Source organism: Lethenteron reissneri, chromosome 20 (assembly GCF_015708825.2).
Source record: "Lethenteron reissneri isolate LAM-NWPU_2019-01 chromosome 20, ASM1570882v1, whole genome shotgun sequence".
NCBI lineage: Eukaryota > Metazoa > Chordata > Hyperoartia > Petromyzontiformes > Petromyzontidae > Lethenteron > Lethenteron reissneri.
In genome coordinates this window covers 9,051,405-9,112,655 of record NC_083798.1, presented here as the reverse complement: position 1 = coordinate 9,112,655, position 61,251 = coordinate 9,051,405, and the positions used below count along the sequence as shown (strand labels likewise).

The 61,251-nt window shown below is 55.0% G+C and overlaps 3 protein-coding genes across 5 annotated transcripts; 2 read left to right on the top strand and 1 right to left on the bottom strand.

Moving 5' to 3' along the window:
• Positions 1 to 8,184: 8,184 nt before the first annotated feature.
• LOC133344713 (ropporin-1-like protein) lies at positions 8,185 to 16,902 on the top strand. Of its 3 annotated transcripts, none has more exons than XM_061554797.1 (6): positions 8,185 to 8,320; positions 12,470 to 12,617; positions 13,721 to 13,844; positions 14,418 to 14,579; positions 14,748 to 14,923; positions 16,469 to 16,902. In XM_061554797.1, exons 1-6 carry the CDS (start codon positions 8,185 to 8,187, stop codon positions 16,539 to 16,541), a joined length of 819 nt encoding a protein of 272 aa, XP_061410781.1. In that variant the 3' UTR covers positions 16,542 to 16,902. The 3 variants fall into 3 exon arrangements, with proteins under 3 accessions (XP_061410781.1, XP_061410783.1, XP_061410784.1); XM_061554799.1 differs by having other exon boundaries at positions 8,191 to 8,320; positions 12,466 to 12,617; XM_061554800.1 differs by lacking the exon at positions 8,185 to 8,320 and adding an exon at positions 8,419 to 8,438.
• Positions 16,903 to 17,027: 125 nt separating this feature from the next.
• LOC133344507 (ankyrin repeat domain-containing protein 33B-like) lies at positions 17,028 to 22,712 on the top strand. The gene is made up of 5 exons (XM_061554485.1): positions 17,028 to 18,194; positions 18,403 to 18,532; positions 21,081 to 21,230; positions 22,029 to 22,322; positions 22,405 to 22,712. Exons 1-5 carry the CDS (start codon positions 17,817 to 17,819, stop codon positions 22,710 to 22,712), a joined length of 1,260 nt encoding a protein of 419 aa, XP_061410469.1. The 5' UTR covers positions 17,028 to 17,816.
• Positions 22,713 to 22,985: 273 nt separating this feature from the next.
• LOC133344505 (catenin delta-2-like) lies at positions 22,986 to 57,775 on the bottom strand. Its single transcript, XM_061554483.1, has 18 exons — positions 57,691 to 57,775; positions 53,965 to 54,275; positions 51,918 to 53,427; positions 51,544 to 51,714; positions 49,504 to 49,978; positions 37,580 to 37,712; positions 29,981 to 30,194; positions 29,355 to 29,535; positions 29,142 to 29,259; positions 28,827 to 29,012; positions 28,230 to 28,403; positions 27,755 to 27,905; positions 27,302 to 27,524; positions 26,971 to 27,055; positions 25,710 to 25,836; positions 25,427 to 25,579; positions 25,235 to 25,326; positions 22,986 to 25,060 (listed from the first exon to the last, which is right to left on the bottom strand). The coding sequence occupies exons 1-18, from the start codon at positions 57,773 to 57,775 to the stop codon at positions 24,782 to 24,784; spliced, it is 4,668 nt and encodes a 1,555-aa protein (XP_061410467.1). The 3' UTR covers positions 22,986 to 24,781.
• Between the last annotated feature and the right edge of the window lie 3,476 nt (positions 57,776 to 61,251).

The following is a 61,251-nucleotide window of genomic DNA, read 5'->3' as shown; positions in this document are numbered from 1 at the left end:
CCTGACCAACCTCTCGTCGCTGACCTGGGCACACACCTGACCCTGACCACTCTCGTCGCTGACCTGGGCACACACCTGACCCTGACCACTCTCGTCGCTGACCTGGGCACACACCTGACCCTGACCACTCTCGTCGCTGACCTGGGCACACACCTGACCCTCACCACTCTCGTCGCTGACCTGGGCACACACCTGACCCTCACCACTCTCGTCGCTGACCTGGGCACACACCTGTCCCTCACCACTCTCGTCGCTGACCTGGGCACACACCTGACCCTCACCACTCTCGTCGCTGACCTGGGCACACACCTGTCCCTCACCACTCGTCGCTGACCTGGGCACACACCTGACCCTCGGCACTCTCGTCGCTGACCTGGGCACACACCTGACCCTCACCACTCTCGTCGCTGACCTGGGCACACACCTGACCCTGACCACTCTCGTCGCTGACCTGGGCACACACCTGTCCCACCACTCATCGTCGCGTGACCTGGGCACACACCTGTCCCTCACCACTCTCGTCGCTGACTCTGGGCACACACCTGTCCCCTCACTCACCACTCGTTCCGCTGACCTGGGGCACACACCTGTCCCTCACCACTTTCGTCGCTGACCTGGGCACGACACCTGACCCTCGGCACCTCTCGTCGCTGACCTCGGCACACAGCACGCCCCGGAATCCACAGTGGGCTGGCGGGCAGAGAGCCGTGAGGGATTGCCAGCGTTCACACGCACGCCCAGCTCAGTAGCTCCCTCCACGGCTGCAGTCCGGCCTGTGCGGCCTGCAGCGTGGAGGGAGCTGCTGCTGCTGCAGCCTGCACCACATGCCAGGCTGCAGCAGCAGCACCGGGGCTTCCTCCTATCCCCCGTCACAGTGTCACTATCAGCGATGGCAACGCTCTCGCCATCCCCTCCTTCGGTGCTGCACTGCACGTTGGTACAACGAACACGAGACGAGAGACGCACCCTGCCCATGCGTGGCCACATTCCTTCACAGACACAACGGCAGATAGGTCCGTTCATTGTGTACGCATATCCATTCCTACACTATTATCCCGAGTCTCGGCACGATGGCGAACAACAGACGGCAGTCCGCCTGGCTGGCGCTCGCCTGGCAGTGACGCAGGGCGATGTTGCCCACGGCGCCCGCCGTGTACGTGGCCCCGCTGTTGCCGACTGTCAGTCCCATTGTTCCCGTGTTGATTTTGCCAGTGAAGCGCTGACACAGACGCACAGAGAGAGGGTGAGTGTGTGTGTGGATGCGGGTCGCTTCCCTCTCCTCTCCGCAAGACAAATGCAGTCCCACCATCACCATGCTGCCCGGGCAGCCTCTGCAATCTCTGTTGCCCCCCCCTCTCCTCCTCTCATCCGTCTCGCTTCACACCTCATTGCATATACACATGCACCGTGCGTGCTTGGGGGAGGAGGGTGGTATACGGCATGCGCAGCAGCTAGCCTGTGATTAAAACACACGAACAGGGCTGCCAAGACGGACAGCAAGAGGATGGGCAGCAGAAGCCATTTGACAGGCGGAGCGACTGAACGGGAGCAGGACGCGAGACGCGGCCAGTCAGCCGGGGAGCGTGGCAGCATGTTCAGTGGCAGCTCATCATCGCCCGTGCACGTGGTGCACGTGGTGCACGCGTGACTTGGCCATACCCAGCTGAGGCTGAGATGAATTTCACATTTCTATTGCGCGGAAACACACTCGCTCCCTGCACACATACTCCAGGGGACAAACCCATGGAACCACACTCCCTGCACGCTCTTGACCATATCCACAGGCGTCCTGCACCCCCTGCACACACCCAGCCTCAATCCCTTCATACGACCCCCACTACAGACGCCCTGCATTCACTCTCTGGATACGCAGATACACGGTGCACTCTCCCCGCACCGTCGTTGAGAGAGGCTGCAACTGCGGTGACGCCATGGGGCAGGAATCCGGGACATCTGCGTGTCCGGCCTCAGACCAGCGCCGAGCTCCACTCCCTGGACCTGCCCCGTGCGACCCATGCGGGCCACAGCAAGGCCACCGTGCTCACGTGTCTACAGGGATCACGCCTTGTCCCCATGTCCAAAGGGATCACGCCTTGTCCACGTGTCTACGGGGATCACGCCTTGTCCCCGTGTCCACGGGGATCACGCCTTGTCCTCGTGTCCACGGGGATCACGCCTTGTCCTCGTGTCTACGGGGATCACGCCTTGTCCTCATGTCTACGGGGATCACGCCTTGTCCCCATGTCTACGGGGATCACGCCTTGTCCCCGTGTCTACGGGGATCACGCCTTGTCCTCGTGTCTACGGGGATCACGCCTTGTCCACGTGTCTACGGGGATCACGCCTTGTCCTCGTGTCTACGGGGATCACACCTTGTCCTCGTGTCTACGGGGATCACGCCTTGTCCTCGTGTCTACGGGGATCACGCCTTGTCCTCGTGTCCACGGGGATCACGCCTTGTCCTCGTGTCCACGGGGATCACGCCTTGTCCTCGTGTCTACGGGGATCACGCCTTGTCCCCGTGTCTACGGGGATCACGCCTTGTCCTCGTGTCTACGGGGATCACGCCTTGTCCCCGTGTCTACGGGGATCACGCCTTGTCCTCGTGTCTACGGGGATCACGCCTTGTCCCCGTGTCTACGGGGATCACGCCTTGTCCCCGTGTCTACGGGGATCACGCCTTGTCCCCGTGTCTACGGGGATCACGCCTTGTCCCCGTGTCTACGGGGATCACGCCTTGTCCCGTGTCTACGGGGATCACGCCTTGTCCTCGTGTCTACGGGAATCACGCCTTGTCCTCGTGTCTACGGGGATCACGCCTTGTCCTCGTGTCTACGGGGATCACGCCTTGTCCTCGTGTCCACGGGGATCACGCCTTGTCCCCGTGTCTACGGGGATCACGCCTTGTCCTCGTGTCTACGGGGATCACGCCTTGTCCTCGCGTCCACGGGGATCACGCCTTGTCTCCGTGTCTACAGGAATCACGCCTTGTCCCCGTGTCCACAGGGATCACGCCTTATCCCCGTGTCTACGGGGATCACGCCTTGTCCCCGTGTCTACGGGGATCACGCCTTGTCCACGTGTCCACGGGGATCACGCCTTGTGCCCGTGTCTACGGGGATCACGCCTTGTCCTCGTGTCCACGGGGATCACGCCTTGTCCCCGTGTCCACGGGGATCACGCCTTGTCCCCGTGTCCACGGGGATCACGCCTTGTCCCCGTGTCCACGGGGATCACGCCTTGTCCCCGTGTCTCCACGCTCTCGGCTCGGGCGTGACATGCCGTGTCTGTATCCAGGAGGGTGGAGACCGGCGTGTACCTGACCATCCCCTCGGCACGTGAGCCCACTCACTGCGGGAAGTAACAGCCTCCAGTCCACGTGCATCCCACCTCCTCCTAACACATCTCCGCCTGCTCCAATCTAACACACAACACAGCTTCTATAAAACCTACAAAAACACCTCTCCTGCAATCTCTAGCAAACACAACCCTACTTCAATTAACATGAACACCCCTCCACGCCCCTACAAACACAACCTCTTCTGCTCCCATCTGTTCCAACACACCACCTCCATCCACAACCAAGACACCCCAAGCATCTCCCCCCCCACACCACCAACGTGCATCATCCCCACGCCTGTACGTTCGGCACAGAGGGGCAGCGTCGCAGCCAGAGAGCTAGACCGAGGTTGGAGCTGGGGAACGGGGAGTGGGCGTGGATGAGAGAGATCAATCACGGCCGCGGAGAGGGGAATCCGAGGGGCAATGCGCGAGCTACACCGCATAGCAGAGGCCCCCCCGTGTGTCCGCCATGCGGCAGGGATGCATCCCAGCAACGGATGAGAGCCGAGCGCCCCGCAGTCCCGAGATGACTTCAACCCCCCGCATCAAATACAACACCCAGCAGCAGCACCACGATTACGATATCGCACATACCCAGAACAACGCAGCATCACACATCCATAACACACACAGCGCGAGCAAATCACACTGCCACACGCCTCGCATCACTCACACACACACCCAGCAAAATACACACAGCCCACACACTTACAATCACACAAACACAGCCCACACACTTGGCATCACACAGACCACACTGACCCACACACCCAACACCACACACACCACGCCCAACATCACACACACTGTACATCGCCACCACACACATACACACACCCAACCACACATACACAAACACAACCACACACGGCACCGACACAAAGCGTGACATACACGGCACACACAACACCACCCCGTATCACACACACACCACGCCGCATGCCGCATCACCATCACGCACAGCCACAAAGACACCACCACACACAGCCACAAAGACAACATCTCACACACACACAGCCACAAAGACACCATTAAGCGCAGCGCCCACCCGCTCTGTAGAAGACCTCGATGTCGGCATCAGTGCCTCCTCCCTCCTCGCCTCCATCCGCGGCGCTCATCTCGTCTCTCGCAGCCTCAGCGAGCCCGCGTTACCATCCTCCTCCTCTCGTTACCATCATCCTCTCGTTACCATCCTCTTCCTCCTCGCGTTACCATCCTCCTCTTCCTCCTCGCGTTACCATCCTCCTCTTCCTCGCGTTACCATCCCGCCAGGGCCGAGAACGGGAGACGACGAGGAGGAGGAGGAGGCGGCGGCGTGCGTGCGGGCGGGGCGCCATGCCCCCCCTCCCCCCCACCGCGTGCGCCGTGCCCCCCCTCCCCCCCACCGCGTGCGCCGTAGTGACGCGAGTGCGGGCGCGGCGCGGCGCGCGGAGCGACCTGCGCGCGCCGGGCAGAGGCGGAGGGGCGGGGCTCTGGGGAGTCCTCTCTGGGATGGAGGTGGCGGGGGGTGAAGCGGGGTTTGGGTGGGGGGCTTTAGAGTTGCTACCTGTCCGGGGTTTAATCCGGGCAGAATTGGTATCTGTGTTCGGGTGGCAGTAATTATTAATTTTTTTACCGTATTGCGTAGAAATGTATCGCAGTATACTGCTTGGGTAGACCTGGGCTGACGGAGCAATACAGTAGTCAGTATGTCCTGATTTGATCTGTGAAAAGGGTGGTGGAAGAGGAGGCCCTTCCTGATGGGATGATCTCACGTGTCCTCGCCTCGGGATGGGGTCACTCAATAATACTCACGTCTACATCCCAAACACCATGGTCCACCTTTACACGATTACCAGCTTTTCCATGTTCAAATAACAAAAATACTGCAAGTTGCGATACGCTGGTAACGCTTGTGACGACTGGTAAAACGAACCCAGTGATGTATGTGGCCAGGGTAGAGCTGCGACTATGAGGCCTATCGTGTCACCACGTCCATACACCGTCACCTGCACCGTCACAGCCCCCTCACCTCAGCACAGGTGCCATCAGTCGGCAGGCCGTGGTGTATATGGCGACCTTCACGACACAGGGGCAGGAATTGTTCGCTTACTTGAGGGCATTCAAAATGACCAAATAATCAGCCCTTATGGAAAGCTGCACTGTCCTGGAGTTGCCCATATAGATCACCTTCATGAATGGTCAGTATTGAATCAGACCTTACACCGCGGACGGTGGCCACGGGGCAAATGGAGACATTCACCACAGCCAAGACGCTCACATGGAGCAGTCAGTATCCGTGGAGAAGCTCGGCTCGGCATGAGCCACACCGTCACCACTAAAGATAGCTCGGCACCAGTCACATAAAGATTCCGATCCGCCAGGCAGCAGCCCTCAATAAACACGCGACTGACGGGGACCCCTGGGCACGCGAGACACTGGCAGAGACCCAGGCCCGCACTGGCAGTGCCCTTCCACAAACAAGCGGGGGGCGCACGCTCGATTAAACACGGCCACGACAGCCAGGGCCGGAGTGTGATGTGTGGCATGTGTGAGCACCAGGCACATTGTTGTATCAAGACGTTTCACCTGCATAAGCCCTTGAAATGGAACACCTCGTTTGCAAGGGGGGTGTCCAGGATCAACCAAGTGAGATGAGACAAGACCAAGTTGCCCTGAATTCAGGCAATCTCAAACATTTCACAAGCTAAGCAGATGTTGAGCTTGGTTTGTATGGCTGGAAGACTGCTTTGGGATGTTGTCGGCTTGGGTTGAGTGGCTGTGAGAAGATAAGAAGATGGCATGACAATGGATTTTTTAATTAATGTTTGCGGAATTTGTATTTATTACCCCGTTATGTACGAGTTTTCTCTGGGTTCTCTGGTTTTTCCTCACACATGAAGCCACACTCACAAGATGAATTGTCCAAACATCCAGTGCAAGACCATTACATATATGTACTAGAAAAACAATTCCTCAGGCAGTAGATTCACCACAAGGAGTGTGAACTCGGTTGGACATTCGGTGGGGCAGGGACCATGTCAGCAGCGCCCCCGAGCGCCACAGACTCACCACAGACTCACCACGGACTCATCACAGACTCACCACAGACTCAGACTCACCGCAGACTCAGACACACCACAGACTCAGACTCACCACAGACTCACCGCAGACTCAGACTCACCTCAGACTCAGACTCACCACAGACTCACCACAGACTCACCGCAGACTCAGACTCACCACAGACTCACCACAGACTCAGACTCACCACAGACTCACCACAGACTCACCGCAGACTCAGACTCACCACAGACTCACCGCAGACTCAGACTCACCACAGACTCACCACAGACTCAGACTCACCACAGACTCACCACAGACTCACCGCAGACTCAGACTCACCACAGACTCATCGCAGACTCAGACTCACCACAGACTCACCGCAGACTCAGACTCACCACAGACTCACCGCAGACTCAGACTCACCACAGACTCACCACAGACTCAGACTCACCACAGACTCACCACAGACTCACCTCAGACTCAAACTCACCACAGACTCACCACACACTCAGACTCACCACAGACTCACCACAGACTCACCGCAGACTCAGACTCACCACAGACTCACCACAGACTGAGACTCACCACAGACTCACCACAGACTCAGACTCACCACAGACTCACACTCACCACAGACTCACCACAGACTCACCGCAGACTCAGACTCTCCACAGACTCACCACAGACTCAGACTCACCACAGACTCACCACAGACTCACCGCAGACTCAGACTCACCACAGACTCACCACAGACTCACCACACAGACTCACCACACAGACTCACCACAGACTCACCACAGACTCACCACAACTCACCGCAGATTCAGACTCACCACAGACTCACCACAGCTCACCACAGACTCAGACTCACCACAGACTCAGACTCACCACAGACTCACCACAGACTCACCGCAGACTCACCACAGACTCACCACAACTCACCGCAGATTCAGACTCACCACAGACTCACCACAGACTCACCACAGACTCAGACTCACCACAGACTCAGACTCACCACAGACTCACCACAGACTCACCACAGACTCAGACTCACCGCAGACTCACCACAGACTCAGACTCACCACAGACTCACCACAGACTCACCACACAGACTCACCACACAGACTCACCACAGACTCACCACAACTCACCGCAGATTCAGACTCACCACAGACTCACCACAGACTCAGACTCACCACAGACTCAGACTCACCACAGACTCACCACAGACTCACCACAGACTCACCGTAGACTCACCGCAGACTCACCACAGACTCAGACTCACCACAGACTCACCACAGACTCAGACTCACCACAGACTCAGATTTACCACAGACTCACCACAGACTCAGACTCACCACAGACTCAGACTCACCACAGACTCATCACAGACTCAGACTCACCACAGACTCACCGCAGACTCACCACAGACTCAGACTCACCACAGACTCAGATTTACCACAGACTCACCACAGACTCAGACTCATCACAGACTCAGACTCACCACAGACTCACCGCAGACTCACCACAGACTCACCACAGACTCATCACAGACCCGCGGTGGCAGCAGCAACCTCCAACAGCCCAATTGACCGAATTCCTTGCGCTCGCGATGTCTGCTGGACGAGGCCTTCACCCCCCCGCCCCCCGGGGGGGGGGGGGGGTGAAGGCCTCGCGAGCCGGCGGCCGTCGCGAGCCGGTGGGCGGCAGGGAGACCGCGGGCCTCGGCCGCCCCCTCGTGGCCACCGGAGCTGGGGGGGGGGCGTTGCTAGGATACGCGGGGGGGGGGGGGGCGTTGCTATGATACGCGGGGGCCCCGTTGCTATGAGACGCGGGGACGCTCAGCACAGCAACGAGAAGCGGCGACGACTTTTAACCGAAGGCGCCGTCGGCTTTGCTCGACACGATAGGGGGAGGAGAAGAGGCGGACAAGCAGGTCGGTGACGGGCGGGGGGGAGAGGCAGGCAAGCAGGAAGAAGCCCTCGTCCGAGGCGCCGCTCGGGCCCCCGCGCGATGCGGAACAACGAAACGCCGCGGATGTAGAAGCCGCTCGGGTGCGGGCCCAGTCGTGGGGGCCGTTAGCGAAGAGTGATGAAGTCACTCTTCGCTAACGAGGCTCCTAGTGATTGAACAGTTGTTCAATATATGGGGGGGGGGGGGGGGGGGTCTTCTGCAATCGAGGCCGGTCCCACACTCTGGGGTCTCTGTAACCGAGCGCGGCCTTCACGCAATCCTAATTTGGAGTTACCGTTTAGGCTGCTATTAGTTTAGGGGTTCCATTCAATAGGATTTTATTTTGATTGGCAATATAAGGTACAGCCCCTTTTTAAATCCACTGCTGGATTAAGGCGTCGTCCCCACGACGTGCCGGTCGTTTTACCACACTTGACCATACTTCACCACGCTGGTGAATGCAGGTTGGTAGTACAGGGGAACCCCAGGACCGGTTCAATATATCAGCCGCCAGTGACGTTAGCCGTGGCTTGGAATCGAACTCAGGTCGCCAGGCTCTCAGAATAGTTAACGAACTACTGCGCCACCACTCCCCCCCCCCCTGGGCATTAGATTAGTCCTGGTAAAGGGGATCGAGGTCGCCGGGGTCGGTGGGGAGCTGTGGATGGGCCCTCTGGCCTCTGTTCGTAAAGCGGGCCCAGCGTAACACAGCCAAAGTCCGCAGAGTCTGCCCGTGGCCTTCACAATGTCGTGAATTAAGTACTCATTAATGAGCCACCAATTATTGTCAGCTACCACTCATTAACCACTATCAATGTATCACCACCCATTAACGGTTTAATTAACCGTCATTAAGTATCCACACTCACTAAATAAACGACCACTTGTCATTACCAGGTGAACGAGGCACTTGGCATATCCACCAGACAGTACAGACACCCAGCACGAGTAGCACACACAAAACACACCCAGTACACACAGTACAGTGTACACACACCCAGTACACACAAAACACCCAGCACACACAGTACACACACCCAGCACACACAGTACACACAGTACACACACCCAGCACACACAGTACACACAGTACACATAGTACACACATCCAGCACACACAGTACACACAGTACACACACCCAGAACACACAGTACACACAGTACACACACCCAGTACACACAAAACACCCAGCACACACAGTACACACACCCAGCACACACAGTACACACAGTACACACACCCAGCACACACAGTACACACAGTACACACATCCAGCACACACAGTACACACAGTACACACACCCAGAACACACAGTACACACAGTACACACAGCACACACAGTACAAACACCCAGTACACACAGTACAAACACTCAGCAAACACAGTACACACACACAGCAGCACACACAACACACACAGTACACACACCCAGTACACACACACAGCACACACAGCACACAGTACACACAGTACACACACCCTGTACACACAGTACACACACAGCCAGCACACAGCACACAGTACACACACAACACACACAGTACACACATCCAGCACACACACCCAGCACACACAGCACACACAGTACACACAATACACACACAGCACACACAGTACACACACCCAGTACACACAAAACACCCAGCACACACAGTACACACAGTACACACACCCAGCAAACACAGTACACACAGTACACACACCCAGCACACAGTACACACAGTACACACACCCAGCACACACAGTACACACACCCATCACACACAGTACACACAGTACACACACACAGCACACACAGTACAAACACCCAGTACACACAGTACAAACACTCAGCACACACAGTACACACACACAGCAGCACACACAGCACACACAGTACACACACCCAGTACACACAAAACACCCAGCACACACAGTACACACAGTACACACACCCATCACACACAGCACACACAGTACACACAATACACACACAGCACACACAGTACACACACCCAGTACACACAAAACACCCAGCACACACAGTACACACACCCAGCACACACAGTACACACACCCAGCACACACAGTACACACAGTACACACACCCAGCACACACAGTACACACAGTACACACACCCATCACACACAGTACACACAGTACACACACACAGCACACACAGTACAAACACCCAGTACACACAGTACAAACACTCAGCACACACAGTACAAACACCCAGTACACACAGTACAAACACTCAGCACACACAGTACACACACACAGCAGCACACACAGCACACACAGTACACACACCCAGTACACACAAAACACCCAGCACACACAGTACACACAGTACACACACCCATCACACACAGTACACACAGTACACACACACAGCACACACAGTACAAACACCCAGTACACACAGTACACTCAGCACACACAGTAAATACACACAGTACACACACAGCACACCCAGTACACACAAAACACCCAGCACACACAGTACACACAGTACACACACCCAGCACACACAGTACACACAGTACACACACCCATCACACACAGTACACACAGTACACACAGCACACACAGTACAAACACCCAGTACACAGAGTACAAACACTCAGCACACACAGTACACACACACAGCAGCACACACAGCACACACAGTACACACACCCAGTACACACAAAACACCCATCACACACAGTACACACAGTACACACACACAGCACACACAGTACAAACACCCAGTGCACACAGTACAAACACTCAGCACACACAGTACAAACACCCAGTACACACAGTACAAACACTCAGCACACTCAGTACACACACAGCAGCACACACAGCACACACAGTACACACACCCAGTACACACAAAACACCCAGCACACACAGTACACACACCCATCACACACAGTACACACAGTACACACACACAGCACACACAGTACAAACACCCAGTACACACAGTACACTCAGCACACACAGTAAATACACACAGTACACACACAGCACACCCAGTACACACAAAACACCCAGCACACACAGTACACACAGTACACACACCCAGCACACACAGTACACACAGTACACACACCCAGCACACACAGTACACACAGTACACACACCCAGCACACACAGTACACACAGTACACACACCCATCACACACAGTACACACAGTACACACACACAGCACACACAGTACAAACACCCAGTACACACAGTACACTCAGCACACACAGTAAATACACACAGTACACACACAGCACACACAGTACACAAAACACCCAGCACACACAGTACACACAGCACACACACCCAGCACACACAGTACACACAGCCAGCACACACAGTACACACAGCCAGCACACACAGCACACACAGTACACACACCCAGCACACAGTACAGACACACCCAGCACACACAGTACACACAGTTCACACAGGACACACACCCAGCACACACAGTACACACAGTACACACAACCAGCACACACAGTACACACACCCAGCACACACAGTACACACAGTACACACACCCAGCACACACAGTACACACAGTACACACACCCAGCACACACAGTACACACACCCAGCACACACAGTACAGACACACAGCACACACAGCACACACAGTACACACACCCTATACACACAGTACACACACAGCCAGCATACACAGTACACACACCACAGTACACACACACAGCGCATACAGTACACAGTACACACAGTACACACACAGCCAGCACACACAGTACACACAGTCACTCAGCACAGATAGGTAAAGGCCTCGTACACAATAAATTGTACACGACAATTAACTAGATAGAGTGTCGTGAACTCTGGACTGCCAGGGTCATGTTTCCACAGTGTCTGTGTGTTCATCCAGTGATGATCTTGTGCGCACGGATAATCGTCCCAGTAATCCAGTGTTATTTGGAGCAGCGAGGTTGGGAGGGCCCCTACGTAATCGGACACATTTTCATCATAACTTGATGTGATCTTGTCACGCTTGCTTCCCTTAGGCTGCGAACCTGTACACCTCTGAGCGGCGCAGCTTTGCAGTCGTGCATGCAGTGAATGCAGAGCCTGTGGCACATTTGATTAATGTGATAATCCGTGTGTTCACGCAGACAGGAAGGAACGCGACCACCATGCCCCCTCCCGAGGAGATGTACTGTGCGCAGCAGATCCACGTGCCCCCGGAGCTACCTGACATCCTCAAGCAGTTCACAAAGGCGGCCATCCGCACGCAGCCACGAGACGTGCTCACCTGGGCCTCCGCGTACGGCAGCTGTCATCTCTACATACCACAAAACACACCTTCGTCATCTACATATATACCACTGCACTATACAAAGACAGAATATCCCCTGTATAGCCTTAAACAGAATGTTGGGGTAGAGGAGCAGATGGGTGGCCAGCACCACGCCCAGTCACGTTTGACTCCCCAGTGCTGATTCTTACACACCGCACCAGGTAGTCATCATTAAGGCCGAGTCAAACTTGGGAAGGCTCAGAACTGGTTTAGATAATTGTTATTGGTGTTGGCCGTGAGTGGAAATCGAACTTGGCCAGCCCGGTTTGTAGTGCAGCGCACTAACCACTACACTACCGCTCCCCACAAAGAATAGTACTGTATACATATCACTATGCTCCACCACACTATACAGTACACCCCTCTCTTAACACCACAGCACACCCCACTACACTATACACCAGTTAATATATCACTTGCATCTGGTGTTAGCCATGGCAATAAATCGACTCGAGTAACGGGTCCATATCGCAATAAGATAATCACCACCTTACCCCATACCCACTAAATACATTCAAGGACTACTTCTGTCCACCCATGTACACAGCAGAACACACACCACTGCATCACTAGGCATACACCACTTCATAACACTTATTACTCAATGAGCACGGAATGCCATGACATGTTTTTGTTTTATATATAATCTGGATTTTCCTATTCTGTAAATATAATCAATTGTATCTTCCAAGCCCCTTTCATAATTGACGACAGATCTCTTCTGAATACGTACTGCACCTGCGCTCTTAACTTTTGGCACCCGCAATTTCATGTGCCTGCGTGCCCTGCTGCACAGGTCAAGAGTCAGTGATTTTCTGCTCAAATGAGCATTGAGTAGGTGCTCATCTCTCCTCTATATAAAGCCCCGAGCAAGTGGTAGAAATTCCATATTACTATGAGGGGATGAGGACACCCACGGAATAACCACTGTTGGCCTCCCTTCAACGCATTGTATTATACCCTGAAGGAATGATGGGCTAAGTTAACACCGAATCTGGAATTGAACCTGGAACCTTCCGATTAAGAGCCGCTCGCTCTACCTCAGAGCCACCTGGCCTGTTGCCGTGCAGATACTTCCATGCAAAGGTGCGGGGGGAGCCACTGCCTGTGAAGGAGCGTCTGGAGATGCCCGTGGCTACGCAGAGAGATGACACCGGCCTCACCCCGGGCCTTCTGCGCACCCTACACACCCAGGTGGATTGTCCAACACAGACGTTCACACAGAGCTCCACATAGCCTCTACACAGCGGTCTGTTGCCTCTTATCGCGCTTCTATCGCTAGTACTGTGATTTCTCTTCCCATGAATTTTGCGAATTGATTCCTTCACCTATGTGAAGGACTCGGTCGACCAGACTGACTGTGTTGTCTCATCCACACTGTGTTCAGTCACCATAAATAACTGTAGGTCACAACACTTCTCTTCATGCTTTTTCCTTCTCACTGCTCAACTTTGGAATTCCCTCCCATCGTCTTTTCCCCTAGCTATTATCATAATAACTTTGCTCAACACCAGAAGCGTGTTAAATATATATTTTTACATCTTCTATGGTGCTGTTTGTGACTGGTTTTTTGGGCCTGTGCTCAGCAAACTGCATAAAACAAAATAATCATCTGAGCCATGTGTGGTACATCAAGTGATGGTGACAGTTTAAATTCCGCAATGAAACATGCCTTCAATTACATGGACCTGTCACCTTGCTGTGCACTCACACCAGAGCTGGCTCATCATACCCAGGTTTTCATGAGTTGATGGGTGTCGTTTGCAGATGGGCAGCAATGAGTGGGTGACCCGTGAGGTTCTGGAGGAGCGGTGGGTGGCCCTGTGCCTCCCCGTCGAGCAACTCTCCAGCCTGCTGGCCCTCGGCTCGTTTGAGCCAAATGTGGAATGGATCAAGTTTTTCGCCCTGGCCTGCAGCTCTCTTGGAGGCGTAAGTCTCTCCACGGGGTGGCACAAGCCGCATACATGAGGAGTTGAGCGTCGCGTTGGCGTTCCCTCCGAGCAGACGCCTCGCAGGCCGCCGCGGTCGCTGGCTGGTCAATCTGCCACGCATACTCCTGTTAATGCACGACACGTACCGTTTTTGCGCATGAACCAGACGCTGGCTCGCGCCCTACAGCACGCGTGCGAGCTGCTAAGCACGGACCCAGAGGGCGGAGCGGCGCGTGTGCCTGTGAAAGTCTTCGAGCAGCTCTACTCGTACCTGGCCGAGGTGGATGGGGACATTCCGCGTGCGCACGTCGATGCAGTTCTGCTCTACCTGCAGGCTCAGGCGTCAGTACCCTGTGCACCCGGGCTGTGTGGCACCACCGCATCTCATGCCAACACCACGGCTCCTGTTCGAGGAGGGGAACTTCACAGTCACCGGCTTGTCGCCTCATTCTGTTTTGGCTCACAGTTAGAGTACTGTGCTGTCAACTCGGTAACCCGAGTTTGATTTCCCCGCCACGAGTAACCATCAGTGGCAAGTGGTACTTGAATCGTTCCTGGACATTCCTTTTGCCAATCCAGCGATCAGTGTGGTCAATTATAGTCAAACATCTCCCAGGGCTTCATCCAGCAGAGGTGATAATGGGGCTGTAATTTATTCCCTTTTTGTTACTGTTATTTAAGAGAAATTACGTTTATGTTAACTACAGGACCTTCCACCACGACACAGCACTGTGTATATAATCTACAGTACTCCACCTAAGGAATACATGACATGCACATAAACAATTGTCGAGACTGTAGCATAGTAGTGGGGAAAAGGCTGGTTAATATACACGAGTAGCAGAATACCTTTATGGCAAGGCAGCTGGTTATAAACACAGTGGACTGTGGCCAGTAGTGAGGAGGGGGCATGAGTGAGCGTGAATACATGTGATTCAATGGTGAAGTCACATGAATGCTCTAAACCTGTGTTTCCCAACCTCTCTGTATCCGTGCACCACTGTAAACTCTCAAGAAATGTCTGTCAACCACAGTGCACCGATAGCATCATTTTATAAATGAAAACTCTAAATCGTAGCATCTGCAACAGTTCCGCGGACCGTTTCCCACAGCCTTGCACAGTGCCGGTGGTTCTGCCGGCCACAGGCTTGTGACTGATGCTCTGAGCCCCGCTCTCTCATTGATTAATCAGGGCCTTCTAGTGAATGCATTCAGACTTCAGGCTTGAACATATGGGACATTCCTACAAGGAATGTGTGTAATACACGACATTGTTCAATAGGGACCGAAGTGTGTGTACCATTTTTGTACAAATCATGCAGTCTATTAATATTTCAAATGAATTACTTAAAAAATGTATGAGCTAATATTAGATTAAATACGTTTGGTTATTTAATGCATTATGATCAATACATGGACAGTCCTTTCATCTACGGACAGACTCTCCCCCCACCATATCACTTCCGATTAGCATGGCCGGCTATGTATGGTGCAAAAGAAGTTCAACATACATACAGAGTGGAATGTTCACGACTGGCACTGCAAGTCTGTTAACAGGAGATGAGGACCGATAGCTCAATGCTCACTTGAGCACAAAGTCATCTTGGCTCTGCCTCGCCTATGGTATCGGTGCACTTGCGTCGCCGCTCCTGGGCGCATTCTTTGTAATAACTTTAAAAAAACAAGAGATCCGTTTCAACCGCATACAGTAAAACATGGCTATGAATATGTTGTCATCACTAGATACTGACGAACCGCGTGTTTACATTCCCTGCAGGAAATATGTGCGAGTGAGGTGGTGGCGCCTCATTATGCACGCACCGTGCACCGATGAGATAAGGCTGCATTTCTGCACGAATATTGCGTATCTTCTGTGTGTCTGTTTAGAGACAGGCAAGATGGACTGGTGATGCCGCGGAATCTGAACCAGGCTGACTTCCCTGGCCTAACCCCCGCCTGACCCCCGAAACCTGGCTTCTGCCTGGCCACTCCAGTGCTCACGTCCTACACAAAGACCAATCGAAGACCATTCACTACCGTGGACCACCTCCGCCTCCAGAACCGCTCTCAGTTTCCCCGGTAGAGCCACTGGCAGGTGTCCACCCAAGACGCTCTTGGCACTCCATGCAGGTCCCCATGCTCTGGCTAGGAGCTCTCTCTCTCTCTCTTTGTCAACACCTCGTGTGATGGACGGGGCTCGAGTGGCAGGTTAGGGTGACACGGCCTTGCTCGGATAGTCAAGAAGTGATATAATCTTTATCATCAGTGTTTTGCTATTTTTCATCAATAAATGCCGAACGTGATTTATGAGTTAATACTCATTCATTCTCCCAGTGTATTATGTTATGTAAACCCGTCCTGTTTATTTGGGATTAGTGTGAAGAGGTGGAGGGATGGATGAGAGGAATGGAAGGAGAGTGAAAGAAGAATTATGGATGGAAGCAGGAGGAATAGAAGACAGAATAAGGGATGTGAGGCGAGGTGGATGGAAGACAGTCATAGGCGGAGTTTGGAGAGCGCAGGGGTTCGCTTTGTCTCTCACATTAGGAATCACGGGTGCATATAATTTATTTTTAATCTTAATTGTAAACTACTCAAAATACATTCATGAAGGTGTCCAGTTTGGGGAGGGCGTTGCCCCCCAGTGCCTCCCCCAAACTTCTCCCATGAAGACAGCAGAAGTAAGGCATGGAAGTTTGGAAGTATGGAAGTATGGAAGTATGGAAGTTTGGAAGTTTGGAAGTTTGGAAGTTTGGGGGGATGTAGGGAGGAATGTAAAGGGAGAGAGAAGGGATGGAATGACGAAAATTGTGATGGAATGGGATGGATGGAGGGAGGGGCAGTAATCTATGTGGACCACCCATGTGTGCACATATATCCCGGCCGCTGTGCTTACTCCACGCCAGAATCATAAACGTGACCTCCCAATGGCCACGTGCGTCACACGTGGAAAGTGTTGCACCCGTGCCAAGGGTGGTCGCGGCTCATGGTGAGGGGCCGGGTCTTGCTAATGCGGGACAATAAAGTCAGGATCTGCTGAGCTCGCATTATCTAGAGATTAACGGGGGACAAATCTGCTTACGAGTTGCACTAGCCTCCCTGACAGCATCCAGCGTTTCCCCACTCCCCAGGCAGGGAGAAGAGGTTTCCCCTCGGATGAATGTGATAAGAAATCGCGGGGCATCTGACTGGAGGTATGTACTGAGATGCCTGGGCTCAATCTGGAGTCTTCACCATGTCATCACAGAGAGCGCCTTTTCAGGTCAGAACAGGGCGAGGGAAGCCCTGTGGCCATAACTCAAATATCGAGATAAATCATGGAAAGGAGCCTGGCACAGGACCAGATTCAGACAACTGCTCCTCACACAGTCAGGCAGACGGACACACGAATCTCTCATCATCATCAGAACAATCATTACAATCATCAGATTCGTCATCGTCGGATGAGGAGGGGAGTGAGACGAAGCCCTTCAGGTGCGCGCTATCGCGCGGCAGGGACTGCAGGACGGCCATCCTGAACGCGTGCGGGAGCAACAACTGCGTGGCGCTGCGCTGGCTGCTGGGGCAGGGTGCCACGTGGGGCGACGTGAACGCGACAGATGCCAACGGCAGGGTGAGCAGCAGTGAGCACCACTACCACTGCCACTACAATCACACAGCTTAGCGCCGTGCCTGTGATCCAGCACTCTGGAGTCAAAGGCTAGTGCAGTGGTTCCCAAATGGCCCCGGTGAAGTTGCACTGCCTGTGCAATCGAAGATAGCTACGCCACAATACAGGTGGCATCGTTTTCTTTGTGCCCGTGTGCCCGCGGTCCACACAGACGGGTCTGGCCGTGGCGAGCTGTTGCGGCTTCGCGGGAGTCGTGTCTGTGCTTCTGCAGTGTCCCCTGGTTGACGTGCAAGTTCCTGACAACGAGGGCAACACTGCGCTCATGCTGGCGGTGCAGGCAGGTAACGTCCCACCACGTGTGCAAGACCCTCCAAGGGGAGCGGACGGGCAGATAACATCTTGGAGTGGTAACATAGCCCAGTGGTAGAGCGTTCGCTGTTTAATTACTTGGCATATGCTTCACAGTGGACGTCAAAGATCCCGTGACGTAAGTCGAAGAGGTATAGGCCATTGTGTGCTGGTGTCAAGGTTAACATTTTAAACCTTGCAAATGCATTACTTAGTTTGAAGAAACATAACACGTAGGCTTTTGCGACCAATGTCCATAGAGGTTTTTTGGGTTACATCGTGTGAAGTAAAGTTTGTCACGTAAACAAAACATGCCAATTAGTGACTAGTTCAGCACAACAGGGTGTTGGAGAGTAAACCGACAGCATTTACAAACCTTACTAATTGGCGGTGTCGGTGGTGGCAGGTTTAACAACACATTTATATTCATGCGATTTAACCTAAAAACCTCTATTATGGAGAAACATTGCAACCGTCGGCACTCACCCCCTCCCGCCCTGCTTTCCCTCCTGTGAAATCTTGGCAGGACCCTCATGAAAAAGCATCATGAGAATTAGTTAGACTTTCCTGCGAGACCCCCCCCCCACTCCACCTCCCAAGAGGGCCAGAGAGGCAGGTAACATAAGAACAACAATTCACGGAAATGTGATTTCTGGACAGCAGAAGGCGCGATTGGGAGCACCAGATCGGGCCTTGCATGCAGCATTTGACCTTATTATGAACGTGAGTTGAGTGAGTATCCGTCAACAGAGTTTGTTTTGTTTGAGTTGGCGATGATTCTGAGTGGACGACAATCATCAAGCGTGATGGCAAATAGCACTATTACACTTTTTATTTTACCAGATAAGGTCCACTGAACTTTATAGCTCTTTATCAGAAGCGACCTGGTCACCAATTATAGCTCAACGAAGTGGCTTATCACGTGGAAATTTACAGAAGCCAAATACTCTACACCAACCTTTTTCAGCTACTGTCCCCCCCGAGTACTCCCTCGTCTGACCCAACATGGTTCTGACAAATAAATGTATGAACAATGAACATCAATATTTTAACCACTTGTCCATTTTGTGAGGTATCTTAACCAGCGAGTAACTGTGAGAGAATATAAAAAAAAAATCAACGGACGCTCTGCATGCGTGACGTAATTTGTTCCGGCTCGCTGGTTAGTCTTGGAAACCGCATTGTTTATGATCGGTGAGTTTATAAAGATATTTTATATCGTTATAGGTTACCGTATGGATGGACATTTTATCGTAGTTATTTTATATTGGCAGATTCATACGGGATTATTCACCAATGACTCTCATGTATGATGTCATTTAACACATTTATAAATCATCTCACGTACCCCCTGGGACATTGCCACGTACCACCAGGAGTCAGCGTCCCCCAGGGTGATAACCACCGCTCGACACTGCCGACCTGAGCCCACGCCGCTACCGACTATGACGAGATGAAAGCAACGAGTCTGAACGAACGCAAAGATAATTTAGTGACTTCACTTGAGCCGGCGGTTCACCGACGAGGATCGAGATGGCAACGGGATAGGTGAAACAGTTTTTACCGAAACGTTGTATTCCGGTTTCATAGTTTTTAGGAATCATCAGTCATGAAAGGCCTTGAGACACCGGTGAGTGTGAGATTTATCGGTCAGAATTTGATAAATGCATCATGGCACGTATAAATAACATCTGTAGACGTGACAATATTTACGGGTGGTGGAGGGGTTAAATGCAATCGTTTTTTAATTAAAACTACCACGCGGCTGAGCCCAATAAAAACGAATATGGATCATGATGTTGACCAGGAGCACCCACATTGGAAGTGAATGGCAATCATCGTCTATAGTATGTCCCCGGCTCGTCCGCCAGGCGGCGCTGTGAGCTAGGAACGACGCGTGGCTGTGAATCTGCCTCGGTCTCGTTCGGGCGCCGGTGCCAAATGGGCTGAGGCTACGGCGTGTGGCTCGGTTTAAGTGGGTTACGGTTGCATTGGTAAGGGGTTCACGGTGAATTGAAAGATGAGCGGTGATAATTGACAATGTCGCGGTCTCTCATCGCTGAAGGCTTCTCCGCTCCCCAGGATTTACAATAAAACAAACACGCGAGTGATGGTCGCTCACTCTCTCTCGCGTAGCCAGAGCCGAAACAAGTCAGCGAAACGCATGTTGATGTTGCTTAAATAGAGTGATCTGTAACCAAACGTCACCGCATTATACCTCGACACCCGTCTCACCGCCACAGCACAAGCCACCAACATTGCTCATGATAACCCTCATGCCACCACAAACCTCATCCACAGCACCACAGCCGCTCACTGCTCCAATATCAAAACACTCGCGGCACGCCACGCTCACCCCCACACTCACCAGGTCTCATCCACACTCACCAAGTCTCAACTACACTCACCAGGTCTCATCCACACTCACCAGCACTCAACACTCACCAAGACTCAGATACCCCCCAGTAAGACAAACATCACACTCACCAGGTCTCACACCGCACTCACCACTCACCAGGTCTCACCCCCCACCCTCACCAGGCGATGTGGGCATCACGCGCCAGCTGCTCTGTGTGGAGGCGGTGGTGGCGCGGGGCGCGCTGGAGGTGCCCAACGCGCTGGGCCTCAGCGCGCTCATGCAGGCCGCGGTGCAGGGCCGCCTGCAGTGCGCCCGCCAACTCGTGCTCGCAGGTGCGGCCACCGCCTCGCCGCTCCTCACGCCGTCACTCCTCGTCGCTCCTCACCCCGTCACTCCTCACCTGCTCCTCACACCTCAATTCATTCCGCAACCTTCACCCATAGCTCCTCATGACTACTGACGGCTTCCACCTCACCCCTCGCGGCTCCCCTATTCACCACTCGAGCCTCACTCGTTAACACCTCACACCTTAAATGTCGTTCCTCATCACTCACCCCTCATTCGCAACCTCACCATTCGTCCATTCTCACTCCTCACCACTCACCGGGTCTAGAATTGACTCTGAAAATGCATTCTTTCGACACTTGTGGGATGGATTATTGTGGTTCAGTGGAGATGCCCAAGGCTCCCAGTCACACCTTCTCACACCACGGTAGCTTGGTGTGAGGAGTTGAGTGTGAACACCCGTGGGTGACAGCCACCGTTTCAAGAGCCAACAATAACAAGAACGATCCAGGGAAGCCTCAACGAGTCTCAGGACTCTCCTTCAGGAGGGTGCTGCATCGGGATGGTTGGCCCTGCCACGATTGTGTGTTTGACTCATGGGAGTTAAGCGGAGGCCCTGTTGAAACCCCACCGCGCATACAACGCTCAAGGAACTGCACAGATGCATTCCACACACTTGTTGTACTGCCAATCACCTTGTAGCCAATTAAGTGAACAGTGTTTCGCGTCGCACGGTGGTTTTGTCGTATGTGGGGAGGCGACCGGGCACGAGGTGGAGGAGGCCACACTCCGAGTGGCCCCGTTTGCACGGCTCACGTCAAGGGGACGTTTGCGCGCAACCGCAGGCGCGGACATGGAGGTGCGGGACAGCGGCCGCGGGCTGCGGGCCCAGGAGTGGGCCTTGCTGGGTGGACGCGCGGACACGGCGGCCCTGCTGGAGCGTCTGGCGAAGAGGCGCCGGCCCGAGTGGCTCCAGCGCGATGGGTACCGCCTGGGGTCCCCGTGCCTCGGTGGCGACGACGACCACGCCTCCTCCGCCGGCCAGGGGGCCGCCGGTCGCTTCCTGAGGGCCCTGCGAGCTCTGACGGACGCATGCTTCCCGGGGGGGGCCCCAAGACAACGGCGCGCTCGACCACATGGTCCGCGCAACCACGGCCGTGTCCGGCCCCTTCGTCGGCACGGCGTGCAAGCCTTGTTTTGGCGAGACCACCCGGGACTCAGGGGCCACCGTCGAGGCGCCTGCAAGCGCCGCGACGACGCGCGGCGGCGACCCCAAAGTCACGGGGCCACGGGCCGGCGCGCCGCCATACTTGCGGGGTGCCTCGCGTGGCCGTGGGCGTGTCGCGCGGGCCACGGGCTGGTGGATGCTCACTCGGACCTGGCGGCTCCGAGTCAGAGTCCGCCCCGAGTCACCGCTGCCGAGCATCCGGCTCAGCAAGGTCGGGAGGATGACTCCTGCGCCCGAGGAAGGCGCCCGGAGTCCCCGCGGCCTCCAGAGCGCGCAACTCCTGTGCGTCCCCGGCCCCTGAGCGCACCGCTGCGTTCGAGTCTCCGCTTGGACGGGTGGCGGGCACGCTGCCATCTGCCCCCCTCTTCCCTTTGCTCCCCCACACCTTATGTCCCCGGATCCCAGAACCCCCCCCAGTTTTTCAAGCTCTCGCTGGACTCTCTACCCTCCCCCATGCTTCACTCTGCTCCCCGCTTTGCCCTTGACCCTCGTTCCTCCGCCTTGCCCTTGACCCTCGCTACCCCCCCTCCCCCCTGGTCGCTGCTCCCCTTCCACTCGACTCGGATCGCGAGCTCGGCGCGGGGCGGCACGGCACGGTAGTGTTTATTTAAAATGACGATGGGCGGACAAGAGCTCATCTCGGCAACACTCACTCCACGTAAAACCGCACGACGGCACCACACGCGGGGTCACGTCGGGGCATGACCCCCCTAGTGGGGGGGGGGGGGGGCTGAGAGGGGGGGGGGAGACGGACACCCGCTGTGGGCGAGTGAACCGCGGGGACCCTGCAAACCCGACACCTCGCACCGAGGAAGCGAATACAAAAACCACCAAGACGACAGCGCAGGACCACGGCTGGCGGAGGGGGAGGGGCGGCACGCCACGGCATCGCGGCAGAGTCTGCCGGGTTCCTCCCCACCGAAGCGGCCCCGTGTGGTGACGGTAACCAGTTGCTTTGTGTAAAAACCCCGCTCGGCGTTCTGCACCAAACCCTTCAGGGCTACCCGTGCGAGGGCGGGCGGCGAGGAGGAGGAGGAGGCGGAGGAGGCCCCCGCGAACAGCAGCTCCAGAAGCCGGCGGAGGCGGCATCTCTTGAGTGCGGTGGGGAGCGGAGCAGCGGGGAGATTGGGGCAGGGTGGTGCACAGCGGGAGGAAGAATGGGTGATGGAGCGACAGAGGTAGGGGGGGAGAGAGAGAGGCAAGTATAGAGATGCAGGCTGAGGGAGGGGGCAGAGAGGCATAGGGAGAGAGACGAGGGGAGAGATGCGTGAAGAAAGGCAGGGGTAGAGATGCAGGGAGGGATGGAGGTGGGGGAGAGTTAGGCGAAGATAGAGTGAGAGAGATGCAGGAATTGAGCACATGCAGGCATGGAGAGAGGTGCGAGAGAAGATATAAGCAGGGGGAAAGAGTGAGGATGCAGAGAGGCAAGACAGCATGCGAGAGAGAAGTGAGGGGAGATAGAAGCAGGGAGACAGAGAGAGAGTGGGAGGGTGGAGGGAAGTTCAGGGGGAGAGGGGTGAGGGATGCGAGGAGAGGGTGGTGCAGTGTCGGTAGAAAGATCATAGCTAGTGCCCGTGTTTATCGATGTGACATCACCACCTGTATCGAATGCCAGTATTGAGCGAAACTCGAGTTGAAACAGTGCGCCACACGTGTGTCGGCATTGTCACCTTCTAGCTCCGTGTCAATTGGACATCTGACGGATTAAACTCCCGACAGATCTGCCCTTTATGACGGATACACGGGGGCACCAGCTTGAGTGACGGAGGGTCGATGGACATTGGCTTCTGCCTTTCCCTTCCAGACTCAGATGAACCGACGTGCATCCATTCATGATGCAGATGAGGCGAGCGGCTTTGGCGCGTCGTGGCGAGAGATGGGGGAGCCACGTGGCGGCTACAGGCGCGTGTTTGGCTTCAGCAGTTCAAGTAACGCGAAAACAGCAGCGGCGGCGGCGGTCCGTGTTGACAAAGTGCACATGCAGACGGCGGCGCGTGTGAACTCGTGGGGGGGCATGCGGGGGAGCGCGTGATTTGCATAAACACGGCATGGAAAATAAATGTGCACAACAACTTGGGCCGTGTCTTGGACAGCGATGAGACCGGCGGCCACGATTTCGCCCGTGGCAGGGCACGGCGGCCGAGGAGCGTGGGTGGCGCCGTCGACGGGGCCACGCCGCGGGCGTGGGCCACCCCTTTCATGGTCGTCGCCGTCGTCAAAATATAGCTCCGGCCTCCGGAAGGAGAGTTTGCGCTCGCCAGAGTCGCCGGGAGGAGGGGTCGAGGTAGGGCAGGATGGCCCACTCGGCCAGGGATCTGCGTGGCGGGTGGCGGCGGTGTGGCGCTCGTGGCGGCGCGGCGGCCTCCTCGCTCACACCCACGAGTCGGGTGAGTTGTGCAGCTGGCTCGTCTCGTACGAGGAGACGCTGTAGGGCGGCCGCGCCGCCGAGTAGAAGTCTACGTAATTGTCGTTGGCCTTGAGGTCGCGCCGGGCGGCGTGATCGGGGGCGGTAGCGGGTCGCGGCACCCTGCCCGCGCCCGGGTTGGGGGCTGCGGTGGCGACGCCCAGGGTCACGTGGTAGCGCTGCGGGGAGCCTCCCGGGCCGCGCGGGGTCGTGCGATCTCGGTCCGCCGGCTCTCCCGGTGCCGACTGGGCCGGGCAAACACCACAGACGTGCTTCGTGAGAGACTAGGACGACGGCGCAGAGAGAAAATTACCCAAACGGTGGCAAAAAAGCAATCACGCTCCCACTCAGAATATCCCGAGAAGGACTCCGCCATCGAGGACGATTGGCCGCGCGGTGCCGCGCGACGCCACACTCGCCTGCGTGTGCCGGGGAGCCTCCTCGGGTGCGGGGATGGAGTATGCGCGGTAGGGGCCCACGGTCTGAATGCGGGACGCCGACTGGCTGCGCCCTGAAGGCGACACACGCGCACAGACGGGACGCGCGTTTCATCGGACGTGGTGGGGTACGGCTGGGTCGGGCGCGACGGGCGAGGCGGTGATGCCGCGTACCTCCGCGTGGCTCCTCCTGCGGGGCCGGCTGCTCGGGGCGGCCCGGGGGTGGGCAGCGCGACGTGGAGACGCTGCGCCGCTTCTCGCCCTCGGCTTGCGGCCTGCGCTCATCCGTGGCTCGGAACACCTCTCGCGGAGACCCCACGCTGCCCACTGGGAACACGGACAGCGAAACGCAGCTCAGGCGCTTGATCCTGAGTTCCCTCGCTGCCCAAGCGTCACGGCTCCGTTGCACCGGGCCACTGCTGCTTGGGCAGCTTAGCGTGAGACATGACGGTGGTACCTGATTGGCTGAGAGGGGAGTGCCGACGGTTGGCCGGGGACGAGGAGAGGGTCTCGCAGGACGACTTGTGCTTTTCCCAGTCCGAGGTGGATGTCGGAGGAGTGAAGTCGCCCTGTACCCAGCCGTCCTGACGGCACAGGCCAGGGGGAATGTGTGTGGGTGGTGCACAGCCTGAGCCATAGAGTGCAGCGACCCGGCCTCCACACATGTCTGAGCTTGGGCATGCGTTGTACGTGAGAACGGTTCAGGCCGAGCACAATTACTCACGAAGCAAGCAAAGAAGACAAAGCACATGATGGCACACGGTGTAAGTGCATCGGCAACCTTGGCTAGTTATTTTGCACTGTACTGAATGGTCTCATAGTGTTCAAGAAGGACTTTACTATCACACCAGGCAACCCAGCAGAATGTATAAAAAAAACGACCTGCTGAGGAGTTGAAACCAGGCCTGGACTTGGTCCAGAATACCCACAGACTGATGGACATCAATGTTACTTTTTTCCCCAAATGAAAAACAGACTTCTTCACTGTTTATTGCTGCCTATTCGTGTCAGTATACTGCATTTCGCTGTATGTATTTTTGTTACCAATGTTAAAGTATTTTCTGATCTCTTTCAAATCCTAGTAGGTTTGTTTTGCTTCAATGTAACTTTGATATCCGATGGCATTCCCCTTCTGTTCTTTAGTTTTGTCTGCATTGGAGTTTGTCTTGGGCGGTATTGGTTGTCACATGGTAACCAACATCACCTTCAATTAGCACGGTTGGCTACGTACGGTTGCGAAATACATACATAGATTCATTATTCCATGTGTTCACACTGGGTAAATAATCAGTGCGTTGTTATAAGTCAAACAGACGAGGGAAAGCTCCACAACTGCCTACAGCATCGTCATAGTGGACATCATCTCACAGGATAATGCTGATGGCACCACACAGAGCAAAGTCATCCGCTTCTACACACGCTTCTTGCTCTCAAGGATCGCCATTAATACCGAGCGTGAGCCGTTTGCCGCTGGGACTGCCTTGAGCCACGAGTCCCGTTCCTGGGGAACACAGAAGCCTTTACAACAACCTCCATGTCCACATGCGAGTTTCCAGGTTGGACCGTATTGAGTAATTCCCACAGCCCAACTCAAAAAACTATACTCGCAATTACGAGCGGCCGCAAACACCGCGAACCCTCTGCATGGCAGCGCTAATAGGACCGCTGCCGCCTGCGTTTGGAACAAAGCGTCCAGCGGGCACAAGCAGGACACTCACCTTCTTGTAGAGGCCCCGGAGCTCACGGTACTGCCACAGCGTGTTGAGCACCTGGGCTGCCGCACGCACCACCTTCGGGGAGTGCCTGTTCCCCGCACGGCCACGCACACACACGCTGCACAGCAGCCATGCACCGCCGCGGCCCCCATAGCGAGCTCATCGAGGCCTTTGTTCTCGAACGGCCTGCACGAGGAGGTCTTATGGCACAAAACGTCTGACATTCAACTTTAAACCTCAGCCTCGAGCTTCGGGGATTGAGATCTACGTAATGGCTTGAGGGCACGGGAACCTGGGGATACAGACGGTGGGGACACGGGCACGCGGCTCGCACCTGCCAGCCTTGCCACGCGTGATGCCCACCAGTCGACCGATGCCGCCCGCGTCGCACAGTGCCTTGGCGTTCTCCAAATTCTTGCTGATCACCTCGTGCAGCGCGCAGCACACGGCCGCCACACTCGGGTCCGACGCAATGGGGGCCCCGACTCCCTCTCCCGCCGGCACAGGGCCCGGGGCGTTCGGCAGACGCTGCACCAGGTCCCGCAGGGCGTACTTACCTGCACAGGAAGACCCACGCACGCACGCACACGCACGCACGCACACGCACGCACCCACTCAGTGGCAGCATATTTCAGGCGGTCCGCACCAAAGATTCATGGTGGATGGAACAATGTCGTGGTGGATCCGTGGAGCAGGGGGGGCACGGTGGCACCACGAGGGGTCACCTGTGTGAAATGTTTTCTGGTTTGATTAAACTCCCGAGAGTTTGTGTGGAGGCCATGCGCACCGATGAGCTCCTTGTTGCGTGCGTCCAGGGCCATGTTGCGCAGGGCGGTGGCCACGGCGCAGACGACGCGCTCGCTCTGCACGCGCAGCAGCTCCACCAGGATGGGCAGCCCCTTCTCCTTGCGCACGGCGGCGCGCACGTACGCTGCCCACTGCGTAGACAAAGAGCCCCCCCCCCCCCCCACCCCGCATAGCCTTAAGAACTTGTTGGGTCAGCGAGCAGCTATGAAAGCCGGCATGGCACGAGCGGGACCAGCACTACACCCGGCCGCCTTCGTCTCCCTCGAGGCGATGTTGAAACACCGCACCAGGTACTCATTTAAGACCGGGTCGACCTAGGGAAGGCCCAAGACTGGTTCAGATAATTGTTACCGGTGTTGGCCATGATCGGGAATCGAACTCGCATCGTAGCGCGTTGCGCTTACCACTACATTCATCAATAATAAAACAGTTGTGTGTCGGCGACAGCCGCCCACCTTCCAGGATCCGGCCGCCAGGTTTTGCAGCGCGCCGGCCGACCCCTCGAGGGTGTCGGGGTTGGAGCACTCGGCGAGCAGCGCCAGGTACGGCTTGGCCACGTTCGGGTGCCAGAGAAGCTCGGCCCCACGGGGCTGCTCCCCCGAGTCCGGCAGGGGCCCCGCGCCGTCCCACTGCGCAACCGAACAAATGGCGGGGGGGGGGGGGTTGGGGGGGACTCCCACGGACCCGCGTTGTACCCCGTGCGGCGCGGTGCGTCGACCCGACGACCATCACGACGTGGCTCTGGCCGTACAGCCAGGGTGTTGCTAAGCCCGTCTGTGTGGATGTGCGAGTGTTATATCCTCGTATGCGTGAGTACAACTGCTTGAAAGCGCAATAATACAATGGCTACACATCCTCATGCAGGGCCTTGCTGGAAAAGTCTCGAGACTCAGAAACGATTTGCCTGGATCTGGATGTACTCGGTTACACGAGAGCGCCGAGCTCGCTTTACGCAGGCACACGCAGGCACACGCAGGCACACGCACGCAAGCACAGACTCGGGGCACGCAACCCGTGTTCGTGTTGGGGCCGCCCGCGAGTGGCAGCCATACCTCGGCGTCGGGCTGTTTTTTCCTGCGCCGCCGGCCCCAGCAGCTGGAGTCGTCTTTGGAGGCGGCGCCGCGTCCACCCGGCGTGGAGCCGCGCTCGTCCTCGCCGCGCGTCTGGCGGCCCTGCCGAGTCTCCGCCTCCAGGCGGTACGAGAGGTTGCGCAGCACGCACACCGCGTTCTCCACCACCTGCGCGCGCGCGCACGGCACGCCCGGTCTGGGTGAGGGCGCGAGCCTCGGAGCCCCGCCACAGCCCCCTACCCCCCCACGCGGGCGTGGATCCCCGATTGCGCGGGTCGCGCCGGCCGCGGCGCTCACCTTGCTGTTAACGCCGCTGGTGCCAAGCGCGGAGCGGATAATGCCGAGCAGCGCCTCCACCAGCCCCTCGCACTCCCGCATTCGCTTGCGCGCGTCCTCGCCCGCCGAGCTCACGTTCCTGCGACACGGGAAAGCGGGGGTCGGCACTGCGCCAAGACGACCGCGCTCCTGCGTCCGGCGTCAATCGCACCCGGTGCCCGCGGCGGCCGTTACCGGAGGCAGCCCGTGGTGTTGGTGAGCGTGTGTCCCGCAGGGCCCGCGTCCGTCAGGTCGTGCAGCACGGGGCCCGAACCCGGCAGCTGTGGCATCAGCACGAGGTGTGTGAGCGCCGCCAGCGCGTCCTGGATGATGGGCATCTTGAGCGAGTCGCACGAGGACAGGTTCCACAGCACCCCTGTGGGACGAGCAGGACGGCTCAGTCCGGCGTCTCCCTCTCGCTACGGGCACGCTCGACCAGTGTGTGGTGCGCTGGTGCGCGTCCCTCGGTGGATTGCTCACAAGTTTATTTTGTGCAACGGGGTGAGAGCTCGAGAGACCAGGATGAGTCTCAATTGCAAGAGTGAGCCGGGGTCACCAAAATGACAAAAGCAACAACGTAAAAACAAAGTCACAGCAATGAAGCAATAGAAATCGGAAAATAAACCCAACCGAAATGTCATGAACATACACGCGGATCGAAAAGATAACCGGCATAACTTTCCCAGGGCTCCACACTCTTATCAGCTCCACACTTGCGCGGTGCGAGTGACCAAGGCGCACGAGGTGGATGCGGTGAGATTCATCTCCGCTGTCAATCACCAGCAGCTCTGTGGGACGCGGTAATGAGGACGAGAACGTACCCGTGACGAGCTCTCGCGTCTCGGGATCGGCAGACTTGCGCAGGAGCCGCACCAGGGCCGGGATGCCCATGCAGCTGCGTGCCGCCACTTTGTTGTCGTCGTTGGCGCGGCCGTACACGAGGTTGCGCAGGGCCCCGCAGGCCCCACGATGAACCTCGGCCACGCGGTGATCCAGCAGCTCCACGAGCAGCGGCACCCCGCCCAGGCGACGCACCTGCGCGCGGGTGAGCTCAGGTGAGCCCGAGCGAGCTCAGGTGAGTTGCCTACACGGGGTACGCGGGCACAAAACCCTGGCAACGTATCCACACGACGGCGTCTTCCCGGAACTCTGCTCAACGGTTACCGAGTTCCTTGAGGCTGTTCCCGGATATGCTAAGAGTGCTGTTGTTCGTGACACCGAGATGAGACTGACGGAAGCCAGCACGACGCTCTCCCTAGCCGAGCCACAAATAAGCATGCGGAACACGGAGGCGTCTCGGCTCAACGCTGCTGTGAGCAGCGATTCACGCGTTCACACCCGCACCATGCTCTCGCCATGCCGTTTATCGCTACTTGGGAACAGCCATCCGAGACAGCGGGACCACCACCACCACCACGTGTCTCCATCTCCGCCCGGCATCACAACTCTTTCAACTCAATAGACCTCTGCCCCAACCCTAGAGACCCCCTGTTCAATCCCATAAACCCACTATCCCACCCTAGAGACCCCCTGTTCAATCCCATAAACCCACTATCCCACCCTAGAGACCCCCTGTTCAATCCCATAAACCCACTATCCCACCCTAGAGACCCCCTGTTCAATCCCATAAACCCACTATCCCACCCTAGAGACCCCCTGTTCAATCCCATAAACCCACTATCCAACCCTAAAGACCCCCTGCTCAATCCCATAAACCCACTATCCCACCCTAGAGACCCCCTGTTCAATCCCATAAACCCACTATCCAACCCTAAAGACCCCCTGCTCAATCCCATAAACCCACTATCCAACTCTAAAGACCCCCTGCTCAATCCCATAAACCCACTATCCCACCCTAGAGACCCCCTGTTCAATCCCATAAACTCACTATCCAACCCTAAAGACCCCCTGCTCAATCCCATAAACCCACTATCCCACCCTTGAGACCCCCTGCTCAATCCCATAAACCCACTATCCCACCCTAGAGACCCCCTGCTCAATCCCATAAACCCACTATCCCACCCTTGAGACCCCCTGCTCAATCCCATAAACCCACTATCCCACCCTAGAGACCCGCTGCTCAATCCCATAAATCCACTATCCAATCCTAGAGACCCGCTGCTCAATCCCATAAACCCACTATCCCACCCTAGAGACCCCCTGCTCAATCCCATAAACCCACTATCCCACCCTTGAGACCCCCTGCTCAATCCCATAAACCCACTATCCCACCCTAGAGACCCGCTGCTCAATCCCATAAATCCACTATCCAATCCTAGAGACCCGCTGCTCAATCCCATAAATCCACTATCCCACCCTAGAGACCCCCTGCTCAATCCCATAAACCCACTATCCCACCCTTGAGACCCCCTGCTCAATCCCATAAACCCACTATCCCACCCTAGAGACCCGCTGCTCAATCCCATAAACCCACTATCCCACCCTTGAGACCCCCTGCTCAATCCCATAAACCCACTATCCCACCCTAGAAACCCGCTGCTCAATCCCATAAACCCACTATCCAACCCTAGAGACCCGCTGTTCAATCTCATAAACCAACTATCCCACCCTAGAGACCCCCTGCTCAATCCCATAAACCCACTATCCCACCCTAGAGACCCCCTGCTCAATCCCATAAACCCACTATCCCACCCTAGAGACCCCCTGCTCAATCCCATAAACCCACTATCCCACCCTTGAGACCCCCTGCTCAATCCCATAAACCCACTATCCCACCCTAGAGACCCCCTGCTCAATCCCATAAACCCACTATCCCACCCTTGAGACCCCCTGCTCAATCCCATAAACCCACTATCCCACCCTAGAAACCCGCTGCTCAATCCCATAAACCCACTATCCAACCCTAGAGACCCGCTGTTCAATCCCATAAACCCACTATCCCACCCTAGAGACCCCCTGCTCAATCCCATAAACCCACTATCCCACCCTTGAGACCCCCTGCTCAATCCCATAAACCCACTATCCCACCCTAGAGACCCGCTGCTCAATCCCATAAACCCACTATCCCACCCTAGAGACCCCCTGCTCAATCCCATAAACCCACTATCCCACCCTTGAGACCCCCTGCTCAATCCCATAAACCCACTATCCCACCCTAGAGACCCGCTGCTCAATCCCATAAACCCACTATCCAACCCTAGAGACCCGCTGTTCAATCCCATAAACCCACTATCCAACCCTAAAGACCCCCTGTTCAATCCCATAAACCCACTATCCCACCCTTGAGACCCCCTGCTCAATCCCATAAACCCACTATCCCACCCTAGAGACCCGCTGCTCAATCCCATAAATCCACTATCCAACCCTAGAGACCCGCTGTTCAATCCCATAAACCCACTATCCAACCCTAAAGACCCCCTGCTCAATCCCATAAACCCACTATCCAACCCTAAAGACCCCCTGCTCAATCCCATAAACCCACTATCCCACCCTAGAGACCCCCTGCTCAATCCCATAAACCCACTATCCCACCCTAGAGACCCGCTGCTCAATCCCACAAACCCACTATCCCACCCTAGAGACCCCCTGCTCAATCTCATAAACCCACTATCCCACCCTAGAGACCCCCTGTTCAATCCCATACACCCACTATCCCACCCTAGAGACCCCCTGTTCAATCCCATAAACCCACTATCCCACCCTAGAGACCCCCTGCTCAAACCCATAAATCCACTATCCCACCCTAAAGACCCCCTGTTCAATCCCATAAACCCACTATCCCACCCTAAATACCCCCTGTTCAATCCCATAAATCCACTATCCCACCCTAAAGACCCGCTGTTCAATCCCATAAACCCACTATCCCACCCTAGAGACCCGCTGTTCAATCCCATAAACCCACTATCCTACCCTAGAGACCCCTGTTCAATCCCATAAACCCACTATCCCACCCTAGAAACCCCCTGTTCAATCCCTTAAACCCACTATCCAACCCTAGAGACCCCTTGTTCAATCCCATAAACCCACTATCCCACCCTAGAAACCCCCTGTTCAATCCCATAAACCCACTATCCCACCCTAGAGACCCCCTGTTCAATCCCATAAACCCACTATCCCACCCTAGAGACCCCCTGTTCAATCCCATAAACCCACTATCCCACCCTAGAAACCCCCTGTTCAATCCCATAAACCCACTATCCCACCCTAGAGACCCCCTGTTCAATCCCATAAACCCACTATCCCACCATAGAGACCCCCTGTTCAATCCCATAAACCCACTATCCCACCCTAGAGACCCCTTGTTCAATCCCATAAACCCACTATCCCACCCTAGAAACCCCCTGTTCAATCCCATAAACCCACTATCCCACCCTAGAGACCCCCTGTTCAATCCCATAAACCCACTATCCCACCCTAGAGACCCCCTGTTCAATCCCATAAACCCACTATCTCACCCTAGAGACCCCTTGTTCAATCCCATAAACCCACTATCCCACCCTAGAAACCCCCTGTTCAATCCCATAAACCCACTATCCCACCCTAGAGACCCCCTGTTCAATCCCATAAACCCACTATCCCACCCTAGAGACCCCCTGCTCAATCCCATAAACCCACTATCCCACCCTAGAGACCCGCTGCTCAATCCCACAAACCCACTATCCCACCCTAGAGACCCCCTGCTCAATCCCATAAACCCACTATCCCACCCTAGAGACCCCCTGTTCAATCCCATACACCCACTATCCCACCCTAGAGACCCCCTGTTCAATCCCATAAACCCACTATCCCACCCTAGAGACCCCCTGCTCAAACCCATAAATCCACTATCCCACCCTAAAGACCCCCTGTTCAATCCCATAAACCCACTATCCCACCCTAAATACCCCCTGTTCAATCCCATAAATCCACTATCCCACCCTAAAGACCCGCTGTTCAATCCCATAAACCCACTATCCCACCCTAGAGACCCGCTGTTCAATCCCATAAACCCACTATCCTACCCTAGAGACCCCTGTTCAATCCCATAAACCCACTATCCCACCCTAGAAACCCCCTGTTCAATCCCATAAACCCACTATCCCACCCTAGAGACCCCCTGCTCAATCCCATAAACCCACTATCCCACCCTAGAGACCCCCTGCTCAATCCCATAAACCCACTATCCCACCCTTGAGACCCCCTGCTCAATCCCATAAACCCACTATCCCACCCTAGAGACCCCCTGCTCAATCCCATAAACCCACTATCCCACCCTTGAGACCCCCTGCTCAATCACATAAACCCACTATCCCACCCTAGAAACCCGCTGCTCAATCCCATAAACCCACTATCCAACCCTAGAGACCCGCTGTTCAATCCCATAAACCCACTATCCCACCCTAGAGACCCCCTGCTCAATCCCATAAACCCACTATCCCACCCTTGAGACCCCCTGCTCAATCCCATAAACCCACTATCCCACCCTAGAGACCCGCTGCTCAATCCCATAAACCCACTATCCCACCCTAGAGACCCCCTGCTCAATCCCATAAACCCACTATCCCACCCTTGAGACCCCCTGCTCAATCCCATAAACCCACTATCCCACCCTAGAGACCCGCTGCTCAATCCCATAAACCCACTATCCAACCCTAGAGACCCGCTGTTCAATCCCATAAACCCACTATCCAACCCTAAAGACCCCCTGTTCAATCCCATAAACCCACTATCCCACCCTTGAGACCCCCTGCTCAATCCCATAAACCCACTATCCCACCCTAGAGACCCGCTGCTCAATCCCATAAATCCACTATCCAACCCTAGAGACCCGCTGTTCAATCCCATAAACCCACTATCCAACCCTAAAGACCCCCTGCTCAATCCCATAAACCCACTATCCAACCCTAAAGACCCCCTGCTCAATCCCATAAACCCACTATCCCACCCTAGAGACCCCCTGCTCAATCCCATAAACCCACTATCCCACCCTAGAGACCCGCTGCTCAATCCCACAAACCCACTATCCCACCCTAGAGACCCCCTGCTCAATCTCATAAACCCACTATCCCACCCTAGAGACCCCCTGTTCAATCCCATACACCCACTATCCCACCCTAGAGACCCCCTGTTCAATCCCATAAACCCACTATCCCACCCTAGAGACCCCCTGCTCAAACCCATAAATCCACTATCCCACCCTAAAGACCCCCTGTTCAATCCCATAAACCCACTATCCCACCCTAAATACCCCCTGTTCAATCCCATAAATCCACTATCCCACCCTAAAGACCCGCTGTTCAATCCCATAAACCCACTATCCCACCCTAGAGACCCGCTGTTCAATCCCATAAACCCACTATCCTACCCTAGAGACCCCTGTTCAATCCCATAAACCCACTATCCCACCCTAGAAACCCCCTGTTCAATCCCATAAACCCACTATCCAACCCTAGAGACCCTTTGTTCAATCCCATAAACCCACTATCCCACCCTAGAAACCCCCTGTTCAATCCCATAAACCCACTATCCCACCCTAGAGACCCCTTGTTCAATCCCATAAACCCACTATCCCACCCTAGAGACCCCCTGTTCAATCCCATAAACCCACTATCCCACCCTAGAAACCCCCTGTTCAATCCCATAAACCCACTATCCCACCCTAGAGACCCCCTGTTCAATCCCATAAACCCACTATCCCACCATAGAGACCCCCTGTTCAATCCCATAAACCCACTATCCCACCCTAGAGACCCCTTGTTCAATCCCATAAACCCACTATCCCACCCTAGACACCCCTTGTTCAATCCCATAAACCCACTATCCCACCCTAGAGACCCCCTGTTCAATCCCATAAACCCACTATCCCACCCTAGAGACCCCCTGTTCAATCCCATAAACCCACTATCTCACCCTAGAGACCCCTTGTTCAATCCCATAAACCCACTATCCCACCCTAGAAACCCCCTGTTCAATCCCATAAACCCACTATCCCACCCTAGAGACCCCCTGTTCAATCCCATAAACCCACTATCCCACCCTAGAGACCCCCTGTTCAATCCCCCCATAAACCCACTATCCCACCCTAGAGACCCCCTGTTCAATCCCATAAACCCACTATCCCACCCTAGAGACCCCCTGCTCAATCCCATAAACCCACTATCCCACCATAGAGACCCGCTGCTCAATCCCACAAACCCACTATCCCACCCTAGAGACCCCCTGCTCAATCCCATAAACCCACTATCCCACCCTAGAGACCCCCTGTTCAATCCCATACACCCACTATCCCACCCTAGAGACCCCCTGTTCAATCCCATAAACCCACTATCCCACCCTAGAGACCCCCTGCTCAAACCCATAAATCCACTATCCCACCCTAAAGACCCCCTGTTCAATCCCATAAACCCACTATCCCACCCTAAATACCCCCTGTTCAATCCCATAAATCCACTATCCCACCCTAAAGACCCGCTGTTCAATCCCATAAACCCACTATCCCACCCTAGAGACCCGCTGTTCAATCCCATAAACCCACTATCCTACCCTAGAGACCCCTGTTCAATCCCATAAACCCACTATCCCACCCTAGAAACCCCCTGTTCAATCCCATAAACCCACTATCCAACCCTAGAGACCCCTTGTTCAATCCCATAAACCCACTATCCCACCCTAGAAACCCCCTGTTCAATCCCATAAACCCACTATCCCACCCTAGAGACCCCCTGTTCAATCCCATAAACCCACTATCCCACCCTAGAGACCCCCTGTTCAATCACATAAACCCACTATCCCACCCTAGAAACCCCCTGTTCAATCCCATAAACCCACTATCCCACCCTAGAGACCCCCTGTTCAATCCCATAAACCCACTATCCCACCATAGAGACCCCCTGTTCAATCCCATAAACCCACTATCCCACCCTAGAGACCCCTTGTTCAATCCCATAAACCAACTATCCCACCCTAGAAACCCCCTGTTCAATCCCATAAACCCACTATCCCACCCTAGAGACCCCCTGTTCAATCCCATAAACCCACTATCCCACCCTAGAGACCCCCTGTTCAATCCCATAAACCCACTATCTCACCCTAGAGACCCCTTGTTCAATCCCATAAACCCACTATCCCACCCTAGAAACCCGCTGTTCAATCCCATAAACCCACTATCCCACCCTAGAGACCCCCTGTTCAATCCCATAAACCCACTATCCCACCCTAGAGACCCCCTGTTCAATCCCATAAACCCACTATCCCACCCTAGAGACCCCCTGTTCAATCCCATAAACCCACTATCCCACCCTAGAGACATTCTCCTTCCCCAACTGCTCGCCGAACCCCAGAGATCGACTCTTCAGTCTCAGACGCCCCCCATATCACGACTCCAGAGACGCTCTTCACCTTGCGATCAACTCCGCCTGACGCACGCGTGTCAGCCCGCCAACAGGGCCACCACCGGGTCACCCGCACCCTCCAGGACTCACCTGGGCCTTGACTAAGTCATCCCCAAAGCACACGTGCTGCAGGTACGCGGCGGCGTTCGCCTGCACGGAGGGAAACTCGTGCTGCAGCATCTGAATGACCTCGGGGAGGTCCGGGTCCCGCCACGCGAACTCCCTGCGCTCGCACGGAGGGCACAACTCTGTCGGGAACTGGCAGAGGGGCACCGCAAGGTCGAGAGCTGTCCTGTGCGTACATCACATAGACACAATGAATACACAACACAAGGACACGACATACACCGGGGAACTTCACTCATTTACAGAGGGGAGCAACTTTCGCCGATAAGACATCATCAGCGTGAGCGAGGGCCGCCACGCATTTTAAACCATTGGGGCTTGACAGCGTGGTGGGGTGTTGTCACGTGCTGTGTATGTGTTGTCACGTGATGTGTGTGTTGTCACGTGATGTGTATGTGTTGTCACGTGATGTGTATGTGTTGTCACGTGATGTGTGTGTGTGTGTTGTCACGTGATGTGTGTGTGCTGTCACGTGATGTGTGTGTGTTGTCACGTGATGTGTGTGTGCTGTCACGTGATGTGTATGTGTTGTCACGTGATGTGTGTGTGTTGTCACGTGATGTGTATGTGTTGCCACGTGATATGTATGTGTTGTCACGTGATGTGTATGTGCTGTCACGTTATGTTTGTGTGTTGTCACGTGATATGTATGTGTTGTCATGTGATGTGTATGTGCTGTCACGTGATGTGTATGTGTTGTCACGTGCTGTGTGTGTGTGTTGTCACGTGCTGTGTGTGTGTGTTGTCACGTGATGTGTATGTGTTGTCACGTGATGTGTGTGTGCTGTCACTTGATGTGTATGTGTTGTCACGTGATGTGTATGTGTTGTCACGTGCTGTGTGTGTGTTCTCACGTGATGTGTATGTGTTGTCACGTGCTGTGTGTGTTGTCACGTGCTGTGTGTGTGTTGTCACGTGATGTGTGTGTGTTGTCACGTGATGCGTGTGTGTGTTGTCAAGTGATGTGTATGTGCTGTCACGTGCTGTGTGTGTGTTGTCACGTGCTGTGTGTGTTGTCACGTGATGTGTATGTGTTGTCACGTGATGTGTGTGTGTTGTCAAGTGATGTGTATGTGCTGTCACGTGCTGTGTGTGTGTTGTCACGTGCTGTGTGTGTTGTCACGTGATGTGTATGTGTTGTCACGTGATGTGTGTGTGTTGTCACGTGATGTGTACGTGTTGTCACGTGCTGTGTGTGTTGTCACGTGCTGTGTGTGTGTTGTCACGTGATGTGTGTGTGTTGTCACGTGATGTGTGTGTGTGTGTTGTCAAGTGATGTGTATGTGCTGTCACGTGCTGTGTGTGTGTTGTCACGTGCTGTGTATGTGTTGTCACGTGATGTGTATGTGTTGTCACGTGATGTGTATGTGTTGTCACGTGATGTGTGTATGTTGTCACGTGATGTGTACGTGCTGTCACGTGATGTGTATGTGCTGTCGCGTGATGTGTGTGTGTGTTGTCACGTGATGTGTGTGTGTTGTCACGTGATGTGTATGTGATGTCACGTGATGTGTGTGTGTTGTCACGTGATGTGTGTGTGTTGTCATGTGATATATGTGTGTTGTCACGTGATGTGTAAGTGTTGTCACGTGATGTGTGTGTTGTCACGTGATGTGTGTGTGTTGTCACGTGATATGTGTGTGTTGTCACGTGATGTGTGTGTGTTGTCACGTGATGTGTATGTGTTGTCACGTGATGTGTTTGTTGTCATGTGATGTGTGTGTGTTGTCACGTGATGTGTGTGTGTGTGTTGTCACGTGATGTGTGTGTGTTGTCACGTACTGTGTATGTGTCGTCACGTGATGTGTATGTGTTGTCACGTGATGTGTGTGTGTGTGTTGTCACGTGATGTGTGTGTGTTGTCACGTGATGTGTGTGTGTGTTGTCACGTGATGTGTGTGTTGTCACGTGATGTGTACGTGCTGTCACGTGATGTGTATGTGCTGTCGCGTGATGTGTGTGTGTGTTGTCACGTGATGTGTGTGTGTTGTCACGTGATGTGTATGTGCTGTCACGTGATGTGTGTGTTGTCACGTGATGTGTGTGTGTGTTGTCACGTGATATGTGTGTGTTGTCACGTGATGTGTAAGTGTTGTCACGTGATGTGTGTGTTGTCACGTGATGTGTATGTGCTGTCACGTTATGTTTGTGTGTTGTCACGTGATATGTATGTGTTGTCATGTGATGTGTATGTGCTGTCACGTGATGTGTATGTGTTGTCACGTGCTGTGTGTGTGTGTTGTCACGTGCTGTGTGTGTGTGTTGTCACGTGATGTGTATGTGTTGTCACGTGATGTGTGTGTGCTGTCACTTGATGTGTATGTGTTGTCACGTGATGTGTATGTGTTGTCACGTGCTGTGTGTGTGTTCTCACGTGATGTGTATGTGTTGTCACGTGCTGTGTGTGTTGTCACGTGCTGTGTGTGTGTTGTCACGTGATGTGTGTGTGTTGTCACGTGATGCGTGTGTGTGTTGTCAAGTGATGTGTATGTGCTGTCACGTGCTGTGTGTGTGTTGTCACGTGCTGTGTGTGTTGTCACGTGATGTGTATGTGTTGTCACGTGATGTGTGTGTGTTGTCAAGTGATGTGTATGTGCTGTCACGTGCTGTGTGTGTGTTGTCACGTGCTGTGTGTGTTGTCACGTGATGTGTATGTGTTGTCACGTGATGTGTGTGTGTTGTCACGTGATGTGTACGTGTTGTCACGTGCTGTGTGTGTTGTCACGTGCTGTGTGTGTGTTGTCACGTGATGTGTGTGTGTTGTCACGTGATGTGTGTGTGTGTTGTCAAGTGATGTGTATGTGCTGTCACGTGCTGTGTGTGTGTTGTCACGTGCTGTGTATGTGTTGTCACGTGATGTGTATGTGTTGTCACGTGATGTGTATGTGTTGTCACGTGATGTGTGTATGTTGTCACGTGATGTGTACGTGCTGTCACGTGATGTGTATGTGCTGTCGCGTGATGTGTGTGTGTGTTGTCACGTGATGTGTGTGTGTTGTCACGTGATGTGTATGTGATGTCACGTGATGTGTGTGTGTTGTCACGTGATGTGTGTGTGTTGTCATGTGATATATGTGTGTTGTCACGTGATGTGTAAGTGTTGTCACGTGATGTGTGTGTTGTCACGTGATGTGTGTGTGTTGTCACGTGATATGTGTGTGTTGTCACGTGATGTGTGTGTGTTGTCACGTGATGTGTATGTGTTGTCACGTGATGTGTTTGTTGTCATGTGATGTGTGTGTGTTGTCACGTGATGTGTGTGTGTGTGTTGTCACGTGATGTGTGTGTGTTGTCACGTACTGTGTATGTGTCGTCACGTGATGTGTATGTATTGTCACGTGATGTGTGTGTGTGTGTTGTCACGTGATGTGTGTGTGTTGTCACGTGATGTGTGTGTGTGTTGTCACGTGATGTGTGTGTGTTGTCACGTGATGTGTACGTGCTGTCACGTGATGTGTATGTGCTGTCGCGTGATGTGTGTGTGTGTTGTCACGTGATGTGTGTGTGTTGTCACGTGATGTGTATGTGCTGTCACGTGATGTGTGTGTTGTCACGTGATGTGTGTGTGTGTTGTCACGTGATATGTGTGTGTTGTCACGTGATGTGTAAGTGTTGTCACGTGATGTGTGTGTTGTCACGTGATGTGTGTGTGTTGTCACGTGATATGTGTGTGTTGTCACGTGATGTGTGTGTGTTGTCACGTGATATGTATGTGTTGTCACGTGATGTGTTTGTTGTCATGTGATGTGTGTGTGTTGTCACGTGATGTGTGTGTGTGTGTTGTCACGTGATGTGTGTGTGTTGTCACGTACTGTGTATGTGTCGTCACGTGATGTGTATGTGTTGTCACGTGATGTGTGTGTGTTGTCACGTGATGTGTGTGTGTTGTCACGTGATGTGTGTGTGTGTGTGTTGTCACGTGATGTGTGTGTGTTGTCACGTGATGTGTATGTGTCGTCACGTGATGTGTATGTGTTGTCACGTGATGTGTGTGTGTGTTGTCACGTGATGTGTATGTGTTGTCACGTGATGTGGATGTGCTGTCACGTGATGTGTGTGTGTGTTGTCACGTGATGTGTATGTGTTGTCACGTGATGTGTATGTGCTGTCACGTGATGTGTATGTGCTGTCACGTGATGTGTGTGTGTGTTGTCACGTGATGTGTATGTGTTGTCACGTGATATATATGTGTTGTCACGTGATGTGTATGTGCTGTCACGTGATGTGTATGTGTTGTCACGTGATGTTTATGTGCTGTCACGTGATGTGTATGTGTTGTCACGTGATGTGTATGTGCTGTCACGTGATGTGTATGTGCTGTCACGTGATGTGTGTGTGTTGTCACGTGATGTGTGTGTGTTGTCACGTGATGTGTATGTGCTGTCACGCGATGTGTATGTGCTGTCACGTGCTGTGTGTGTGTTGTCACGTGATGTGTATGTGTTGTCACGTGATGTGTGTGTGTTGTCACGTGATGTGTATGTGCTGTCACGTGATGTGTGTGTGTGTTGTCACGTGATGTGTATGTGCTGTCACGTGATGTGTGTGTTGTCACGTGATGTGTGTGTGTTGTCACGTGATGTGTGTGTTGCCACGTGATGTGTGTGTGTTGTCACGTGATGTGTGTGTGTGTGTTGTCACGTGATGTGTGTGTGTTGTCACGTGATGTGTATGTGTTGTCACGTGATGTGTGTGTTGTCACGTGATGTGTGTGTGTTGTCACGTGATGTGTGTGTGTTGTCACGTGCTGTGTGTGTGTTGTCACGTGATGTGTATGTGTTGTCACATGATGTGTGTTGTCACGTGATGTGTGTGTGTTGTCACGTGATGTGTATGTGTTGTCACGTGATGTGTGTGTGTGTGTTGTCACGTGATCTGTATGTGCTGTCACGTGATGTTTGTGTTGTCACGTAATGTGTATGTGTTGTCACGTGATGTGTACGTGTTGTCACGTGCTGTATGTGTGTTGTCACGTGCTGTGTGTTTTGTCACGTGATGTGTATGTGTTGTCACGTGATGTGTGTGTGCTGTCACGTGATGTGTATGTGCTGTCACGTGATGTGTATGTGTTGTCACGTGATGTGTACGTGTTGTCACGTGCTGTGTGTGTGTTGTTACGTGATATGTGTGTGTTGTCACGTGATGTGTGTGTGCTGTCACGTGATGTGTATGTGCTGTCACATGATGTGTATGTGTTGTCACGTGATGTGTACGTGTTGTCACGTGCTGTGTGTGTGTTGTTACGTGATGTGTGTGTGTTGTCACGTGATGTGTATGTGTTGTCACGTGATGTGTGTGTGCTGTCACGTGATGTGTATGTGCTGTCACGTGATGTGTATGTGTTGTCACGTGATGTGTACGTGTTGTCACGTGCTGTGTGTGTGTTGTCACGTGATGTGTACGTGTTGTCACGTGATGTGTGTTGTCACGTGATGTGTGCGTGCTGTCACGTGATGTGTATGTGCTGTCACGTGATGTGTATGTGTTGTCACGTGATGTGTGTGTGTTGTCACGTGATGTGTGTGTGCTGTCACGTGATGTGGATGTGCTGTCACGTTATGTGTATGTGTTGTCACGTGCTGTGTGTGTGTTGTCACGTGCTGTGTGTGTGTTGTCACGTGATGTGTATGTGTTGTCACGTGATGTGTATGTGCTGTCACGTGATGTGTGTGTTCTGTCACGTGATGTGTGTGTGTTGTCACGTGATGTGTGTGTGTTGTCACGTGATGTGTATGTGCTGTCACGTGATGTGTATGTGCTGTCACGTGCTGTGTGTGTGTTGTCACGTGACGTGTATGTGTTGTCACGTGATGTGTGTGTGTTGTCACGTGATGTGTATGTGCTGTCACGTGATGTGTGTGTGTGTGTTGTCACGTGATGTGTGTGTTGTCACGTGATGTGTGTGTGTTGTCACGTGATGTGTGTGTTGCCACGTGATGTGTGTGTGTTGTCACGTGATGTGTGTGTGTGTGTTGTCACGTGATGTGTGTGTGTTGTCACGTGATGTGTATGTGTTGTCACATGATGTGTGTTGTCACGTGATGTGTGTGTGTTGTCACGTGATGTGTATGTGTTGTCACGTGATGTGTGTGTGTGTTGTCACGTGATCTGTATGTGCTGTCACGTGATGTTTGTGTGTTGTCACGTAATGTGTATGTGTTGTCACGTGATGTGTACGTGTTGTCACGTGCTGTATGTGTGTTGTCACGTGCTGTGTGTGTTGTCACGTGATGTGTAAGTGTTGTCACGTGATGTGTGTGTGCTGTCACGTGATGTGTATGTGCTGTCACGTGATGTGTATGTGTTGTCACGTGATGTGTACGTGTTGTCACGTGCTGTGTGTGTGTTGTTACGTGATATGTGTGTGTTGTCACGTGATGTGTGTGTGCTGTCACGTGATGTGTATGTGCTGTCACATGATGTGTATGTGTTGTCACGTGATGTGTACGTGTTGTCACGTGCTGTGTGTGTGTTGTTACGTGATGTGTGTGTGTTGTCACGTGATGTGTATGTGTTGTCACGTGATGTGTGTGTGCTGTCACGTGATGTGTATGTGCTGTCACGTGATGTGTATGTGTTGTCACGTGATGTGTACGTGTTGTCACGTGCTGTGTGTGTGTTGTCACGTGATGTGTACGTGTTGTCACGTGATGTGTGTGTGTTGTCACGTGATGTGTGCGTGCTGTCACGTGATGTGTATGTGCTGTCACGTGATGTGTATGTGTTGTCACGTGATGTGTGTGTGTTGTCACGTGATGTGTGTGTGCTGTCACGTGATGTGGATGTGCTGTCACGTTATGTGTATGTGTTGTCACGTGCTGTGTGTGTGTTGTCACGTGCTGTGTGTGTGTTGTCACGTGATGTGTATGTGTTGTCACGTGATGTGTATGTGCTGTCACGTGATGTGTGTGTTCTGTCACGTGATGTGTGTGTGTTGTCACGTGATGTGTGTGTGTTGTCACGTGATGTGTATGTGCTGTCACGTGATGTGTGTGTGTGTGTTGTCACGTGATGTGTGTGTTGTCACGTGATGTGTGTGTGTTGTCACGTGATGTGTGTGTTGCCACGTGATGTGTGTGTGTTGTCACGTGATGTGTGTGTGTGTGTTGTCACGTGATGTGTGTGTGTTGTCACGTGATGTGTATGTGTTGTCACATGATGTGTGTTGTCACGTGATGTGTGTGTGTTGTCACGTGATGTGTATGTGTTGTCACGTGATGTGTGTGTGTGTTGTCACGTGATCTGTATGTGCTGTCACGTGATGTTTGTGTGTTGTCACGTAATGTGTATGTGTTGTCACGTGATGTGTACGTGTTGTCACGTGCTGTATGTGTGTTGTCACGTGCTGTGTGTTGTCACGTGATGTGTATGTGTTGTCACGTGATGTGTGTGTGCTGTCACGTGATGTGTATGTGCTGTCACGTGATGTGTATGTGTTGTCACGTGATGTGTACGTGTTGTCACGTGCTGTGTGTGTGTTGTTACGTGATATGTGTGTGTTGTCACGTGATGTGTGTGTGCTGTCACGTGATGTGTATGTGCTGTCACATGATGTGTATGTGTTGTCACGTGATGTGTACGTGTTGTCACGTGCTGTGTGTGTGTTGTTACGTGATGTGTGTGTGTTGTCACGTGATGTGTATGTGTTGTCACGTGATGTGTGTGTGCTGTCACGTGATGTGTATGTGCTGTCACGTGATGTGTATGTGTTGTCACGTGATGTGTACGTGTTGTCACGTGCTGTGTGTGTGTTGTCACGTGATGTGTACGTGTTGTCACGTGATGTGTGTGTGTTGTCACGTGATGTGTGCGTGCTGTCACGTGATGTGTATGTGCTGTCACGTGATGTGTATGTGTTGTCACGTGATGTGTGTGTGTTGTCACGTGATGTGTGTGTGCTGTCACGTGATGTGGATGTGCTGTCACGTTATGTGTATGTGTTGTCACGTGCTGTGTGTGTGTTGTCACGTGCTGTGTGTGTGTTGTCACGTGATGTGTATGTGTTGTCACGTGATGTGTATGTGCTGTCACGTGATGTGTGTGTTCTGTCACGTGATGTGTGTGTGTTGTCACGTGATGTGTGTGTGTTGTCACGTGATGTGTATGTGCTGTCACGTGATGTGTATGTGCTGTCACGTGCTGTGTGTGTGTTGTCACGTGACGTGTATGTGTTGTCACGTGATGTGTGTGTGTTGTCACGTGATGTGTATGTGCTGTCACGTGATGTGTGTGTGTGTGTTGTCACGTGATGTGTGTGTTGTCACGTGATGTGTGTGTTGCCACGTGATGTGTGTGTGTTGTCACGTGATGTGTGTGTGTGTTGTCACGTGATGTGTGTGTGTTGTCACGTGATGTGTATGTGTTGTCACGTGATGTGTGTGTGTTGTCACGTGATGTGTGTTTGTCACGTGATGTGTGTGTGTTGTCACGTGATGTGTATGTGCTGTCACATGATGTGTGTTGTCACGTGATGTGTGTGTTGTCACGTGATGTGTGTGTTGTCACGTGCTGTGTGTGTGTTGTCACGTGATGTGTATGTGTTGTCACATGATGTGTGTTGTCACGTGATGTGTGTGTGTTGTCACGTGATGTGTATGTGTTGTCACGTGATGTGTGTGTGTTGTCACGTGATGTGTATGTGCTGTCACGTGATGTTTGTGTGTTGTCACGTAATGTGTATGTGTTGTCACGTGATTTGTGTGTGTTGTCACGTGCTGTGTGTGTTGTCACGTGATGTGTGTGTGTTGTCACGTGATGTGTATGTGCTGCCACGTGATGTTTGTGTGTTGTCACGTGATGTGTACGTGTTGTCACGTGCTGTATGTGTGTTGTCACGTGCTGTGTGTGTTGTCACGTGATGTGTGTGTGCTGTCACGTGATGTGTATGTGCTGTCACGTGATGTGTATGTGTTGTCACGTGATGTGTACGTGTTGTCACGTGCTGTGTGTGTGTTGTTACGTGATGTGTGTGTGTTGTCACGTGCTGTGTGTGTGTTGTCACGTGATGTGTGTGTGTTGTCACGTGATGTGTGTGTGTTGTCACGTGATGTGTGTGTGTGTGTTGTCACGTGATGTGTATGTGTTGTCACGTGCTGTGTGTGTGTTGTCACGTGATGTGTATGTGTTGTCACGTGATGTGTATGTGTTGTCACGTGATGTGTATGTGTTGTTACGTGCTGTGTGTGTGTTGTCACGTGATGTGTATGTCTTGTCACGTGATGTGTATGTGTTGTCACGTGATGTGTATGTGCTGTCACGTGATGTGTATGTGTTGTCACGTGATGTGTGTGTTGTCACGTGCTGTGTGTGTTGTCACGTGATGTGTATGTGTTGTCACGTGATGTGTGTGTGTTGTCACGTGATGTGTATGTGCTGTCACGTGATGTGTATGTGTTGTCACGTGATGTGTATGTGTTGTCACGTGCTGTGTGTGTTGTCACGTGATGTGTATGTGTTGTCACGTGATGTGTGTGTGTTGTCACGTGATGTGTATGTGTTGTCACGTGATGTGTGTGTGCTGTCATGTGATGTGTATGTGTTGTCACGTGATGTGTGTGTGTTCTCACGTGATGTGTGTGTGCTGTCACGTGATGTGTATGTGTTGTCACGTGATGTGTATGTGTTGTCACGTGCTGTGTGTGTGTTGTCACGTGATGTGTGTGTGTTGTCACGTGCTGTGTGTGTGTTGTCACGTGATGTGTATGTGTTGTCACGTGATGTGTATGTGTTGTCACGTGCTGTGTGTGTGCTGTCACGTGATGTGTATGTGTTATCACGTGATGTGTGTGTGTTGTCACGTGATGTGTGTGTGCTGTCACGTGATGTGTATGTGTTGTCACGTGATGTGTGTGTGTTGTCACGTGATGTGTATGTGCTGTCACGTGCTGTGTATGTGCTGTCACGTGATGTGTATGTGTTGTCACGTGATGTGTGTGTGTTGTCACGTGATGTGTATGTGTTGTCACGTGATGTGTATGTGTTGTCACGTGCTGTGCATGTGTCGTCTTGTGATGTGTGTGTGTTGTCATGTGATGTGTATGTGTTATCACGTGATGTGTGTGTGCTGTCACGTGATGTGTATGTGTTGTCACGTGATGTGTGTGTGTTGTCACGTGCTGTGTCCTGTCGGGGGCGGCACGTCAGGGGGCCGCCAGGGGCCCGCGGGCCCTGCAATGAAGGACACTGCTCCCCACGGTGTACACAATAGCAGCACATGGTAGATACACACAAAATAAATACACAAGACAAGCACATAATGGACACACAATGTACAAAATACATAAACACAAGCACACGCTAGATACAATACTAGATACAATGTACACAACGTATACACAATTCTAACTATACCTACACAAGAGATACGATATAAAAGATACACATACTACTTACTAATATGTACACATTACACGACACACACATATAATACGGACACTATTATAAATAAGATAAAAACTCATGCATTATGTTTACTGTTGTAGCATACTCAAGATGGTGAGATGTGGTGGCTTTAAGTGGCCTTAATCCAGCAGTGGATCGATCACTGTTGATGATGAACACACACTACGTGTTTACATTACAGAGTTCAGATGTCACCTATACACAGTACCCACACGACATCCAACACAACAGAGATAAAGACAAAAGTTCACCCGTATAGCCTTTAACAGACTGTTGGGGCAAGTGCTGTTAGCGAGCACCTATGAAGGCCGGCACGGTACACGAGGGGGTGGGTGGTCAGAACCACGCCCGGCCGCCTTTGTCTCCCCAGTGGCGAAGTTTACACACCGCACCAGGTACTCGTTAGAAGCTGACTCAACCTAGGGGAGGCCGAGGACCGGTTCAGATAATCGTCACCAGTGTTGTGTTGGCCACATCGGGAATCGAATTCGGGTTGCCGGGTTCGTAGTGCAGCGTAGCGCTGACCGCTACACCACCGCTCCCCGATACAAAAGACAAGGAACCCCCGTATAGACACACGCAGACAAACACGTGCACACACGCGCAGCGCCACCACCCGCAGCAGGCCGAGCTCTGGGTGTGATGGATGGAGCTCTCTGATGCTGCCGGGGAGCACGTGCCACGATTTGTGTGGAAATTGGAGATAGTGGGGGGCGGGGCTGGGGGCCGGGGGGGGGCGATTGTGGGTTGGAGACAGCCTCGGGGTCTCCCTCACTGACGTGACACTTCACCTCGGCACGTGCAGCTGGCAATTAACGACGCCCGTGGCACCGCGGCGCTGCCAATGATTGGAATGAACGTGGTGATAATTGGGTTTCAATTTATGACAACACGACCCCCTTAGGATGGCGGAGGCAATCTCAGCTGCGTGCGCCACGGCCCAGGATCGCGTTTTAAGAGAAGATAACAATTGACGGCGATTTAAAGCCCCGTTCAGTCCACTGCTGTACGAATTGAGGCGTCACTCCACCGCGTCGCTCATTGGGGTTGATTGAGCGATACTTCACCACGCTGGGCATTGTGCGTTTGTAGCGGAGCGGAGGAAGCAGGCACGGGGCCGTTGAGATATCGCGTTTAGAGGTGGCCCGGAATTGAACTCGGATGGTCAGGTCGATGGGGCAGTGCGTGCGCGAACCAGTGCCACCGCTTCCGCAGTGACCAGCTTGGTGAAGTATGGTCAAACAGTCCCCATGACTGACACGGCATGTGGAGGCCCTCATCTATCAGGTGGTTGACAAAAGAGCGATTGATGCGAGACGTGAGGTTACGTCGCCACGCTGCCGACTGCCGGGAGCCGTGGCACCAGTCGAATAAATGGCACCGAGTCTGAAGCCGTCGATGCCACCCCACACGCGTCGTCACCAACGCTGCCCCGGCTCGTGCTGCATCAGGCACGCGCGAGGCTCCTGGCGTGGGGCTGTGCTCACCTGGGGTCCTTGTGGATGCTATCCAGAGACGGCTGCCGAGTGGGCGCCAGGCTCTGAGTGGGCGCCTGCGGGTAGGCGGAGGCCTCCGCCCTTGAGAGCGGCCCCGGCGAGTATCGGTAGGCGTCCGGGTACCCGGCCGAGGCGGCCGCGGGCTCCGGGTTGAGCGCGGGCGACGCCTGCAGCGCGTAGGCGTCGGGGAACGGCTCCGCGTTGTACGAGGGCGACTGCCGGTACGAGTCCGGGTCCGCGTAGATCTGGTGCGCGGGCGAGTGCCGGTACGGCTCCAGGTCGACGTACGCCTGGCGGCTGGGCGACTTCTGGCTCGCGTCGATGTCCGCGTACAGGTGGTGGCTGGGCGAGTGGCGGTACTCCTCGGCGTAGGTGCCCCCCGCCGCCGCGCTGAAGCTGCCCCGCTGGTAGGTGAGGTAGCTGCGGGCGTTGCGCTGGCTGCCGCTGCCGCTGCGCTTGAAAGGCACTGAGCGGACACGGGGGGGGGGGGGCAGACGGCAGCGGCAGTAGCACGCGGCCCCCAACCCGCGCGACGGAGACTCGTGTCTGCGTGCCCTCACGTGGCCGCTATGCGCGAGGTCAAGACGCGTGGGTGTTGGCTGCGGGTGGGATTTGCCCTTAAGGTAAAACGGGTAAAAGCGCAGCCGTGCAATTGCTCGCTCACGCACACTGCTCGCGGAAAAGATTTTAACAACTCCACGCCGACCAGATGTGTAGGAAGAGATGGGTGATACCCACACTTTACCCCAGTCAGCGGTGTTAATGCGCCCACCGCTGGGTGGACAGAGGCGGCGAAGGAAGATTTAAAAAAACTCAATCTAGATTTGAAGTTTTCGTGACTGCAGGTATCCATACGCTTTGGTTCTTTCGGTAAAGTCACGTAGGTGTCAAATAACTTCGGCAATTGTTTTCTTGCTGTGGTTGTCCCACCTGATGTTACAAACTGCCTTGCCGAGAGATGGAATTGAATTGGTGCCCTCTAGATTGCAAGTCCAGTGCGCTAACCATTGCACCACTGTGCGAGGGAGGGAGCTCTTGAACTCAAAACGCCGTGAGTTGCCTGAGCGCGTCACCCGCCCCTCCACTCCCGCTGTTTCGATTACTGCCGGGGCGAGGCGGTCAATAATACAACGGCAACGCAGCACAATGGTAGCACAATACACGCACATCCAGCCACTCTGAGCCTCCACACTCCCTTTTCATGGGTTTGGAGATGATTGTTTATATTATGAGTGCTGTACGTGTAGGAGGAATCGCCGAGTGTCTCGAGAAAGGCTATGCGTGGCAGTGGATGTAACTGACAACTCCGTACAGGCTGGGTTTGCGAGCCCACTTGCTATACTGCCAGCTCCTGACCACCGCGCTGCCCAGCGGTTTGGGAGTTTACAAATCTCTACGTGAGCCACCACCCACCGGCCTCCAAATCTGAATCACAAATCTGTAATCCATCAAACTCCACGTGGCGACTCACGGAGCCACGGAACCCTCCCCGCCGCCACCGTCCTGGGGCGGGTGCCGCAGTCGCGGATTCCCCTCCCCCCCCCCAGCACGGAGCGGACATCGTCACGGTAGCGACCGATTGATAATCCTCCTGGAGCATCAGACAAGGTCACCGAGGTGCTGGCTACGAGTGACTGTCCACGCTGCCTCGCCTCCTCACATTCTGCCCCCTTCCCGGCCCCGAGCGGCACACTGCCGTCTGCGACGAGGAGTTGCCGCCGCGGGAGATCGAAGCGTAGCGCGGCGCGAACGGCCGATTAGGGGGCGGAGTGAAGTTCGCTCGCGAGGATTCGCCACGGGGCGCCCAGCAATCACCCTGTGGGATTGTTTGATTCCAAGTCAATTTTGAGTCGACGCAACTGCTGCGCCGCGTACAGCTGCTGTCATTATGCGGCAATAAAGCGGCGTTCGCCGACTTCGATCGCGTTAATTGCTCGGTAATTGTTGCGGTGATAGCGGGAAGGATTGGGGGGGGGGGGAGAGCGGGGCGGGGGGGAGGGTGGAGGTGGAGGGAGTGGAGGGGGCACCCACTCGTGCTGCTGTAAAATGCGGAGCTCCCGTGCGCGGGAAGCGGAGGTGGCGACTGCGACCCCGGGGTCGTGTGTCCCCCCACGCTGCCGTGGCTCTCGGCGGGGTTCAGGAAGGCAGGGGGCTCGGCTCCGCCGCCCTGGCTCAGCTGGCCCGAGTACGAGACGCGGGAGCCTGCACGCAGAGGACAGCGGAACACAACCGCGAGGCTCTCGACGTGACAGTCGACGCGATCCCTTGCGTGCGGAACACCCGCGGACAGGAGATGCGACGAGCGCGGGGACAAGGAGCAAGGGCCGAGGGGATCCACCGGGACACGGAACCGGGGGATTCGAGGGGAGGGGACACGGGGCAAGGGGACCCGAGGGGATACTTGCCCGAGAGCTGCCCCGGGAACTGCATTCCGCGCCGCTCGTACAGGCTGTACGCGCCGTCCGCGGCGTGCGCGTAAAGGTCGTGTCCCATCCTCCTGGCCGCCGCGTCCCCTGCCCCCTGCCCCCGTGGGTCCCCACCGCCCCCCGCGTCCATGTAGCTGTCGGCGGACGAGCCGAGGTGCCCGAATGCGGCCTCTCCTCCCAGCGCGGCCTGCCGGGTGAACTTCCGGCCCATGGTCAGCGTGTAGAGCGCGGGGGCCCCCTGCGCGTGCGGGCCCCCGCCGGCCTCGGTGCCGGCCCTGTGGCTGCCGTAGGCGTCCGCCCCCTGGGTCGTCCTGCGCCTGCGCCCCAGCGTCCACGTGTACTGCTCGGGGAGAGGCGCGCGGTACGGGCTGCTGTCCCCCACGGCCTCCTCGTGGGAGAACCTCTCCTGGCCGAACGCGTGGCTGCGCTCCTGGCCGTAGCGCTGGGTGCCCGGATCTGGGTAGCTTTCTCCGGCCTCGTCCCCGAACATCTCCGAGCCCTGCGGGCTGTATCCCAGCCCCGGCGTCTCCGAGTACATCTCCCCGTGCGGCTGCGTGTAGGCCTCGCTTCCTCGATACTGCTCCTGGGCGTCCTGCTGCTGGCCGTAGTGCGTGGCGCTCGCGGGGCCCACGTGCTCACACAGCTGCTGCTGCTGCTGTTGCTGCTGCATCGGGAGGAGAGCCTCGCTCCTGAACGCGACCTCGTCGTGCTCCGCGCGGAACCCGCGTTGAGCAGGAACCCCCGGGCCCGGCTCCTCGTCTCTGCCGCACGCGGGTACCAGGGCCTCCCCCTCCGCGCTCCCGCCCCCGGCGGCGCGCTGAGCGAGCAGGGCGTGACGCGTGGCTGGGACAGGCGCCAACGGCGCAGACGGCTGGGGTGGCACCTGGCTCGGGGCCTGAGCGGGAGCGGTCGCCTTGGCCGTGGGCGGCGTGGAGCGGGGAGGCGGGATCGGAGGCGGCCGCTTCCCCGGACGGGCGAGAGGCATCACCGCGGGCAGAGGCGCCGCCGCGGGAGTCGCCGGCTGCTGCGCGCAGGGACCGGAGTCCGAGGCGGCGCCGCTCAGGACCCTGGACAGCACCGCACCGCCGCCCGCCCCTTTGCCGAAGGCCGAGCCGTGGGGAGCGAGAGGCGGGGCCGCCTCCTCCCTGTCCGAGGCCTCCTTGCCCCGAGCGACTGCCTCCGCCGGGCAAACTTCCTCCTCCGAGCTGCCGGCGCCGCTGCCGCCTTCCGACGCCGAGCGCCGAGCCGCGGAGCTCGCCGACTCGGGGTGCTGGAGCGACTGGGACCCGTCCTGCGGAGAGAGCGCCTGGAGAGGGGAGCCATTCTGCGCTGCGGGGACGGCCACGGATTCCCGACGGGACGGAGGGCAGTGGAAGGCGCTGCCAAACGACGACGAGAAGGTGAAGAGCGGAGTCGACGCGGCGTCCGCGGCGCTGCTCGGGAACTCGGAGAAGCCGGCGGGGAGCGCGGCGTCGGGAGACGCCGTGGCCTGCAGCGGGGAGAGCGACGGAGACAGAGAGAGCATCGGTGGCGATGGAACACCGCTCTCGAGGTTGACGAACATGTGCGTGCCACACACTGTAGACGTGCGCGCGCGGAATTGTAAATGTATACACATTGTACACACACACACAAAGACACGCTCTGTCTGACGCATACAGTACCATGTACTCGCTCACACACTCCCGTGACACACACACACTGCCGTGACACACACACACTGTCGTGACACACACACACACACACTGCCGTGACACACACACACACACACACTGCCGTGACACACACACTGCCATGACACACACACACTGCCGTGACACACACACACACTGCCGTGACACACACACTGCCATGACACGCACACACACATCACCGCGACGTCACAAGGCAGCGAGCGCCGCACGCGAACGCTGCTGTGCGCGTGCGACCCCCCCGCCCCCCTCGATGCCCGAGCCCCCCTCCTCCCATCGCCGTGTTTGGGGCCCAGGAGTTGGGGGGGGGGAGGCGCGCGGTGGGTGCAGGGGACCTGGCTCAGTCTCCAGCCGCTCCCGGGACTCGAGGCGGAGGAAGGCGGCGCTGGGACGTCCCCGGCATCCGCAGTCGCCGCCTCCTGGGACTCGGGGCTTTCCCGTCGCTCGGCGCCGCCCCCCGACACCCACGCGGCTCCCTCCTCCGCGCCCCCAGGGCTGCTGCTGCCGCCGCTGTTGTGCTGAAATGCCCCCAGGGCGCCCAGGGACTGCGGGTCGCGCCGAGGGGGCGGCGCCGGGGGCTCCGAGTCGCCCTCGTCTCCCGCGGAGGGGCTGATCACGGGGAACGCAGCGGCAGCCGCAGCGGCTGCTGGGGCCCACACGGAGAAGCCGGCCACAGGAGCACGTGGAGATGAGAGACCCCCCCCCCCCCCCGTTGTTCGCTGTATAATATGGCTGAACAATTTGGGGAAAATATCTAATTGCGATTTTTCTGACAGATATTGCGATTTGATTTGCGATAAAAAATGTTTTAAGTCAAGCTTCATTTCAATATTGACTGTGTATTAGATTTAAAATGTGTGATGGAGCATTACCACATGATACCATAAAATATGAACTGCTCTATATATTCTAATGCAAGGATGAGAACTTAAAAGATATGAACTGCTTCCACCATGTATTTATTAACATGTTTTAATTGAAACATAAACAATTGTTAAGTTAAATAAAGTTAAAATTTAACAATTCCAATAAGAAAGTAATAGGCCTTTTCAAATTGCAAAAAATCGCAGCCTTTGCGATTTGATAATCGCATTGTTTCAATAGCGATTTGCTGTGTGATTTAAAATCGATTAATCGTCAGCCCTACTGTAGAATGAGTTTCAGGTTGATGTTCTATTACATGTGTGAGCATGGTGTTGGTGTTGGTTGAGGTTGTGATTGAGGTTGGTGTGAGGTTGGTGTGAGGTTGGTGTGAGGTTGGTGTGAGGTTGGGTGTGAGTTGTGTGAGGTTGGTGGGAGATTGGTGTGAGGTTGTGTGAGGGTTGGTGTGAGGTTGGGTGAGTGAGTTGGTGGGGGTGTGGGTTGGTGTGAGGGGTGGTGGGTGAGGTTGGTGGAGTTGTGTGAGGTTGGTGTGAGGTGGTTGTTGGTGTGATGTTGTGGTGGATTGGTGTGAGGTTGGTGTGAGGTTGGTAGGGTTGGTGTGAGGTTGGTGTGAGGTTGGTGTGAGGTTGGTGTGAGGTTGTGTGAGGTTGGTGTGAGGTTGGTGTGAGGTTGGTGTGAGTTGGTGTGAGGTTGGTGTGAGGTTGTGTGAGGTTGGTGTGTTGTGAGGTTGTGTGAGGTTGTGTGAGGTTGGTGTGAGGTTGGTGTGAGGTTGGTGTGAGGTTGGTGTTAGGTTGTGAGGTTGGTGTGAGGTTGGTGTGAGGTTGGTGTGAGGTTGGTGTGAGGTTGTGTGAGGTTGGTGTGAGGTTGGTGTGAGGTTGGTGTGAGGTTGTGTGAGGTTGGTGAGGTTGGTGTGAGGTTGGTGTGAGGTTGGTGTGAGGTTGGTGTGAGGTTGGTGTGAGGTTGGTGTGAGGTTGGTGTGAGGTTGGTGTGAGGTTGGTGTGAGGTTGGTGTGAGGTTGTGTGAGGTTGGTGTGAGGTTTGTGAGGTTGTGTGAGGTTGGTGTGAGGTTGGTGTGAGGTTGGTGTGAGGTTGTGTGAGGTTGGTGTGAGGTTGGTGTGAGGTTGGTGTGAGGTTGGTGTGAGGTTGGTGTGAGGTTGGTGTGAGGTTGGTGTGAGGTTGGTGTGAGGTTGGTGTGAGGTTGGTGTGAGGTTGGTGTGAGGTTGGTGTGAGGTTGGTGTGAGGTTGGTGTGAGGTTGGTTGTGAGGTTGGTGTGAGGTTGGTGTGAGGTTGGTGTGAGGTTGGTGTGAGGTTGGTGTGAGGTTGGTGTGAGGTTGGTGTTGAGGTTGGTGTGAGGTTGGTGTGAGGTTGTGTGAGGTTGGTGTGAGGTTGGTGTGAGGTTGGTGGAGGTTGGTGTGAGGTTGGTGTGAGGTTGGTGTGAGGTTGGTGTGAGGTTGGTGTGAGGTTGGTGTGAGGTTGGTGTGAGGTTGTGTGAGGTTGGTGTGAGGTTGGTGTGAGGTTGGTGTGAGGTTGGTGTGAGGTTGGTGTGAGGTTGGTGTGAGGTTGGTGTGAGGTTGGTGTGAGGTTGGTGTGAGGTTGGTGTGAGTTGTGTGAGGTGTGTGAGGGTTGGTGTGAGGTTGGGTGAGGTTGGTGTGAGGTTGGTGTGAGGTTGGTGTGAGGTTGGTGTGAGGTTGGTGTGAGGTTGGTGTGAGGTTGGTGTGAGGTTGGTGTGAGGTTGGTGTGAGGTTGGTGTGAGTGGAGGTTGGTGAGGTTGGTGTGAGGTTGGTGTGAGGTTGGTGTGAGGTTTGTGTGAGGTTGGTGTGAGGTTGTTGAGGTTGTGTGAGGTTGGTGTGAGGTTGGTGTGAGGTTGTGTGAGGTTGGTGTGAGGTTGGTGGAGGTTGTGTGAGGTTGGTGTGAGGTTGGTGTGAGGTTGTGTGAGGTTGGTGTGAGGTTGGTGTGAGGTTGGTGTGAGGTTGGTGTGAGGTTGTGTGAGGTTGGTGTGAGGTTGGTGTGAGGTTGGTGTGAGGTTGGTGTGAGGTTGGTGTGAGGTTGGTGTGAGGTTGGTTAGGTTGTGTGAGGTTGGTGTGAGGTTGGTGTGAGGTTGGTGTGAGGTTGGTGTGAGGTTGTGTGAGGTTGGTGTGAGGTTGGTGTGAGGTTGGGTGGGTAGGTTGTGTGAGGTTGGTGTGAGGTTGGTGTGAGGTGGTGTGAGGTTGGTGTGAGGTTGGTGTGAGGTTGGTGTGAGGTGGGTGAGGTTGTGTGAGGTTGGTGTGAGGTGGGTGAGGTTGGTGTGAGGTTGGTGTGAGGTTGGTGTGAGGGTTGGTGTGCGGTGTGGAGGTTGGTGTAGGTTGGGTGAGGTTGGTGTGAGGTGGTGTGAGGTTGTGTTGGCGGGTTGGTGTGAGGTTGGTGTTGAGGTTGGTGTGAGGTGGTGTGAGGTTGAGTGTGAGGTTGGTGTGAGGTTGGTGTGAGGTTGGTGTGAGGTGGTTTGAGGTTGGTGTGAGGTTGGTGTGCGGTTGGTGTGAGGTTGGTGTGAGGTTGGTTGTGAGGTGGTGTGAGGTTGGGTGCGGTTGGATGTGAGGTTGTGGAGGTTGGTGGAGGTTGTGTGAGGTTGGTGTTGAGGTTGGTGTGAGGTGGTGTGAGGTGGTGTGAGGTCGTCACCTGAAGGTGGTGAGTGAAAGGATCCTCAGCAGAGCTGTGGAGAGAAGGATGGGGGGGGAGGGTGCATTTCACTTTCGCCATCAATCTCGATCCGCGGGGAGGCTCAGAGACACCGAGGTGAGATGAATGATGCACGCATGAGCGAAAGCACGTGGGGTCGCTGTAAATCGCCTCACTCGCGTGAGTTTAGAATTCAAATCAGCGCCGCTGCCTTCGCGCCTGCCATAGACTCTTCAGTTTCACCGAAAGTAGCTCAGCCCAGCCCAGGGAAGATGAGCGAGGGAGTTCTGATTTCTCCCGCCGACGGGTCGAGGAGACGTCGCACACAGCTGGCGTTAGCTATCGAGTGCGCAGGCGGTGCAACTGCACACGGGGCTCACGGAGCAGAATATCTCAGGCGCCAGGATGCGAAGAGCGGAACAATTGTCGGTCTCCGCATGTTTTATTCACGAGAGCGGAGCGCGCAGCTGGCTAGCGGGGGGCTGGGGGGGGGGGCAGGCGAGTCCCGTCTCGCCCCGCGTCCCCGACTCGGGCCGAGCCACGCGCGCGTGCAGCCGCTGACTTCATCATCGTAGCTGCCGCCACCGTGAGCCGCGGCCATCACCAAGATCATCGCGAAGCCGACACCGCCCCTACTTCCCGTGGCTGTCTCTCCACAAGAAAAATGTAAACAAATAAAAACTCTTTTTTGACACATCCCATCAGCCACACGGCCTTCCATCTGGGAGAGCATCATGTCCAACAGAGTTGGTTTGACAGGAGCAAATTCTGGACCGGTTTCGACAGTCAGTGTCTCATCAGCAGTCAGGCGTACTTGAACCACTGCTGGTGAACTGCCAGATGATTATAGGCAATGACTCTCGGTGTGCTGGTTCAACGCAACACTATAACTCTCAACAAATCAAAAGTCTAAACGAATACAATCTTTCAAGCTTAAATCTAATCATCTGCGTCGTGGCGAATCAAAGTGACAAATGCGAATTAACCACCGTGTAAAATAGCAACAGGCAAGGTTCTGTTCCACGGAGCCACGCACAGCAGGCACGCGATGTCCATCGCCTTCGGTCGCGCAGGGTCAAGGGGTCATTGTCCCCCCAGCAGCTCGTGGCCTACGCACGCAGACCACGCCAAGGTGGAGACTTTCCAGGTCTCATCAACAGCGGCGTGGCTGCCCGTTACCTCGCGTTGTGTTTATTGATCGCGCGCTGTACCAAGCGTCTGCTGTTAGGGGGGCATGGGGCTGCACGTGGCCTCGTGCATCAGACCTGCAGCTCACGCACACGTCGCGGGCTCGATGTGGAGCTCATTATACGAGGCTGTGTGTGGTGAACTGCTGAGTGGTGAGTGGTGAGCTGGTGAGTGGTGAGCTGCTGAGTGATGAGTGGTGAGCTGGTAAGTGGGTGAGTGGTGAGTGGGTGAGTGGTGAGTGGCTGTGTGGTGAGCTGCTGAGTGGTGAGTGGTGAGCTGGTGAGTGGCTGAGTGGTGAGTGGTGAGCTGGTGAGTGGCTGAGTGGTGAGTGGTGAGTAGGTGAGGTGGTGAGTAGTGAGCTGCTGAGTGGTGAGGTAGAGAGTGGTGAGCTGCTGAGTGGGTGACTAGTGAGTGGTGTGTGGTGAGCTGGTGTGTGGGTGAGTGGTGAGTGGGTGAGTGGTGAGGTAGAGAGTGGTGAGCTGCTGAGTGGTGAGTGGTGAGCTGCTGAGTGGTGAGGGGGTGAGTGGGTGAGTGGTGAGTGGTGAGTGGTGAGGGGGTGGAGTGGGTGAGTGGTGAGTGGTGAGTGGTGAGCTGCTGTGTGGTGAGTGGTGAGGTAGAGAGTGGTGAGCTGCTGGAGTGGTGAGTGGGTGAGTGGTGAGTGGTGAGTGGTGAGCTGCTGAGTGGTGAGTGGGTGAGTGGTGAGCTGCTGAGTGGTGTGTTCTGAGTGGCAGAGTGGTGAGTGGTGAGTGCTGATGGTGAGTGGGTGAGTAGTGCGTGGTGAGCAGTGAGTGGTGAGCTGCTGAGTGGAGAGTGGTGAGTGCTGAGTGGTGAGTGGGTGAGTTGGGCGCGGTGAGTGGTGGTGGTGAGTGGGAGCGGTGAGTGGTGAGCTGCTGAGTGGTGAGTGAGGTGAGTGGTGAGTGGTGTGTGGTGAGGGTGAGGTAGAGAGTGGTGAGCTGCTGAGTGGTGAGTGAGTGGTGAGTGGTGTGTGGTGAGTGGTGAGGTAGGAGTGGTGAGCTGCTGAGTGGTGAGTGGTGAGTGGTGTGTGGTGAGTGGTGAGGTAGAGAGTAGTGAGGTAGAGAGTGGTGAGCTGCTGAGTGGGTGAGTGGTGAGGTAGAGAGTGGTGAGCTGCTGAGTGGGTGAGTGGGTGAGTGGTGAGTGGTGAGGTAGAGAGTGGTGAGTGGTGTGTGGTGAGTGGTGAGGTAGGAGAGTGGTGAGCTGCTGAGTGGTGAGTGGTGGTGGTGAGTGGTGAGCTGCTGAGTGGTGAGTGGGTGAGGGGTGAGTAGTGAGTGGTGAGTGGTGAGTGGAGAGTGGTGAGTGCTGAGTGGTGAGTGGGTGAGTTGGGCGCGGTGAGTGGTGGTGGTGAGGCGGTGAGTGGTGAGCTGCTGAGTGGTGAGTGGGTGAGTGGCGAGTGGTGAGTGGTGAGGTAGAGAGTGGTGAGCTGCTGAGTGGTGAGTGGTGAGGTAGAGAGTGGTGAGCTGCTGAGTGGTGAGTGGTGTGTGGTGAGTGGTGAGGTAGAGAGTGTGAGTGGGTGAGTGGTGAGCTGGTGAGTGGGTGAGTGGGTGAGTGGTGTGTGGTGAGTGGTGAGGTAGAGAGTGGTGAGCTGCTGAGTGGTGAGTGGGTGAGTAGTGCGTGGTGAGTGGTGAGTGGTGAGGTAGAGAGTGGTGAGCTGCTGAGTGGTGAGTGGTGTGTGGTGAGTGGTGAGGTAGAGAGTGGTGAGTGGGTGAGTGGTGAGGTAGAGAGTGGTGAGTGGGTGAGTGGTGTGTGGTGAGTGGTGAGGTAGAGAGTGGTGATCTGCTGAGTGGTGAGTGGTGTGTGGTGAGTGGTGAGTGGTGAGGTAGAGAGTGGTGAGCTGCTGAGTGGTGAGTGGTGTGTGGTGAGTGGTGAGGTAGAGAATGGGAGGGGGTGAGTGGTGAGGTAGAGAGTGGTGATGGGTTGAGTGGTGTGTGGTGAGTGGTGAGGTAGAGAGTTGGTGAGCTGCTGAGTGGTGAGCTGCTGAGTGGTGCAGTGGTGAGTGGTGTGTGGTGAGTGGTGAGGTAGAGAGTGGTGAGCTGCTGAGTGGTGAGTGGGTGAGTGGTGAGTGGGTGAGTGGTGAGGTAGAGAGATGGTGTGTGGTGAGTGGTGAGCTGCTGAGTGGTGAGTGGGTGAGTGGGTGAGTGGTGAGTGGGTGCGTGGTGAGGTAGAGAGTGGTGAGCTGCTGAGTGCTGATGGTGAGTGGGTGAGTGGTGAGTGGTGAGTGGGTGAGTGGTGAGTGGGTGAGTGGTGAGTGGTGAGCTGCTGAGTGGTGAGTGGGTGAGTGGTGAGTGGTGAGGTAGAGAGTGGTGTGTGTGAGTGGTGAGTGGTGAGTGGGTGAGTGGGTGAGGGTGAGCGTGAGTGGGTGAGTGTGTGAGTGTGAGTGGTGAGTGGTGAGGTAGAGAGTGGTGAGCTGCTGAGTGGTGAGTGGCTGAGTAGTGAGTGGTGAGTGCTGAGGGGAGAGTGGTGAGTGTGAGTGCTGAGTGGTGAGTGGGTGAGTTGGGCGCGGTGAGTGGTGGTGGTGAGTGGTGGTGGTGAGTGGTGGTGGTGAGTGGTGAGCGGTGAGTGGTGAGCTGCTGAGTGGTGAGTGGTGAGCTGCTGAGTGGTGAGTGGGCGCGTGGTGCGTGGTGAGTGGTGAGCTGCTGAGTGGTGAGTGGTGAGTGGGTGAGTGGTGCGTGGTGAGTGGTGAGTGCGTGAGTGGTGCGTGGTGAGTGGTGAGTGGTGAGCTGCTGAGTGGTGAGTGGTGAGTGGGTGAGTGGTGAGTGGTGAGTGGTGCGTGGTGAGTGGTGAGTGGGGGTGGTGAGGGTGAGTGGTGGTAGTGAGCTGCTGAGTGGTGAATGGTGAGTGGTGAGCTGCTGACTGGTGAGTAGGTGAGTAGTGCGTGGTGAGTGG

Excerpts from the sequence above, each read along its gene's own strand:
- LOC133344507 (XM_061554485.1), top strand. The coding sequence starts at position 17,817 with ATGTCATCACAGAGAGCGCCTTTTCAGGTCAGAACAGGGCGAGGGAAG. Across the intron at positions 18,195-18,402 it reads CGACAGATGCCAACGGCAGG|ACGGGTCTGGCCGTGGCGAG; the intron begins GTGAGCAGCAGT and ends CGGTCCACACAG. Across the intron at positions 22,323-22,404 it reads ACGGCGCGCTCGACCACATG|GGGCCACCGTCGAGGCGCCT; the intron begins GTCCGCGCAACC and ends CCCGGGACTCAG.
- LOC133344505 (XM_061554483.1), bottom strand. The coding sequence starts at position 57,775 with ATGATCTTGGTGATGGCCGCGGCTCACGGTGGCGGCAGCTACGATGAT. Across the intron at positions 29,536-29,980 it reads GACGCGAGAGCTCGTCACGG|GGGTGCTGTGGAACCTGTCC; the intron begins GTACGTTCTCGT and ends CTCGTCCCACAG. Across the intron at positions 25,327-25,426 it reads GCAGGAGGAGCCACGCGGAG|GGCGCAGCCAGTCGGCGTCC; the intron begins GTACGCGGCATC and ends TGTCGCCTTCAG.
- LOC133344713 (XM_061554797.1), top strand. The coding sequence starts at position 8,185 with ATGATACGCGGGGGCCCCGTTGCTATGAGACGCGGGGACGCTCAGCAC. Across the intron at positions 13,845-14,417 it reads TGCGCACCCTACACACCCAG|ATGGGCAGCAATGAGTGGGT; the intron begins GTGGATTGTCCA and ends TGTCGTTTGCAG. Across the intron at positions 14,924-16,468 it reads CTCTACCTGCAGGCTCAGGC|AGACAGGCAAGATGGACTGG; the intron begins GTCAGTACCCTG and ends GTGTCTGTTTAG.